Here is a 61,387-nt window from a genome sequence, read left to right as displayed (position 1 = left end):
TTCAGTATCCAAATATATAATTGTACAACACTTGAGCACCAAAATCCACAATTTCTATATTATAGATAGTTTTCAAGTCATAATAGTTCAGTGACCATTCAAAGTTATGACGACCCTGGAAAAAGTGATTTATGATGATACAACAGCCCTGAAAAAAGTGATTTATGACCGTTGCACCATCCCCAAGGTCACGTCATCAAAATTCAGACACTTGGTAAGTGACTCGTGACGGTTGCGGCATCCCCCAGGGTCACGTGATCCCCTTTTGCAACCTCCTGACAAGCAAAGTCAATGGGGAAGTCAGATTCACTTAACCACCACGTTGCTAACTTAGCAACTGCAGCGATTCTCTTAACAAGAAAGGTCGTAAAGTGGGGCAAAACTCAATAACTGTCTCGCTTAGCAACAGAAATTTTGGGGCTCAATTGTGGCCATAGGTTGAGGACTACCTGTATTAGATTTTTATCCTGCCTTTCTTACTTTGTCAGTAGCTCAAGGCTGATAAAGTTGGTAAAGTTTCTTACTGAACATCTCCCGGTTCGTGCTCAGAACTTAGCTAAGAATCTATCGGAAGCAAAAGCCATGTTCAGTTCCTCCACAGTCTGCCTTCTCCGAGGGTGGCATTTCTCCTTCGCCCCCTCCGCCCACCCCACTTCAGAGATCTGAGTGAGAAATAAGAGCCTCATAGTCTGTGTAACCATGGACACCAGTCTAGCTGGGCACAGCCGTCTCCCAACAGATTAATGGCCTCATTGTCAACCAGCATTGTTCTGCTCAGGATTTACAGAGGCCCCAGTTGACCCCATCACCCAAAATAGCCATTCTGGACTCAACGCTTCCTAACGGGGATGCACCCCATTCAAGTCTCTGCAGGGCCCAGTTGCCTCTGCCTGGAGCCTTTAGCTGAAAGGAATAAAAGGACCAGTAAGATCCTTCACGATAAAGGCTGATTATCAAGTTGTAGGTTGAAAACAAGGAGCTATCCGACAGGCATTTTGTTTCAGCGTTTCAGACCAGACAAGGAGGGAAAGGAGAATCAGGCGGCCGGTGGAAGTTCAGATGATCTGGATGGATGGAAAGGATTGTAGATGGAAAACCCAGTTGAGTTTAGAATCAGAAAGATACAGTTCTGAAGACTGGTCCTTTATTTTATGGTGGCAAGTTTTGAAAATGTAAAAGCTGGGTGCACACAAATGCACGTGATCTCCAGCTCCACTGATTTCCAGTTCTTGAGAATCCCAAATGTCCCACCCATCCTTTCCTTTATGCAGATTCTCAGGCACCCAGGTCATAGTTGTGCCTTTTTCAAAAGGCAGCTGGGTTTTGTTTTTCTTTGAAGACATTTCACTTCTTATCCTGGAAGCTTCTTCAAAACCAGAGAAGCTTCTTGGATGAGAAGCGAAACGTCTTCAAGAAAGAAAAAAAAAGAAAGTCTATTGCCTTTTGAAAAAGCACCTTTGGGACCCCCATCCTTTCTTTCAAATAAGAACATTTCCTTAAGGTGACTCTATAACCATTTGTTGCTGTAAGCTGCGAAGTCGTGTCCGACCCATCACAACCCTATGGACAACATTCCTCCTGGCCTTCCTGTCCTCTACCATCTTCTGGAGTCCATTTAAGCTCACGCCTACTGCTTCAGTAACTCCATCCAGCCACCTCATTTTCTGTCGTCCCCTTCTTCTATTGCCCTCAATCTTTCCCAGCATTAGGCTCTTCTCCAGTGAGTCCTTCCTTCTCATTAAGTGGCCAAAGTATTTGAGTTTTAGCTTCAGGATCTGGCCTTCTAAAGACCAGTCAGGGTTGATCTCCTCTAGGACTGACCGGTTTGATCGCCTTGCAGTCCAAGGAACTCGCAGGAGTCTTCTCCAGCACCATAGTTCAAAGGCCTCAATTCTTTGGCGCTCAGCCTTTCTTATGATCCAGCTTTCACTGCCATACATTGCAACTGGGAAGACCACGGCCTTGACTATACGCACTTTTGTTGGCAGGGTGATGTCTCTGCTTTTTAGTGTGCTGTCTATAACCACAGAAACTAATATAACTGATATTACCCAGGTGATGTGTTCAAGCCACTTCACGTTTTAATTCCAGCCACTGCACTCTGTCCTCCTCCTCAATTTTGAATGCTGAAGGATTGACATGGCTTGAGGGAGGATCTTGACGGTTTCCACTGAATCTATCATTTTAAGCCGATTGACAGCTTCACCGGTTGGGCCTCTTCTCATTTCCATAGCTGTTGCTTAACTGATGAAAACGGAACCTAACATTCTCTTCCCTCCACCTAACATCCTCCAGAGGCTTCAAGGGACCGCACCGCCCTAAGACTGAGAGCTCCTAACTCAAGACTGCCATGTTGGGGACGGCAGAAGGAGAACATCAGTACATCAGCTGGCAAACTTAAAAAAAAAACTGGATGCATTTGAGAGCCAAAGGTTTTTTTCCTGTGGCAACAGCTAAATCATAAAGCACTTTGCAGGGGGAAGTTAAAAACCGACCCTTTTTTTCTTAGGGAGGATGGTCTCCTCTCTCTCTCTCCCGGTTTTGGTTTTTTGTTTTAATCTGGCAGAAAAGGTCAGCACGCTGCATTAGTCTCCCCATCAGGCGCTGCTTCCTAATTCCGTCACGTTTTTTTGTTTCTTCCAGTGTCCAGGAAGACAGGACAGGTACCTATGAGAATGCACAAAGAGCCACAAGCGAAGGGAAAAAACCCTGCCCTCCCTCCCTATGGCCAACTGCATGAGATGCAACGGTGTTGGGAGGGGGTCTTGGGGACCCAACCCTCAGCCCCTCACTGCTGCAGGCAACTCCACCCTCCCGCTCCCCGCTGTGCTGCCCCTCCCTGACGGGCGGGAGAGACAAAGTCCTCAGTCCGATGGAGGCCTTTGGGAAGCCGAGTCTTCTGTCAGGTAGGTGGGAAGCAGCAGGGTCTAGCTAGCTAGCAGGTTGCCAGATGAGGTAGGGAGGGGTGTCTGTGGCTGGGGATGCCATCTGTCTTGTCATCCCAAAAAAGGGCTCTTGAGTGAGTTTCCAAATTCGCTGTCGGGAGAGAGAGAAGCCTTGTGGGTTTGGAAAGAGGAAGAAGGAGTGCTGCTTCTCTGAAGAGATGCAAGAGGTGAGAGGGGATGTGGACGTGAGTGTCTCGTGCGTAATCACAGGTCCTGAAGTGCACTGTGAGAAAGAAAAGAAAGAAGAAGAAAAGAAGGGAAGGGAAGAAGGGAAGGTTTAGGGAAGGAAGGAAGGAAGGAAGGAAGGAAGGAAGGAAGGAAGGAAGGAAGGAAGGAAGGAAGGAAGGAAGGAAGGAAGGAAGGAAGGAAGGGCGGCTGTGAATTGAGGGAGGGGGAAATTAGATGGTCAGCAGCCAGAGGAAAGTGGAGAGTAAAGCAAAAATCTTTTCAAGTTGCTTGTTAAATCGGACAAAGCAGATTAGAGGAGTTGCACCTCCACCAGCCCTGGCAGAGCAGGGTGGGACGTGGCTCCTCTGGGAAGGATAAGTTCTTCAAAGGCCGCCTCCCTGCCCTAAAGAGAATTGCCGCTGGTCTCAGCTCCTCTCCCTTCCCCTCCCGCCCCAGCCCAGTCTGCTTCCAAGGAAAAGTAGAACTGGAGCAAGGCTGCTCTCCGGGAATCCTTCAGGACTTGCTCTTTGGGGGACATTCGGACAGGTAAGTAGGAGCCCCCACCCCCTTCTTCAAAGATGGGAGAACATCCCCTTCCCACTTCATTGCCAGCCTTCCTAAAAAAACAGGAGAGGCACTTCGGAAACCAGAGAGAAGGGAACAAGGGGAAAGGGAATCTTGTTGAAATGTAACCAGAGAAGAGAAGAGCAACAAAGATGATTGGGGGACTGGAGGCTAAAACATATAGGGAACGGTTGCTGGAATTGGGTATGTGTAGTTTAACGAAGAGAAGGGTGAGGGTTGACATGATAGCAGTGTTCCAATATCTCAGGGGCTGCCACAAAGAAGAGGGAGTCAAGCTATTCCCCAAAGCGCCTGAAGGCAGGACAAGAAGCAACGGATGGAAACTAGTCAAGGAGAGAAGCAACCTAGAACTAAGGAGAAACTTCCTGACAGTCAGAACAATTAACCAGTGGAACAACCTGCCTCCAGAAGCTGTGAATGCTCCAACACTGGAAGTTTTTAAGAAGAGACTGGACAGCCATTTGTCTAAAATGGTATAGGGTTTCCTGCCTGAGCAGGGGTTGGACTAGATGACCTCCAAGGTCCCTTCCAACAACTTCTTCTTCTTCTTCTTCTTCTTCTTCTTCTTCTTCTTCTTCTTCTTCTTCTTCTTCTTCTTATTCTTATTATTATTATTATTATTATTATTATTATTATTATTATTATTATTATTATTATTATTATTATTAAATGTAAACAGAACAATCATTATTTTTTATATAAAAAAAGCTATTTTCTACATTTTAAAAAAAATCAAAATAGATCATTTCTGCCTGCTTAGTGGGTTAAATCAAAAAGAGGCATGCTGTATCTCTCTCTCTCTCTCTCTCTCTCTCTCTCTCTCTTGGTAGTTTTAAGCCTTAAAGTGACTGCAAAATTTATGAACTCGGGAAAAATCAGAATGATGGTGACAGGGTTTAAAGACTGATATCGGCTTGAGAGATGCGGACGGGTTCCGTGTTCCGAAAGGGATCCGGACCGACATCCCCAAGCATCTTTAAGACAGCAGCCTCTCTAGCAAACAGTAAGACAAGAGCACAGACGGGCTGTTTGGGCACAGCTGATGAATGAGGTATTCCATTACTGAAGTGACAGTTTTGATGCAAGTCTCCTTCTTGTCCTTGCAGAAAATTTAGGAGGTGGACCCTGCATATTTTACAAAGAATTGGCTCTCAGAGAGGGAAGGAATGGCACTGAATTTAAATCTGTGCTGACTCTGATGCCTACAACAGAATTATAGAATTCCTGTCTTCGTAAACTTCGTTCTGGGTTCCTCTCCTCTCCCCTTTCCCCTTTCCTTTCCTTCTTTTCTTTTCATTTCTTTTTTTCCTTTTCCCTTTTTTCTTTCCTTTTCCCTTCCCTTCCCTTCCCTCCTGCCCTTCCCCTTCCCTCCACAGAGACAGGGTACATAGCCCTTCCTCTTCCCCCACTTCCCCTCCACAACAAAATCCCTACAAAACAGAGATATCCAGGGTGGGGAGGGACAGATCACAAAATAATCAGGATGCCACCTGCAGGATTCAACCCCACCTTTTTCTACAAGCCCCTGAAAGGGATGGGCTTCTAATGCACCACCCCCACCCTCCATAGACATTCTTGTTGTAAGTTAGCCATCTACCGAAAGTCAGACAAAAGAGATGGCTCTCTATGTCTCACCCCACAGAATTCTCTCAGCTATTGTGACTTCACTTTCTGGGTTGATTTTCCTTCCGGGTGACTGAGCCAAGCCAAGCCCTGGGCTGTAAACACTCTTTTCAGGTTTGTTTTTGTTTTTTTCTTCTTCCATATTTTGCTTATGGAGTAGCACATATACTCATTTTCAAGCTAAAAGAATCTATAAAAGAAATACAAGCGCAGTTGAACTCAAGAGAAGCATCCATAGCACATCGGTGCCCACGGCTTCACTTTGCCTGCTTCTGCGTAGGAGAATAACTCCGAGTGGGACATACAAGGGTGTGCTAGTCACAGAGAAGGCACAAGCTGAGTGCCGTCGTCTTGAAATCATGTGGCGCTCAAGCTCCATCGTACGTGCTAAAAGCAATGGGTTCACTAGAGCAAGGCTCTCCAAACCTGGCAACTTTAAGCCTTCTGGACTGGCTGAGGAATTCTGGGAGTTGAAGTGCGCAAGTCTTAAAGTTGCCAAGCTTGGGGGCCTCTGCACTAGAGCACTCTTCCTTAGGTGCATCTGTGTTTTCCCTTGTAAAACAGCAGTTACATTTATTTATTTATTTATTTATTTATTTATTTAGTTAGTTAGTTAGTTAGTTAGTTAGTTAGTTAGTTAGTTAGTTAGTTAGTTTTATATGATTGCTCAACTCACTTGGTGACTGCAGGCAGCTTACAGAAGTGAAACCTCAAAGACAAAACCTCCATCTCCCTGGTGACAACTATCAAACCAACCACTTGACGAGCTCCATATCACCTTGGGGCCCCCAAGGCCCTTTAGCAAAACCATGTCTTTGTGGCCTTTCAAAAGATTATCAAGGTGGACTCCATCTTTTCTCTGTGGGGTCTGCAGAATGGAGTCAACAAAGTCAAAATGGTGGAGAGTGACTGGCCCAATGTCACCCAGCCAGTTTTCATGCCTAAAATGGGACTAGACTAGAACTCACAGTCTTTTGAGGATTGGCCCAAAGTCACCCAGCCAGCTTTCATGCCTAAGATGGGACTAGAACTCACAGTCTCCTGGTTTCTAGGCCAGCACCTTAACCGCTAAACCACTGGCCTGCTATCTCCACTGCAATGAATTCCTTAGATAAAGTAGAATAAGTAAAAGTTAGTAGGGGTGAGTTTCAAAACATCTTGCTAGGAAGAAGATTTACTCAAACCTCATATACTTGTCAAATAATTCGTTAGGAAGGTTGTCGCTTATTTTTGCCATTTTCTCAGTGGCTAGTGATAAGATAGACGTTTTGGGTCAAATACAAAAAAAACCCAAAAGCCAGTTCATGGAACAAAAGAGCAACCTTCCTTGATTTCCTTCTGGAACTGTAGTTGATATACATTTGGTTTTTTCCCCCAGATAAAATAAACCAGCTTAGCTGGGTTGCAGAACAAAAAGGAATCCTTTTTTCCCCCTCCAGAATTGGAAGAGGTGGTGAACTCACCAAAACAGTGAGCAGCACCTGGATGGAGGCTGGAAAAGTGTGTTTTCCTAAGAAAGATCACAGACCGCCTCAGCAACAGCTCCTGGAGGAAAAGCAAAGGACGAAGCCACCCACCATCTCTCTACACTGCCTTCTCTTCTGTCTGCTTCTTCCATCTTTGTCATCCTGCCTCAGCCCTGTCCCCAGGCCCACTGAAGCGAGTGGAGAAGTCATTGTAAGTCAAACCTGAAGGTGGTAAAACTCGGGGACTGAAAACTGGGGAGTAGTAACATCTAAGACAGGGTTCCCCAACCTTCACAACTTTAAGACATGTGAGCTTCAAGTCCCGGTATTCCCCAGACAGCTATGGGAGTTGAAGCCCACACCTCTTAAAGTTGCCAAGGTTGAGAAAACCTAAGGCCATGGGAATCCCAAAGGTGCTTTTTCACGAGGCAACTGGACTCGCTTGTTTTTCTTTTGAAGATGTTTCGCTTCCCTTCCAAGCTTCTTCAGCTCTGAAGAAGCTGAAGAAGCTTCTTGGATGAGAAGCGAAACGTCTTCAAAGAAAAACAAACAAGTCCAGTTGCCTCATGAAAAAACACCTTTGGCACAACCATGACCTGGATGACTGGGAATCTCCATAGGCACTAAGAAGATGGGTGCGTCTACAAAATGGCGAAAGCCAAGCCACTTCTGTTCTGCATATCTTCTCTGGGTGATTGAGGACATTGATTCGACTAGTGCAGGGGTGTCAAACTCAATTTCATTGACGGCTGCATCAGCATTGCGGTTGCCCTCGGGGCCGGGTGGGTGTGGCCTGAGTGGGCGTGCCCTACTGGGTGGGCATGGCTAAAGTGCGTATGGCCTACTGGGTGGGCGTGGCCAGCTCTACATCGTTGGCATCAAGGGTGCCTATGGGGGCCTGGGCAGGAGTGGGACAGATCTGAGGGTCTCTGGCAGAAGGAGGGTCTCTGGGCCAGGGCCAAGGCAGTGGGAACCGTTCCCTCACTGTTTTCAGGATGGCTTCACGGGCAACATGAAACCATTTCGCAGGCCGGATCTGGCCCCCGGGCCTTGTGTTTGACATGTCTGGACTAGTGTTTCTCAACTTCAGCAACTTTAAATGTGGACTTCAACTCCCCAAAACTCCCTAACCGACAGTCTGTCTGGGGAACTCTGGAAGTTGAAGTCCACCTCTCTTAAAGTTGCTGAGATTGAACACCCTTGAGTTGGAGAAGTGGGCTTTCGTGAAAGGTAGTGCGATTTTTTTCTTCCCTGAGAGCACCTTAAAAACAAATTAAAAGCCCAATTGTTGGATGAATTAAAAGCCCACCATTTCATAAATTAAATCTAAACTCTTTAAGAAATGAAAAACCAGCAATTTGGTAGAGAAAAGCATTCCAAAAACCTGGCTGCATCTTTCAGGGCTTGGGTAAAATGCAGAATCCACTATTTTGTTCATTTTAAATCGTCTTTTATTCTAATTCCATTTTAAATTGTATTTTATCAAATTCCATTTTAAATTGCTTTTATCAAATTTTAGTAACAATTTGTGCTGGATATAGCCCAAGGGCTAATCAATAAAGCTGTTGTTCACAATTTTGTAGCTAGGTATTTGAGAATTGGCCCTGTGGTTTTTCTTCTGCATAGCCAAAGAAGCAGTGTGAGCAAATTAGACAGGCCTGGTTTAAGAAATTTAGAATTCCCAGGAGGAAAGCTATGATTGCAGTATCTCATGTTATCTGCTGATCATCTTTGTTTAGGAGTGGTTAATACATTATGGATACCTTCCACCTGCTGATCCTGCTACAGGCCAACGACAGACGTGGGAAGATATGACAACAGCCCTTCGTACGATGCAGCGTTTTGCTGGCATTGCAGAAACTGGGATTCTAGGTATAACAAAACTGAGAGATATTAGTATCTTGCTTGTTCTCCTTGGGGACCCATGGTTTTGCAGTGGATATCTCTCTCAACCCAAAAATGTCCAATTTCCAAGAAATTGAGGCAAGGCAAGTTGAAACACAAAGGGCAAGGACCGAAAGTTTAAATTTGGCCGTGCATAGAAATGTTCTTTGAACACCATAGAAAAGCAAAATGAACTCTGCAAAATAAAGAGGTGGGAAATTGATATGTCCTAGGAAAATGCTCCACTTCCTTGCAGAATTGAAGTCGAACTAGTTGAGTTTTTCACTGTGAAACATTTCTGGGTGTTTTCTTTCCCTCCCCTTGAATTCTGGCAGATGATGCCACACTGAGTCTGATCCGGATGCCTCGCTGTGCCTTGCCTGATATTATCTCCCACATCCCCCCAAAGTTTTCTTTGAAGGCAAGTGCAAGGAAGAAGAGATGGCAGAGGAGAAAAAGTCAGAAGAGACGCAGCGTTGATTCAGTTTGGACTAAAAGAAACATCTCCTGGAAGTAGGTATCCACATGTAGGCTTAATGCAATGTTTCTCAACCGTGGCAACTTTAAGAGGGGTAGACTTCCAACCCCCAGCCTTCCCCAGCCACGCATCTTAAAATTGCTCAGGCTGAGAAACACTAGTTGGGTGGGAAAATAGACTGAGAAAAGAATTGTGCCCTGTACAAAGATTCAGTGGCAGGGTTCAGACAATTAGGCTAACATGGAAATGGGTAGCTGGTGGTTTATTATGGTTAGATGAATCCAGCAATGGAGTCTGCCTGCTAAGGGAACCTGGGCATCGCGTTAAGCCATTATAAAGTCTATTTGTTTTGGGTATGGTGTGTTATGTGAAGCCAGGAATTGTGTTTCATTAAACCTAGTTTAGGATTAGTGTAAATCCATCTTATTTTTCCCGTAGGGTGAAGAGCTATCCCCAAAGAGCCCGTCTCAGCCGAGAGATGATGCGAGTATTGATCTATTATGCCCTAAAGGTTTGGAGTGAAGCTATCCCATTAACTTTCCATGAGGTTGGGGGCCACACTGCTGACATCTCTGTGGAGTTCCTCCATTTGGATCACCATGACAACTATCCGTTTGATGGACCTGGTGGGATGGTGGCCCATGCTTTCTTTCCCGGAGACCCCCAGAGGGCTGGCACTGTCCATTTTGATGGGGACGAAGAATGGACTTTCCGCTCACCAGGTAATTTGACTTTCTCGCATAGTGGAAGAGTTAAGAACTGTAAACCTGTTCAGGTGTTTGCCTGACTGCATGGAAGGCTCACCTTGGATAGAGAATGGGTCCATGCATAGTGTTATGTATTGGGTTTGTGGTATTACACCACGTGCATTGCTGGAGGAGCTAACGGCTCTCCAGCAACCCAGACAGGCCGTCTTCAGTCTTGCAATTGGTCAGCCCCGGGCGGCAAGCGTGGGTTCAAACCTATTGGCTGCCACCTAGGGGCTAGGCTATATATTGTGGCTGGGTGCGGCCCAAGCTTCAGTACAGTTCCAGCAAGAATAAAAGAATGAGTTTCCCTGTACTCAGTCTTGTGTCATCATTCCTGCTCACCAGAGCCCACAACTTAACACATAGAATCCTGCCCTTGTCTTCTCCTGTCACCCCACTTTTATCTAAAAGTCTGAAGGTCAACTGTACTTGCCTTGCCTTGAATGTGAGTAGACCCTCTGAGTGACTTTAAGGCTGCATGTACTTTTCTCACCCCATGCTGACCTCCCTATGGGTTCAGGTGAGTGTCCAAAAGGAGCAACAATGAATCTGAGGAGGTGGTTGAACTTGTGACATGGAGGTAGGGTAACCATCAAACAAAAAAAGCACAGTAAAGTCAACATATACATTCCCTAATGCATTTTCTGATGTAGTTCTTTTATCACAGGGATTTTTCATTGTTTTCTCGAAACTTCCAAAGTAGGGCCCCTAATTTCTACCTCAACCAAAAAAAGATTACTTTCTTTGACCATCATCATGTCTTTATTGCCACCATTTCATCTTTTTTTTTTTGATGTTGCTCTCAGACTTCCACCATAACCCAAGAAAGAATTTGTCTTTCTAATTTCGTGTGGGGAAGGTTTGGTGGAAACCAGTGTTGAAAAACAAAAAGTGAAAATACGGGTTTTACATTTCCGTATATAAATACAACTGTTTTAGTAGTCTGGCCAATCTGACTTTTCCTCTATCCACTAAGCAGGCTGAGATGTTGCCCTGTATCCAAAGATTCACCCTCTGATGCAACCCAGTCCCATCATCTAGGATGGAGACCTAGGTTCAACTTTGAGGGCAAATCTAGTTCTCTGCTCTGGAGTATCTGATGGCTGAAGTTTGAGAACTGTTGGGGAGGAGCGTCTATGGAGATTCTCAGTCATCCAGGTCAAAGGTGCTTTTTCAAAGGGCAACTGGATTTTTTTTGTTTTTTCTTGAAGAGGTTTCACCACTCTTGAACAAAGAAACAAAGAAAGTCTAGTTCAGGGTTAGGCAACTTTGGCTCTTTTATGACTCGTGGACTTCAACTCCCAGAATTCCTGAGCCAGCATGTCTGGCTCAGGAATTCTGGGGGTTGAAGTCCACGAGTCATAAAAGAGCCAAGTTGCCTACCCCTGGTCTAGTTGTAGGAGAGGAGCCATTTTAAGAGGAGGCAGCCATTATCCATAGGTACTTTTCATACCTAATCTGGACTCAGCATTGTTCACAGTTCTCAAGATGCCATAAAAGATTCAACAAAGAGTGGATCCATTACTTTATAGGAAATTATTGGACAGGATGATATTTTTGCTGTCCTTTTGATCCTGTGTTGTGTTATTTGTGATGCCTTCTCTCATTTTGTAGACTCAGTCTGGACCACTCAATCAGTGATTTTCATTGTTTGACAGATGACTTTGGCACCGACCTTTTTGCTGTGGCCATTCATGAATTTGGCCACAGCCTTGGCTTAGCACATTCATCTTCCAAGCACTCTATCATGCGCCCATATTACCGGGGACCTGTAGGAGACCCATTGCAATACCAGTTGCACATGGAGGATCATGCTGAAATCCAGAAGCTTTACGGTAAGTGCAACAATATGGGATCTTAATTAAACGTTGCTGGGAGGCGGTCAACCTATTCTCCAAAGCCCTTGAAGGCAGAAGAAGAAGCAATGGATGGAAACTGATCAAAGGGAGAATTAGTTTAGAAGTAAGGAGAAATTTCCTAACAGTTAGAACAATTAATCAGTGGAATGACTTGCCTCCAGAAGTTGTGGGTACTCCAACACTAGAAGTTTTTAAGAAGAGATTGGGCAACCATTTGTCTGAAATGGTGGATGGTTTCCTGCCTGAGCAGGGGGTTGGACTAGAAGACCTCTGAGGTCCCTTCCAACTCTTATTATTCTGTCTTCTGAGTTAACACCTTGCCTGAGTCCTGTGGATAGCCCAACTTTCTCAACTTTGTCCAGTAGATCCAGTGGACTTCAACTCCTATTAATACCCACCACCAACAGGCTTGACATCTAAGGGGTCTGTTAATGACCAGGTTGGGGAAAGCAGATCTACTGCAATTTTTTTTAAAAAAAACTTTTTTAAAAATCTTGGTACAATAGCTAACTCTGAAGGTATTGGTTTTGCATGTCCAACCCATTCTTTAATCTGTAGGTCTGAAATAGTGAACAAGAACTGTGTGATTCCGCCCCCCCCCCTACTTTTCATTTAAATTCATTGTTTTAATATCCTTGATCCACATAATAATTATGTAGTAATACGATAAATATCCATACTCATTATGAGGATTGTTTGTAAAGTCAGTCAACCAAGCCTCCCATATTTTCTGCCGAATCGCCTTCAGACAGTGGCTCATCACTATAAGTAAATGTGCCACTATCAGTTCTGAAATAGTTCCAGCCCAACTTTTAGTGATGGACTGTGTGTTTGTGTGTGTATGTGTGAGTGTATGTCTGTATTTGACCAAGCAGGTTGACGCAGTTCAATAGCTTTCAGTCTAATTTGTATTGGCTTTCTTTTCAACATTTGTCTGGACTGTCTATTCCCATTTTCAAGGTCTTGGTTATGATCTTTAAGTCCTTACATGGCATGGGTCCGGGATACCTCGAGGACCACCTGCTGCCGGCGTCAACTCCCCTCTGCCCTGTGCGTGCCCACAGAGAGGGCCTCCTCAGGGTGCCTCCAGTCAGGGAATGTCGACTGGTGGCCCCCAGGGGGAGGGCCTTCTCTGTGGGTGCCCCGGCACTATGAAACCAACTGCCGGTTGAGCTCCGGATGGCATCGGACCTCCGATCCTTCCGTCGCGGGTTGAAAACCCACTTGTTTGAGTTAGCTGGTCTGGCCTGAAGGGGAATATGGGTTTTTTAATTGGTTTTATTATTTTACTATTGCTGTATTTTAATTGGGCATGGTTTAATTTTCTTTTAATTTTTGTATACCTATTTATATATGCCCTGTGAACCGCCCTGAGTCCCTAGGGAGAAGGGCGATATAGAAATCCAATAAATGAAATGAAATGAAATTTTCTGAAATGTATGCCACCAAAATTCTTCTTTTCCCTTAACACATTTCCTTTTTCCCCCTCTCCTTTTCAAACCAGGGATGAAAGTTTTTCAGTCCACAGAGAAGCATGATGTAACCACCCCATTGCCAGGCCTTCTCTCCTTATCACAGGATTTCCCTGCAGTCAGGTTAGATGTTACTCTTTATACTTTATTTGCAAAGGGTAAATCAAGGTCTATTTCTGATAGCCTCTGAGGGGATCTGTTGGATGATCCCAGCTTTGGCACCACTGCAGCATTAAATATAAGATTCTGTAGAAAGATGTAGATTAGACTCATGCATTAGATTGTCTGACTATGATCGATTGAACAAGCAACAATGATCTGGTTTTAGACAGCGTGCTAAGCCCTAAACCAGCCATACTTTAGAAACCACAGTGGTCTTCACATGTACAGTATGCGCCACTTCACTGTGTCTCCAATATTGTATCTCCAATCAAGATCACGTGAAGTGTTAATACCACTTTGCAATGCCTTGGTAAGGCCACACTTGGAATACTGCATACAATTTTGGTCACCACAATATAAAAAAGATGATGAGACTCTAGAAAGAGTACAGAGAAGAGCAACAAAGATGATTAGGGGACTGGAGGCTGAAACATATACGGAACGGTTGCTGGAATTGGGTCTGTCTAGTCTAATGAACAGAAGGACGAGGGGGCACATGATAGCAGTCTTCCAATATCTCAGGGGCTGCCCCAAAGAAGACGGAATCAAGCTATTCTCCAAAGCACCTGAAGGCAGGACAAGAAGCAACAGATGAAAAATAAACAAGGAGAGAAGCAACCTAGAACTAAGGAGAAACTTCCTGACAGTTAGAACAATTAACCAGTGGAACAATCTGCCTCCAGAAGCTGTGAATGCTCCAACACTGGAAGTTTGTAAGAAGAAATTGGACAACCATTTATCTGAAATAGTATAGGGCAGTGGTGGCGAACCTTTTAGAGACTGAGTGTCCAAACTGCAACCCAAAACCCACTTATGTATTGTTGGGTGCTGGGTGGGCATGGCCCATTGGGTGGGCATGGCTGTGGTGGTAACGGCAGACTGGATGGGGCTAAAAAGTTCAATCAATCAATTTTAACTTTGCGAGATCTTTTTTTTTCCCCGTGAGAAGTTGAAATTGATTGATTGAACCTTTTTTTTTTGCACACGGTGTCGAAGGCCTAAAGCAAATAAAACCCAGTTGAAGGCCTAGGAGTGGGGCAGTGGCATGTGTGCCCACAGAGAGGGCTCTGCGTGCCACCTGTAGCACGCATGCCATAGGTTTGCCAACACGGGTATAGGGTTTCCTGCCTGAACAGGGGGTTGGACTAGATGATCTCCAAGGTACCTTCCAACTTAATTATCATTATCATTATTATTATTATTTCACAGTTCTGTGACTGTATGCACTAACATTACAATAGTTTGCCTCAAATTTGTTTTACTACTACCAATTTGCAGAGACTAAGAGGTAACAGTAAAGTTCTTATATAGAGATAAAACTTGCTGTTATTGTTAATATGGTGAATAATTTTAGTCTTTGTCTAATAATGAAGTTTATATTTAAGCAAATGCCACTTCTCAAAGTCAGGGTAGCATAATATGTTAAACTATAACTGAAGAAAACAGGCTATAATCCCAATTTAGCCATGAAGCTCACAAAGGCACTTATAAAAGCTGGACATATGACCATGTTTTAATCTTGATATTTCAGCTTAAGATATAAGTAAGGTATTCTGGCCACTGAAGGAGAACTTTGTTTTTCCATCTGTGATGGCAAACAGACAAACCAGGAAATCCAGCACTAAACATATTTTCCCACGTTGTTCAAAAATGGGGTGAAAACCCGGCCAATAGTTGCAGAACAAGCTTGGCTATTAAATCATGGTCTGATGCTGGTTGAACCTGAAGCATTTCCACTTTGAACAAAAAAAGGGAAATAATCAAATTCAGGTGAGATGACTTCTGCCCCTCAGATTGATTTAGTGTTCCATTTATCTCGCCTTGACTTTCTTAGAGGGAAATTCAACGGATATATACTCAAAATCTACTTCATAATAGAACAATACACATTGCTGCCTGGGGGTAAAATGTACTTTTCACGCTGCTGGCAGATCTTTTTCTATCTCTAATGAAACCAGTACTGTGTTTAGGGATTCCACTGGCTGAGTTGTTTTCCCGCCCCCCACCCCACCCCCCAATTTCCTTGTTCCAGACCAGGAAACGGATTACCTGACCGATGTACCTCCAACATCGATGCTGTTGCTCAGATCCGTGGAGAAACGTTCTTTTTCAAAGGTTAGTTACCTTACAGACCAAGCAGCTTCTTCCTCTCAGGGTGCACAAAAGAGGCTGGAGTGTTATTATTGGATGGGGTATTGGGCAGATGGTCAAGAGATCCAGATTTAGGGTCAGCCCCTTCTTTTTTAATCGAGTAGAAATTCCAGTACTAACAGGCAGGGCAAAGCCCCTCTGTCCATACCATACATATTTTTTTTATAAACTTCAATCTTGTCTTTCCTTACTTGCCTTTTTTTAAAAGAAGCCCCGTTTTCTAATTCTCTTCATTGTCTTCTTTCAATTCTTCATTACCTTTTTGGAATGCTCATATTGATAGGCTAGGGACGCGGTGGCTCAGTGGGTTAGGACGTTGAGCTTGTTGATCAGAAGGTCGGCAGTTTGGCGGGTCGAATCCCTAGTGCCGCGTAGCAGAGTGAGCGCCTGTTACTCGTCCCAGCTTCTGCCAACCTAGCAGTTCAAAAGCATGTAAAAATGCAAGTAGAAAAATAGGGACCACTCCGGTGGGAAGGTAACAGCGTTCCGTGCGCCTCTGGCGTCTAGTCATGCCGGCCACATGACCACGGAGACGTCCTCGGACAAGCGCTGGCTCTTTAGCTTTGAAACGGAGATGAGCACCGGCCCCTAGAGTTGGAAACAACTAGCATGCATGTGTGGGGGAACCTTTACCTTTACCTTATTGATAGCCTCATATTCATCCATGTCTACACACACACACACACACACACACACACACACACACACCAAAATACCTGCCAAAAAAGAGGATCACCTTTTAGATGGAAATTAATCTCTCTTTCTTTTTTTCTATTCCTGCTCTTGTGGCAGATCAGTACTTCTGGCGCCTGTCCCAAAGCCGGCATCTCTCTTCTCCCCAACCAGCTCTGATCACTCATTTCTGGCGAGGACTTCCTTCTACTCTCCACAAAGTAGACGCTGTTTATGAGAGACCAGCAGATCATCGCATCCTCTTCTTCAGTGGTGAGAAGATCAGAAGGGCAAAGTGAGCTGGGCAAAGGCAGAAGGATATTCTGTTCCAATAAAACGTGATGTGTTTTTAAGCCAATGGCCATGGCAGATATACAGAATGCAGGACCAAGTAAAGAAGAAGCATAATTATTTAATTACTTTAAAGCAACTGGTGTGATTTCAAAGCGCAAAATATACACTCATCCTCTATATAACCAACTGCAGGCCCAGACAGAAACCTGCAGAATAAGAAGTGTGTTAGAAATTTTGTTTATACATAGCGCCATAGATCAAAAAAGTGTACAGTCACCATGTACTTTACTACTTAACTATTTTTAACAGGAAACAGGAAACTCTACTTATGACAAAAAAACATAAAGTATATACTATAGATCCAAACTTGTAAACACTGACTTCTACTGCCTGAATGCTACTGTAGTTGTTACACAAAATTACATTCCAACAATAAATTCCAACAAAGTGATTTGCTGTTTCATCTCATATACAGGTAGTCCTTGACTTAGCATTGGTGTGTTAGTGTCCTTTTGAAATTAGGACAAGCCCCACCCAAAAGGTAGTTATAATCAAGCTATTTGCAGTGTCCTGTAATCATGTGTCCATGATTTACAATATTTTTCCCCCAGAAACTGGCATTTTCTTTTGATTTCAGGCAAAAAATACTCTATTGCAAACAATGGACTTGCTTTATGACTGCTGCATTTTCTTAACAACTGCCATGGAAAAAGTCATAAAATTGGGCACAATCACCCGCTTAAGGACTATCATGGCTTACAACTGTAATTATGGTTGTAAGTCGAGGACAACCTGTACTCTGTCCAGCATGCTTTTTCTAAAGCCTGGTCAATCGGTATCACTGAAAAGCCCACCAACAAGGGGCTCCAATGCTGCCTCCCCTTTCAAATCCTTCTAAAAATGAAAATCTTTATGTCAGTGAGAGGTGACACCATCAGTCAATGTGGAGCAGGGGTAGGCAACCTTGGCTCTTTTATGACTCGTGGACTTCAACTCCCAGAATTCCTGAGCTGGCATGGCTCAGCTTGGAAATCTCTCCCTTTTCCCTCAGCATGGCTGGCTCAGGAATTCTGGGAGTTGAAGTCCACGAGTCATAAAAGAGCCAAGGTTGCCTACCCCTGGACTGGGGGCACCAAATACCTTTGAACTGGCACTGCCCATTAGCAAATTTCCAGGACCATATTCCAATTCATCATCTGTTTCAACTATATGCTGCTCGAAGCCAAAAGATTTAACCGCTCCCTCAACCCCTCCAGATGCTGCCTATCTGTCCCATCTCTTTTGAAACAAATGAGCATATTTTCCTACTTCAATCGTCCTCAAATTGTCTGTTCTCCCAAAATAGGACTTCAGCCCACAGGGTAAGGCAGAGTCTTCTGTGAAGTGAAGGCCGTACTACCAGAAAGCCTCTAGCTTGGGAAAAATTCTAGAGGTGAAGATGCTAGGCTGATGATTTGCTTTGTAACCTGCATGTTATCTCCCTCTCATTTCTGTTAATTAAAATAAATCAGGTGAGGCCAGGAGCCTGGTAGCATTAAGGGAGATGATTTCAAGTTTCTAGTCCATGGGGCAGGTGATCCTGAATGAATGGTTTCAATAACAAGCTATTACTGTTGCTCATGCCATTCTCTTTCTCTCTCCATTCTTTACTCAAGGGCCTCTCTACTGGGTATTTAAAGACAACGGTGTGGAGGAGGGCTACCCTCGCCCAGTCACAGACTTTGGTCTGCCCCAAGGGGGCATCCGTGGTGCTTTCTCCTGGCCTTCAGACCAGAAAACCTATTTCTTCAAGGGAGACCTTTACTGGTGCTACGATGAGATGACACAGCACATAGAGGACACTTCCCCTCTCGTCCTACAATCCTGGGAGCAGTTCTCCTCCTCTGTTGACTCTATCTTGAGTGAAAGTGATGGTGAGTTGGCTGTTGTCCATAGGTTGACTCAGATGATTCCCTGCATTCCTGTTGATCTGGGTGCTTGGGAATCGTGAGATGCCATGGGGTCTCCAGTCTATCCTACCCTTTCAAGGTGCAGAACAATCAGGTCCTTTCAGCTTTCAAATGTCTATGTCCATGGTGGCGAACCTATGGCACGTGTGCCACAGGTGGCATGCAGAGCCCTCTCTGTGGGCACGTGCGCCGTCACCCCAGTCCTAGGCCTTCAGCTACGTTTCATAAAACCTTTTTGCTTTAGGCTTCTGCCGCCGTGTGCAAAAAAAAAAAGTTCAATGAATAAATCAATTTCAACTTCTCGTGGGAAAAAAAAGATCTCGCAAAGTTGGAATTGATTGATTGAACTTTTTAGTCCCACCCAGTCTGCCGTTACCACCACAGCCACGCCCACTCAATGGGCCACACCCACCCAATTGATCACACCCACCCAACAGGCCACGCCCACCCAGCACCCGACGATACATAAGTGGGTTTTGGGTTGCAGTTTGGGCACTCGGTCTCTAAAAGGTTCACCATCACTGATCTATGTAGATTCTCAATCATCCAGGTCATGATTGTCCCAAAGGTGCTTTTTCCAAAAGGCAGATGGACTTTCTTGGGGTTTTTTTCCCTTTGAAAATGTTTCGCTTCTCATCCAAGAAGCCTCTTGGATGAGAAGCAAAATGTTTTCAAAGTGGGGGGGGACAAGAAAATCCAGTTGGCTTTTGGAAAAAGCACCTCTGGGACAAGCAGATCCTTTGCACAAAGGGTGCTGTGAGAAAGGAAGAATTCACACCGTGTGAAATAAAAGGGTCTGATGTGCATGTATGGGTCACCTGATCAAAATTCAGACACTAGGCAACTGACTCACATTTATGACAGTTGCAGTGTCCCGGGGTCATGTGATCTTTTGCGACAAGCAAAGTCAATGAGGAAGCCAGATTCACTTAAGAACTGTGCCACCAATTTAACAACTGCAGCGATTCCCCTAACGACTGTAGCAAGAAAGGTTGTAAAATGGGACGGGATTTACTTAACAGCTGTCTCACCTAGCAGCAAATGTTAGGCTCAATTGTGGCTGTAGGTTGAGCATTATCTGTGTTGCTTCTGCTTCCTCTTCCAAACCATTCTGTACTGTATATTATTCCAGGGACTTTTCTCAGTCTTCTGCAACTCTGCGTCAATCTATTGCTGCTCTCACTTCTCTGTCCTGCTGCAGGAACACTGTATGTTTTTAAGGGCCGACAGTACTGGAAGTTTGACCGGGACACCCTTCAACTCCAAGCTGGATACCCTCGTTCCGTTGCCACCGATTGGTTGGATTGCACCGCTGAACCTCAAAGGGTAACGCCTACTAGCCCTTCATTGGGAGTTAGACTTCCACCCAACTTCCGAGGACCTCAACTGGAAGTTGAGGGACGTGTGTGTTTTTGTGCTGCTTTTCCTGCCATTTCTTCCCCCTTGCTCAATATTTTGCCCTTGGCTGTCTTGATCCTGCAAGGACCTGCCTAGGGTGGATGAGGAATATTGACCTTGGGTTGCCCTGTGTATTTCTCCATGACCTTGATTTGAGGCAGTATCTCGGAGGATCACATTGCACATCTGTGGCTGGACAAAAAGAGCCCTCCTGATGAAGCTGGAAGTGACAAGCCCTTGAGATGCAGGCTGAGGTTGCCCATCCTTCAAGGTGTGGCGGCCTCACTTTGCTAGAACGGAAGAGCAGCAAAAAGGCCCAGAGATGGCACCGTCGGAACTTGTGCTTCAGATAGCAACCTTTCTGTAAAATAACAAAGGAGCTGGAAGATGGACACTAAGGGAATCAGAACGTCCAATCACAAGACAAAAAAAAAAAGCTTTGATAGACTCTAGGAAGTGGAAAATAAGGAGCTCTTTTGTTAAAGAAGGAACCAAAGATAACTCCTCCCAACCTGGTCAATTCTTTTTATGTTGTAAAAGTTCTCCCTAGGCCTAGGCCAGGGGTAGGCAACCTTGGCTCTTTTATGACTCGTGGACTTCAACTCCCAGAACTCCTGAGCCAGCTGACTCAGGAATTCTGGGAGTTGAAGTCCACGAGTCATAAAAGAGCCAAGGTTGCCTACCCCCTAGCCTAGGCCAAAGATGGTCTGGTGAAACTTGTTTATTACAGATCTGATTTGCTCCTCTGGGGAGGAAGCAGTGAGTCTTTCCCCTCCCCCCCCCATTTTTTTTTTCTAAAGCAGGAAAGAGTTGCTGCTTTTGATAATGACTCCTTTAGGATGCAATCTTTCTTGTCAGGGCCTGTCAGCTAATCAAGACGGCTTCACTGTAGCCTATGATGACTGAAAGATGATGAATGCCTGCAAGGTGGATAAGAGCAGGGATTTTGTTGTTTAAAGCAGGCATGACAGATGGAGCCAGATCCAACTTACCAGGCAACCTTTGACAGATCATAGACTTGAATGGCAACTTAACATATCTGAGACTAGACAAGTTTCGGTCTTTGCTTCCGGCAAAAAAGATATGCGTAGACTCCCTGTGGGACATCTGCTTCCCTTGCTACTCATCTTTCTTGTCCCACCCAGGGTGATGGTGGGGGGGTATTCCCTGGGTTCCAGGTGGGGAGAAAGACACAAAATCAGAGGTCATGGGGAAAAAAGAGGAAAGTTATTAAAGCCAGCATGAAATTATATAACTTAAGGTGTTCTTTGATCGATTGCATGCTGTTACTGCAGATGAAAAAAAAAACATTGTTATGTTTACACAACACATCTAACCTGACAGGTGTGTTCAAACAAAACCTGGTTTGGATTAAGGCAGCGGGTGGGTCAAACACAGCCTCTTTAGTTAGTTTGTGATTCAATATATTATGTGAAAACAGTAAAGCTATAATTCCGCAAAAGGTATGGCTCAAGGCCCTGAATACAGCTAGTGAGGCAAGCAAGGAAGTAAAGCTATCATTAGATGGTAATAATCAGCACATTTTGTGTAAGGTTGGGTTTGCACCCTATAAATGCGACTGGTTTGGTTTTGGTTCAGGGCAATGTGTGAACCCAGCCACAGACTTTTCTTAACTCGCATCAAAATGTTCTGTTTCCAGTAGAGACGAGAATGTTGCATTACCGATCTTATTCTAGACGTAAAGAGAAAGAGGCTTACAATTGGGAGGAACTGGGTCGAAAAATTAAGAGAAATTAAGGTTGCCCTACTGCCGGGGTCTTCATACTTGGCCCTTTTATGACTTATGGGCTTCAATTCCCAGAATTCCTCAGCCAGCATGGAAGGTTTCATCCGTGGTTCAGAGCTGCTAATTAAAGGGGGTTGGTCAAAAGCAGAAGGCAAGATGGACACAGTGGCTCCAGTTTAATAAGGCTTGAATGGTTGATGGGGCAGAAAGGCACAGTCACAGAGTATTGTCAGCACAAGGTGGAGACTCCAGTTTTCACTTCCAGTTTGTAAAGAATTGTTTGAAGAGCAGACTTTCACGTCCTTGGGGCAGGATCTGTACCTGGAACCAGATTAAAAGCAGGTGAGATGTGGAGAAAAATAAAAGAAGCAGAGAACAAATCCTGGCCCACTTCTCTTCAGATGTGTGAGTTACACCGCCACATTGCTGTTGTTCTCCAGACCTTTCATCCTGGACCTTCTCTGAACCAGTCAGTGGAGGTGTGTCATTCTTTTATGAAAACCTTCCCGGCACTTTGAAGATGGTTTGCCCATGCTTGAGTGATCCTTACCTGAGTGTTCTGAGGATATTTCATTTGTGAGATGAAATTCTCTGCTACTCTCAGAGCAGCTTGTTGTTCTTGTTCATTTGCTTTGAGGCCTGCAGACAGACAGGAAGAGGGATGATAATTGACAAGAGCTGGAAGAGGGACCTTGGCCAGCGCTGGATTACGAGAGCCAAGGTAGTCCTTTCAATAAAAGAGAAACGTCTATTAATGCCCATCATCTAAGTATAAGTGTATCTGCTTATATGCAGATGAAAAAGCAAAGCAATCCCTTCCTTCCTTCCTTCCTTCCTTCCTTCCTTCCTTCCTTCCTTCCTTCCTTCCTTCCTTCCTTCCTTCCTCCCGCCCTTCCTCCCTGTCCCATCTTTCATTCAACAGCTCAAGGTGGTGGCACCCATAGTGTTGTGTATGGGTTTGGGGGACAACATAGCAACAGCGCTACTTATACCACCAGGTGGCGCTGTACCGGGACTGATGCGGATTGGGCTATGTCTCGGCGGGAATACCAGGTTCAAATGGATTGGCCAGATGGATATGTATAAGGTATATATAAGGACTCAGGTAACCCCAAATCTCTAGTACAGTTCTACCATCAATAAAGAGCTGCTATGCTGTACTCATCGGTCTGGCATCATTCCATGCGGTCCAGAACCCACTACATAATACATAGCGTCCTCTCCCTTTATTTTCTTCCCTTCCCTACAAAAGAAACTCACCGAAATTCATCCAGAGATCTTCTATAACTGAGGATGGATTGGAATCTGGGTGTCCCTATTACTAGTCCAATACCTGAACCACTACAGAAATCATTGCAAAGAAAAAAAGAAAGATGTGGTGGTGATGGCAGGAAAAATAAATAAATAGAAGCTGAGGGACATTGATCAGCATGTCTTCCAGTGTAGACGTTTTTCAACTGATGCAACTCTTTGCTCTGTGTGTGTGTGTGTGTGTGTGTGTGTGTGTGTGTGTGTGTGTGTGTGTTTATGGTCCCAGAGAAGGCCCCAAGGCAACCTATGATGGGCATTACCTTTCCAAACAAAGATCTTTCCATACCGCCCGTTGTCCAGGATGAAACAGTCATCTGTGATGAGCTGGTCCTGGTGGAATGGACTGGCTTCGGAGACTTTAGTCAGACTCATTTTTCCCGTCATGTCAGAGACCTCAGAATTCAGAAGATAGAATTTACTACACTTAATGGAATCCAATAATCACAGGGTAGATGTCAGGCTTTTGAGGTTTGTGGTGCACTTTTAAAAGCAGAATTTTCTCATCCACCAAACCTGGAGAAAATGTAGAATGCCAGAGCATGGAGCCCATTCCTTCCTGTACTCTGTATTTCCTACATGTTGGACACCATTTTAAAACTGAATTAATGCATCCAGAACCTCTGACAGCTTAATATAATGGGGAAAAGACCTCAATGGAACTTTTGATCCAGTTGTTGGCAGCTAAAAATCGTGGACAGAAAGGACTTAGAAGCAAGACTGTTCTCTAACATAGCATTCCCTAATTTCCTATTCTTCGAATCAGTGTGGTAAACAGCTGAGAATTCTGAGAGCTATAGTAGAATTTGGGGGGAGGTTTGGTTGGACAAATTTATATCAAAAGAATCTTTGAACTGAGCAGTCATGATTGGACTGCTGCCAGGATCTCAGATCTCAGTGCACTGTGGTATACCTAGATTGGTTATAGTCTCGGGGCTTAACGGTTTTAAAGGACATAGTCTTATAAATAGTCACGTGCAGGGCTTTTTTTGTCATAGAACACTCAGAATGGAGTTCCGGCACCTTTTTTGGATGGAACCTTGTAGGGTAGGCAAGGTGGGTTACGGCACCTTTTTCTTTTACAGAAAAACCACTGGGTACGTGTGTGAGTACATTTGCTTGAAACTGAGTCCTAGCACACATGGAATACCCATATCTGCCTCTTGAGATAACTTGGGGGGGGGTTTCCTCATAATGCCCCCCTGAATTCATAAAGATGCAACAAAAGGGAGCAAAAAAACAAAGGTGGCTCAGCTAATCTTAGAAAACAGCTCTCTTTTTTTTCCCCATTGCCACATTTTCAAGATGAATGTGCGTTTACACACATCCAACCCACAGTCAAAAAATTGCAGCAAGTAAATGACACAGACAAAGTCATTTGGGTTTATTTTCTGTTGGGGTTGGCTTGTGACCTTAATGCTTTGTGGTAGGGCAGGGCTGGCTGGAAGACATCAGCAAGCCTTCTCATTCCAGTGGCATCATGGACTTTGTGGCTACCCATTCTTTTAAAGGCACACAATGTCCAGCGTAGGATCATACTGGGGCATTTTGGTTGATTAAGCAGATAGCTAGATTCAAATGTTCAACCACCAGCTAATAGGCTTCCCTGTCAAAGAGGGAGAAGGCGATCTCAGAAGGTGCCTACAAGAGAACAATTTCCTGGAGACCCCACCCAGCCTAAAGCAAGCTTCTTTTTGGTTGTTACCTTATACAGTACTGCTGCAATAGCATTCTTCTGATCAGCCACAATATCTTCCTCAGCAGTGCCTTCTTTCAGAACCGGCTTAGGACCCAGTACCTAGAAAAATGGATCGTGCCAATATTTGTTTGCAGCCAAGTTCTTCCTGAATCGGAACCTCAATGCTACACCTTAACGTGATCCGGTTCAGATTCAATGTTTGCCATGCAGCTGCTGCCAGAAAAATATTCCCGTCTAGAAAGTATTTCTTCATCTATGTGCCACAGAAGTGCACCAGAGATGCATTGATGTGTCTTTTAGTTTTGGGTCTATAATTCCCAGATTGCCAGCCAGGAAGTTGGTTCTGGCCCTGTCAACCACTAAAATGTAATTCTTGGTGTGAAAAACTCAACCATTCCTGATATAGCTAGTCCTGTTCTGGATGGATCAGGAGTGTGAATTACTCTAAAACAGCAACATTTGTTCCCATGACCCATCTCTGTATAAAAGTCCTTGCCAGATGTTTCAGTGATCCAGGGATAAAGAATATTTCATAAGTTTTTAGAGAATTTTTGTACGCCTTTCTTTGGAATCTTCGAATCCAGCCTTCTGATCCTAAATAGTTTTTCAACTCCCCTAATCCCAGGAAAGCTGTGGGCCAATACCTATGGAATGGAGCTGGTAGGAAATCAGCTAACCTACATACTAATTTGCATCTACCCTTTATGTTCTTTGTTCTCCACAAAGCTCTTACCGCTGTCATCTCAGATGGTTCTTCCCCGTCCACAACTATCTCCACTCTGGCTTTGCCCTTTCTCTCAGCGTCTCGGATGGCTGTTGCAAAATCTCGAGCTTTGTTGCGCTCCAGAATGTTTGACTTTTCTCCATACCAGGTAAAGATTTTCTAAAAGGAAAAGTAGAAACCTGTTGTCCAATTTATAGTAGGCCACCGGCTGACTAGCCTCCAGCCGCCACCACCTTTTAATCTTCCCACCGTACATTCAACAGGAGTGTTCTGACTACAACGTCCACAATCTCCAGCCGTTAACTAAGCTGGCTGGACATTCTTGGAATTTCGAAGCCAGATTGGGAGATCTACAATTACTGGAGTCCCACAGCAATCCTTCTTGGAAAATAGATCCCATAATTTCCCTATATTAGCTTAGCTATGCATTGGTTTTGGAGGGTGCATTGAAGCTAACCACATGGGCAATATGGCTGGGTAACATCAGAGTCACAATGTCACATGGACATTACCATATGCTCTTGTGACATATATTCTTTTTCTAGCAAATATCTGTCTCCTTTCTCTTCCCCGCCCCCTTCCAGGCTCACCTCTCCCAGGTCCAGGATGAAGCAATCACCCGTATTAAAACTGGTCCAACTCAGCTCCTTTTCCACAGCCCGGATATTCTTTTTTCCTTTCACTTGATAGAGTTGATGCCTGGGGCTTTGCTCATGGTTGGCCTGGGTTCTAGTAAAGGCTGACTCCACACCACCTTCCTGTGGACCATAAACTGGGGTTGAAATGGGGATACAGAGGATAGAATTTGAGGAAGATGGGGACAGGAAAGACTCTTTGAGACTATAGGAGACCCAGCGGCACACTGGCTACATACAGCATTGCAAGCAAATTCTGCTCACAGTCTGGAGTTTTATCCCGAAAAGAACGCAAGATTGATTCGGCCTTCCATCCTTCCGAGATCAGTTAAATGAGGAGCCGGATTGTTGAGGGCAATATGCTGACATTGGAAACTGCTCAGAGAATGATGTTAAGCACTGTGGGACGGCATATAAGTGCTAAGTGCTATGGCTATTATAAAGGACACCAAGAGGAATCCTAGTGCTAGAGAAGGAGCAAAGTGTTAAAGAGAAGCGAAGATGATGGTTAGCTCTAGCGTACACTTTGTGTGCCTTACCTGCCTCGAAACAAACAAAAAGATAAATCAAATGTAAGCTGGCTGTGAGCTGTAACCTTTTAGGAATTTAGAGGATTCTGTCAGGCACAAGGAACCAGAACATCTTCGTGAGCAGATGAAAGGAGCTTCTTTACTGCTGTTCTCCAATTTACAAGAGAAAAAAAAAACTAAGCTAAATTTGGAGGAAATAATGAGATGGAAATTGAGCAAAAAAGAGAAAATAGGGAACAGATTCCCAAGAAAGAAAAAAGGGAAGATGTCAGCCAACTGGATTCACCTGGGCTGACATGAGCCTGATGGGGATTAAAGGAAATGTTGGTCTCCTACTATCTCCACAGCAGAGCTTTGTATGAGTGTACCTAGATTTAACTAAGCAAAAGTTCTTAAAAGCCTCTAATGTTTAGCAATAGTGCTCTAGAAAGAGCATATAACTGGAAAAACGAGTCTCCTTTCACCTGGTATTTGATGCCATGGGGAAAGTACTCCATGAAGACATCTGATTCATTGCCTTGAACTTCCCGATACTGAATTGGTTTCTCTTTTGGGATGGAGTTGAGGTGGGTGGAGAGCAAAGCACAGGCTCCCTGCTCATCTCTGGAGGAGTTTTGACCTAAGACAAAGAGACAGCATTAATTTGCAAGGAAGTACCCCAACTCTACCCAGTTAAGTGGTAACCCCTAGCCAGCTTCAGCTATCTCAAAAAGGGTTTTCTGTGTTAGGTTCTTGGTGAAAATCCTACATTAAAGCACATTTTGGTGGTAATAAGCCGCTGGTGAAAAGTTTTCATTCTTGCCAGGATGTAATGTTACGTTGTATTGGCAGTTGCACGATCACACCACTCAAGTGCACAAATTGGCCTTGGAGCAGACACCAATGGCTTACAAAACATACTAAGCCTTGTGATGACTTCTTTAATATCGGTTGAGTAGGTTGTGTGAGCTCAGCCCTTCAGATCTGCGAAGAATGTATTGTATGAATCCAGACGAATAAAGGTTTATTCAGTAATAAGCTACAGAAATACATCATCCCCCAGACAGATTTTTTTTTTGACCTAAGGTGTATCTTGACCCTGTACTTACCAATCCAAATATGCAGATTGGAATGCCCATCCGGTCCATTGTAAAGGACAAGGTACGAATCACCAGAATAGAATATGCCTTTCATCTCATCTGGAACAGCAACTGGCTTCATTTTCTCCACACGCCAGATGTGCAGTCCTGGTTCTTTCGCCGAAGTGTCAAAGGCAGAGCCGCTACCAAAGAGAAGGTTGGAATTTATTGAATTGGAAGAAAGAAAACAGGACAAGTTAGATGTCTAGAAAAGGAAGTATCAAGAAGGTGGGATGAGGAAGAATAGATCCTGTGGCCCTTGCAGTGGGCTTGACTTCAGCGTAAGAATAACAGAGTTGAAAGGGACCTTGGAGATCTTCTAGTCCGGGGTCCCTAACCTATGGTCCATGGCTCAGTACCGGGCTGTGGCCTGTTGGTCACCAGGCCACATGAAGAGCTGGCGACCGCCCCCCACTTGCGGTAGTGCCACCACATGGGTGCTAGTAGCCCCGTTTGTGCATGCACAGGTGCGCTAGCACTGCCACCAACATCACGCAGGCGCTAGTGGCCCATTTGTGCGGGCGCCAGTGGCCCATTTGTGCATGCATGCATGTGCTAGTGCTGGTGCCTTGCGCACACAGGCCTCGCGCATGCATATTTCTCTGCTCCTCCCTTTCCTTCTGGCTGCCAAGCTGGAAAGGTTGGGGAGTTCTGTTCTAGTCCAACCCCCTTCTCAAGCATTCTGGAATGTCCTTCCATAAATCCCCAGCAAGCATAGGCAAGGTTGAAGAATGATGGGACTGAAGTCCAATAAATCTGGGAAGCTTCACCTTGGAGACATCATAGGAGGGAAATCCAGGAAAAGCAACTTGGAACTAAGGAGAAATTTCCTAACATTGAGAACAATTAATCAGTGGAACATTTGTGGATGCCTCATCACTGGGGGCTTTTAAGAAGAGACTGGACAGAATAGTATAGGGTCTCCTGCTTAAGCAGGGGGTTGGACTAGAAGACCTCCAAGGTCCCTTCCAACCCTATTGTTCTGTAATTCTGTTATTCAGATGAAAGCAAAGTATCAAGAGAGCAGGAACTACGTGTTCATTTTTATCTGATTGCTTGCCTGCCTGCTTCCTTTAATAGAAGTTCAAGATTGAACAGTTACAGTACATGGAAATGTTGCTTGGTGCAATCAAACCTACTTCTTTAAGAACAAACAATATTATTCAAACTTTCTTTCGCCATGCTTTAACATGCTTTCATTGTTAATTTTTCCTTTCAAGAAATCCCAGTCACTGGGAATCTGTATGGCATATATCCTGATTATTACCCTTATTGGTTTCCTGCCCCTGTTCCACCCTCAGCTCTCCAAGATTATTCATTAGAGAGGACAACTTTAAGAAAGAAATTGCAAGCAAGTTGGGGATAATTTGTATGTGGCCTCTGTCCAGACTAAGACTCTGTTTCAGACAAGAGATGGGAACGTTTTCTCGTAGGGCAAGAGAACTGATGCAGCATTGTATCCTTAACTGATGATTAACACTAATTCAATTTACACCCCACTTTTGAAACCAGAGCAAGGATTTTCAAAGTAGCAGATGGTTATGAAAATAAAACATAAATCTAAACCCAGTTGAAAGACTCGACAGTCTCATACAGACCACTGATAGTATAATTACTGTGATGTTCAGTTCTATTTATGAAATGGTTACTGGATTTTGATTGGATGAGAATAAAGGTTATTCCGTACCTTTTGGGGATTGCTGTATACATGGCTCCAAGATCTGGTGAGAAACAACAAAGAGGCCTGGTTAGGACTTTCATTAAATGGCAAATACAGTTCATTGAATTTATGAGTCTTAGTTTCCCAAAAAAGAAGCTGTCGAACACAATGACAAGGAGCTGTGATCTTCCCAGAGATATGAAAAGTTGTGGCATCAAACTGATGCCATTATCAATACGGGAAACAGCAGGAAAACAAATCACACAAATAAACAATAGTTTTAACTTTTGTAAAGCCAGCTTATGGAGAGGAAGAAAAGCAAGAATTTGCCCATTCTAAAAAGCTGGATGCTTCCCAGGACACGGAGAAAGTGACACCTCCCACGTGAGCATTTTGCTGGAATAGGATGGATGAACGGATGGATAGACAAGCAAATCATTTCCCTCTTCCCTCTTTTCCAATTTTTGGTCTACAGTCAAAAGCTACCCAGTGCAATGCTGCTGTCCTACGATCCAGCTCAAGTCATTTATTCACTTAACTCACTCTTCTCTTCCTGTTTAGTAATTATAGAATTTAATGAGTGCTATTTGATCTATCGTGTAATAAAACAAGAGAAGATATCAAGATACGGGAACCCTTCTTTCTTCCTTGCTCAGGTAACCCTGGAGATCATGGCTGAAGGTTTGTACAAGGATGGTGGTATTAAGAGCTGGGAGGTATTCCATGCCACAGTTTGTGAAAGTCTGCGAACTTTAACAATTAATAGTGGAAACATACAGGAAATAAAATGCTCATATTAGAAGCAGAGGGAACTATCTTTTGCAATGCTGGTTAAGTTACTGTTTTTAGAAGACCAGGCTAATTCTAGAAAGAACCAAAGCTTAAGGAATAATTCCCACCTTCTTCCCTGCACTAATGAATTCATTCCATAATAAATGCCATATTTTCAAATGTTTCCAGTGTTTAGTTGAAGAGACCGAGATGTAACAGAAAAGCCAATCGGAAGTGCTGAATCCCATCCAGCTTAGCTGTTTGCAAAAAAATAAAAAATAAAATCCTTGCTTGGACAATCTGAGGTTTAGGGTTTGTTTTTTATTTTATTTCTGCAATTACAGGCTGAGCCAAGTATTCCAGCTTCACTTTTGTCACCCTTTTTAACATCAGCACCACACTCCGAGAGAGTGAGAGAGAGAGAGAGAGAGAGAGAGAGAGAGAGAGAGAGAGAGAGAGAGAGAGAGAGAGAGAGAGAGAGAGAGAGAGAGAGAGAGAGAGAGAGAGAGAGAGAGAGAGAGAGAGAGAGAGAGAGAGAGAGAGAGAGAGAGAGAGAGAGAGAGAGAGAGAGAGAGAGAGAGAGAGAAGATTGTGTGCACTCACCAAGGCTGTCGCTCACCAGCTCCCTGTATAAACAAGGCTTCCCACCACTGAAATGTGAAATTAGATTAGATTTTCTGGGTGGGGACTTTTCTTGACTCTCTCTAGTCAAGCTGTTGGAGAACCTAACTTCTTTGTGGCTGCAGGCAAAGGGGAGGGGAGAGGGAAATGGCAAGCAGAGAATGCCAATGTGGTTAAAAGGAGGGTGAGTCACTCTGGTTACGATTAGGAACTCACAACCGCTTTCCTGTCAGGCGCTCTCTGCCTCATCTGTTGTGTTGTCTCTCGTGGCCTATCAGCCTTGGTTATCTGCACAATCTCGGGGGAAGGGACTGTAAGGACTCCCTGAAGTTTGTCAAAGATACATGAAAAGGCTTACTGAAGGAGGCAAGCTATATAAACCCACTGCAATTTTTATGAAGGTAAAGCAAAGGCACAAGCAGCTCGGCTTTCAATTCTTCCCGTTGGATGCTGACATATTTTGGCACATTCTGCAAACCTGAGTTAGCAAGGAATCGCAGTGACATGAAAATCTTTACAGGTATTTAGGCCAAGTATACTACAAAGCCTCCATGTTCTAGAAATTCAGCTGGTTCTGCTTCCAGATGGACCAGCCATTGTCCGCAATAACATTTTTGTTCTGTTTTATTCTACTTCCAGTATAAATCTTTAAAGTATTGTAACAAAAGCTGATCCCACAGACAGATATCAGCTTAACTCCTTAGCATATTTTGTTTCCTGGGATGTCCCCTTTGTATTGGGCTTATGATTCTCCTTCACTGCATAAGAGCACCCAACGAGAGTGAACACATGCAAAAATCACACAATTTGGTGGTCTCCGCAGCTGATCTGGAAAGGTTAAAAGTTAATGCATGATGTTGTGTTTTTCCTCAACCACAAGATGTCATCCTCTTCCCAAGTAGAGTATTCAAGTGGAGTAAACAATGTGGAACTTTATGGTGGATGTAAGAGCAAGCTTCAGTACCTTTAGTAAGTAGTAAAGATTTTGTTTTCCTGGCCTCCAAGATCACTGCATATGGGGACTGCAGCCAAGAAATTAAAAGACGCTTGCTCCTTGGGAGGAAAGCCATGGCAAATCTAGACATCACACTAAAAAGCAGAGACATCACCCTGTCAACAAAAGCGCGTATAGTCAAGGCTATGGTCTTCCCAGTTGCAATGTATGGCAGTGAAATTTGGACCTTAAAAAAGGCTGAGCGCCAAAGAATTGAGGCCTTTGAACTATGGTGCTGGAGAAGACTCCTGTAAGTCCCTTGGACTGCCAGGCGATCAAACCGGTCAGTCCTAGAGGAGATCAACCCTGACTGCTCTTTAGAAGGCCAGATCCTGAAGCTAAAACTCAAATACTTTGGCCACCTAATGAGAAGAAAGGACTCACTGGAGAAGAGCCTCATGCTGGGATAGATTGAGGGCAATAGAAGAAGGGGACGACAGAGAATGAGGTGGCTGGATGGAGTCACTGAAGCAGGAGGCGTGAGCGTAAATGGACTCCAGAAGATGGTAGAGGACAGGAAAGCCTGGAGGAATGTTGTCCATGAGGTCATGAGGGGGTCGGACACAACTTCGCAACTAACAACAACAACAACAACAACAACAAAGAAGACCAGGCAGAGCTGAGGAAGAGGGGGGAGGAGTTAAGCACGTCATCAATTTAGAATTGTTGTAGTGCTCCAAATCCAACTCCTCTTGAATTCCGTTGACCCTCCTCTGGCACCAATTCAATGTTGAAGTTTAGTTACCAGATTCTTGTGTATAGGCTTGAATAAATCTTCTGTGGTGCAACCTTACAAATGGTCCTAATCTTTTGCACCTGAAGGGATGCTCTTCTTCATCCTTCTTTAATATCATGTTCTGCAGCATAACACCATCTCCCCTGTAAGATATTGCGGTGGAGAAAGCTCGCTTATTATGTCTTAGCAAGATTAATGATGATGTTTGCTCAACAGATTTAATCTAGTTACTGAGCTCATCACTTTTCTGGGTTTGTTCCAAACACTGAACTATACATTTCAGGGAGTCTGATTCCAAAGGTTTAATAAAAGGGAAGGTGGATCCTCAAGTAGCCAAAACAGCAGCAACACCCAGTAGGAAGATATCAGAAAACTTGGAGAACTTCAAGGTTTGTAGACTGGGTTCAAGCAATTGCTTGAACTAAAATGCAGTAAAATGAGGGTGATAATTTTGTGGTTCACAGATACATTTTGGATCCTGCCTTTCTGTTCCTTAAGCTTACCCTTTATCCTTCTTCCACTAAATAAATAAAAATCAAGCCAGATGTTAATTGAAGCAAGCCCTCCACACACAATTTGTATACAGACAATTGTGTGTTTGTTTTATATTTTGTAATCAATGGAGTTTCCGGTGACGCTGCAATCTTTTCAAAAAAAAATAAGAAATATTACTGCCAAACATGCAATTTCCTGCAGTAAGCAAAGCTAGCTCTTTTTTTTTGAGATGCTGCAAAACAGCCATGAAAACAACAGGGTACTTTTTTTCAAAAATCCCTAGAGCATAAGCTGGGCTAGGAATGATGAAAATTGTAGTCCAAGGGCATCAAGTGGGCATCATATTGTAAAAATCCATTTAGATTTTAATATTGGATTCCTGTAAACTTTGCAACAAAGCCATAAGCCAGGTGAAGCGAAGGAACAGTAGCTGGACTATGGATACACAACTGAGTATCATGAGTTAATAAGGATTTGGACACACAAGTCTCCCCTGGCCTGTATTCCATTAGGACCTCTGTCTCTTCTTTATTCCCACTGGCAGGGTTCACACATTGTTCACTTTGCCTTTGAGTGTTGCGTGAATCCAACTGGTCTATTTATAGAATACACCAGTGGAGTTTACACAACCTTCAGTGGCAAAGTGAACAATGGCTCACAGCATCAAATATAGGGGAAGGCCATTCAACTATCGGCTATTCAGAGAAAAACATGGTTAAGTAAATCAGGCTTAGGCAGTTGCATGTCTGAATGCAGCTAAAGGTCCCTGGAGAATCTAATAGCTTGCTTAATCACTCAGTGCAATTCAGAGAGACCTAATTAAACTCCATGACTTCTGTGCAGTTTGGAGATTCTTCCTGACAGTGAGGACAATCAACCAGTGGAACAGCTTACTCCCAAAAATCATGGGTGCTCCATCACTGGAAATTTTTAAGAAGAGACTAGACAATCACCTATCTGAGATGGTATAGGTTCTCCTGCTTGAGCAGGGGGCTGGACTAGAAGACCTCCAAGGTCCCTTCCAGATTCTATTCTATTCTATTCTATTCTATTCTATTCTATTCTATTCTATTCTATTCTATTCTATTCTATTCTATTCTATTCTATTCTATTCCCCATTCCATATTCTATTCTATTCTATTCCCCATTCCATATTCTATTCTATTCCCCATTCCATATTCTATTCTATTCTATTCTATTCTGTTCTGTTCTATTCTATTCTATTCTATTCTATTCTATTCTATTCTATTCTATTCTATTCTATTCTATTCTATTCTATTCTATTCTATTCTATTCCATTCCATTCCATTCCATTCCATTCCATTCCATTCTATTCTATTCTATTCTATTCCCCATTCCATATTCTATTCTATTCTATTCTATTCTATTCTATTCTATTCTATTCTATTCTATTCTATTCTATTCTATTCTATTCTATTCTATTCTATTCTATTCTATTCTATTCTATTCCATATTCCATTCTTCTAATTCTATTCTATTCTATTCTATTCTATTCTATTCTATTCTATTCTATTCTATTCTATTCTATTCTATTCTATTCTATTCTATTCTATTCTATTCTATTCTATTCTATTCTATTCTATTCCATTCCATTCCATTCCATTCCATTCCATTCCATTCTATTCCTGGATCCCTTACAGCTCCCTTTTGCTTGTTCCCTGATTTCCCAACAGTGAATCTGTTCCTTATCTTGTTCTTTCTGAAAGGCTGCCAAATTGGATTTGCAAGAAAACCGAAGATTAAAAACAAGCTGGAGCCTCATTTTAAACACACACACACACACACACACACACACACACACACACACACACACAGAGAGAGAGAGAGAGAGAGAGAGAGAGAGAGAGAGAGAGAGAGAGAGAGAGAGAGAGAGAGGCACACAGCCTAAGGCCAGAGGGAGGGAAGGAAGCAAGTGGTCTTTTGTGCAACCCATTGCTGCCATTCACACCCAGAGAGCCTTCGGCGCTGTTGCTCCTACTTTGTGCGAACTGCTCCTGTCTTCTACAGCAAAGGAGACCTGGATCGGGGTGGGCGGCCCCTCTGATCACTTTAGCTGATGTGCTCCTTTAGCACAGAACTCCTCCCACGTCTGGAAGGGACTAAGATCAGTGGCTCTTGCCTTGATAACTTTTTATTGACATTCCAGCAGCTTGGCTGGGGAATCAGGAAGGATTTCCCCCCCCCCCCTTTGCCTGCCAATGTAAAAGCCAAACGTCTCCAGTCTTGGAAGGCATTCAGGAAAAGCAGCATTTGTCTCCCACCATCCCATTTTCTATGTGTGTTTTTTTCCTGAACTGTAGGACTGGGGCTCCAAACCTGGTTGAAACCTGCTTTGGGACCGCTTAAAGGATGATTCAGAAACCCTGGTTTACTAAACAGGATGGTATTTAGTACACAACTTGCTAAATCAAAGTGAACCAACCGTGGAATGGCTCTACAGAATGACTATGGGCAGACAACACACTCAGATAGAATATGGTTGGGGCTGCTACCGTAGCCATTTGGGATGGCTAAACATGGTTTAGAGCAGGGGTGGGGAACCTTGGCTCTTTTATGACTTATGGACTTCAACTCCCAGAATTCCTGAACCAGCCAGGCTGAGGGGAAAGGGAGAGCCAAGCTGAGCCATGCTGGCTCAAGAATTCTGGGAGTTAAAGTCCACAAGCCATAAAAGTGCCAAGGTTCCCTACCCCTGGCTTAGAGTCATTTTGTTGTAGCGGTTAAGGCATCCACTACCGTTCTAGTTCCCGCTTAGGCATGAAGCCAGCTGGGCAACTTTGAGTCAATCATTTTTTTCTGAGTTCTAAAGTGACAAGGGCAAACCAGGGGTGGGGGGAGGGGGAGGAGGAGATCACTTAACTAAGTATAGTGATTTCCTTAACAACCATCTCTCTTAGAAGTGGAAATTCTAGTCTCAATTGTGGTCATAAATCAAGGACTACCTCTATGTGGAAACCAATCCCACCTGTCTTGGGACAATGGCAAAGCAAGCTGTTGTTTCAATAGCCAGCAATACAGGCCTTATTAGATAAGGACAGATAAGGGGATCTATCCTTAGAGCAGCTTTCTTTAACCATGCACCCTCCAAACATTTGAATTTCACCCTCTATTGCCCACGGATGTCCTCTGGTCTGGAGGGAGCTTTTTTGGTCCCGCCTGTATGGAAGGTTCCCCATTGAATCAGTTGCTGTACAAGATACTCTCCCATAATCTAGCCACCTGTTTTTAAAAACAGGGTGACTGGCCAGCAAATCTAACAATGTGTTCGTTATTAAAAAATAATAATAATCATCAGCCTGATTGAATCAGATGAACAAAATGTTCCATCATGCTGGAGGCTAGGAGAAGCAGTATGGGGTTTTGGAAATTAACTGAAAGCACTTCTCCCAAAGAATGGCCTGTTATTTATTTATTTATTTTTCTTGTGGTTATTTTGATTCTTGAGACCGAAATTGCCTTTGATCTTGCTGGTTAGATTAACCCTCCCTCTAAGCTGGATGAAGAAATTTCCACATCCGGGAGCAAAGAAAGCAGTTGCTTCCCGCCAACCAATTACACATCATACAACTGACTGAGCATAAGCTAGTGGCTTTCCAGGATCTTATGAACCACACAGAGAGCAGAAGACAGGTAGATCTGTTTCCAAGAGCAAAACATGAGCTTTGAATGAGTTGCAGTATCAGTCAAGCATTAAACAAGAACACGACTCCTGTCTAGTTTTTTTTGTGGAGTAAAAACAGCTTTAGGAAGTAGTAATTTAAGGAGCTGTTTTTTGGAGTGGAACTCCCAAAGTTAAATTTTCTTCCAGATAAAAGTGTAAACCCATCTTTTAAAATATGCAGCAAAAATAATAAACACAGTATTTTCTCCTTGACTTCCCAAATGCTGTACATATTTCTTAAGAATTTTGCAGTAAATCTATTGATCCAAGAATCATTTGCAATGCAAGTGTACTGATCACAATATGGAAATATTCCCAGATGTTGTGCCTTCCAGATGTGGCACCTGGAGAACATGAATTAGGGAAGGCTACCATGTGTGTGGTTGTGGGTTGGTAATTAAGATGTATTAAAACCCCAACCCTAACCCATCAGACCAGGTCAGACTGCTCAAATAGATACGTTTTTAGATCGCGCCGGAAGGAACGAAGGTCGGGGGCCGTCCGGAGCTCAACCGGCAAGCGGTTCCATAGGTCTGGCACGCCCACAGAGAACGCTCTCCCCTGGGGGCCTCCAAGGTCCCTTCCAACTTTATTATTATTATTATTATTATTATTATTATTATTATTATTATTATTATTATTATTATTATTATTATTATTACTGTTGCTGAGAAAACTAAAAGGGCACGTCTCTACAGTCACTAGGAGAGTGTTTCTCAACCTTGGCAACTTTAAGATGTGTGGGCTTCAATTCCCAGAATTACCCAGCCACCACATTGGCTGGGGAATTCTGGGAATTGAAGTACACACCTCTTAAAGTGGTCAAAGTTGAGAAGCACTGCACTAGGAGCTGAACTCAATTCAGTTTTATAAGACCGTTCTGCAACAGTTCCTGGCTGCACTTTAGCATGCTTCTTCACCATCCATCCACAAATCTAGAGATGTTAGCTCTTGGAAATGCCACAGGGTTCATTTGGTTTCTTTGTGGTTTGTTAGCTGAGCTCATAAAGCATGGCTTACAAACCACAGTAGCTGGATTTGTACAGCACATTAAACCACCAACAGACTACATTTTGATTTAGTGCAATGTGTGTGTCCAGAGTGTCAACTACTGCTGTCTATACGTAATGTCTAGGTCAACTTATTTTCCTCCTCAATTAGTTCAACAATCTGATACTTGTGCAACAGACAGTATAAAACCTGATCCAATGCTATCAATTCTCATCAGAGTGAAAGAGAGTTTAACCATCTCAGGATAGAAGATCAGTTGGTGCCCAGAAGTTGATGAATGCAGATTCCAGGATTCCTCATCATGGACCATCTTGACTGGGCTCTTGGGAGTTGGTTTCTGAAGAGGCCAACCTTCACACTATATATTCTACTCATAGGCATGTAACACAGAAGGATGGACAATACATTTTTGTGGTTGCAAATCAAGGAAGGGGACAAGTTGGTGCAGATATATTGAGTCAGATGGAATGTTTTCCTGTTCTTCCACCCATCATTTGTCCTCTGTAAGTACCAGATGGGGATGCAGTCAGTGAAGATCACCTGAAAATCAAGGAAGGACACGTGGGAGCAGAAGAAAGAGCAGGGTGGAAAGCTGTGACCCCCACCCCCCCCCCCACACACATCTTCTAATACTTTGCAAAATGCTTCAGAAACCCAGCTCATCTCATTTGTGGTCTGGGATGTTGGATTCAATGCCCTTTAATCCAGCGGGCCCCAACCTTTTGGACACCAGGGACCAAAAGAGAGAGGTTTTTCCGTAGACCAGAGGGGGCCTAGTTTCACGTGCTACCTGCATCCCTCAGATGGGGTTTCACTTCTTTGTGCGGCGCAGTTCCTGGGATGCCGTGGCCCGGTGCCGGTCTATGGATTGGGGTTGGGGACCCCTGCTCTAATCCATGCATTATTTCTGTATCTGCATGGCTTCTTTTCTCCCAGTTCTTTATTCCTGTATGGTTTTTTTTAAGTTTTTTGAACTAAGAATAATAATCTATTCAGAGAATTGGAGAGAAGGAAGGAAGGAAGGAAGGAAGGAAGGAAGGAAGGAAGGAAGGAAGGAAGGAAGGAAGGAAGGAAGTTAGTTTTGAATTCTAGGAACCCTACCTAGAACAAAAGGCTTTGTTTTTATTCCTTTTTATGCTTCCCAATCCAGAGGAATGTTGGAAAGAAATTTCCTAAAGCGACTTGAAACTCAGTCTGATCCCCCTTGGAAAAGAGAACAGATTTGCTACGCAGAGAAGTGATGGCAAAGATAAGACCAAGTTTGAAAATAGGCTGGATTTGGCTGAGGGCTGTGGAATAACACACACACACACACACACATCCATTTCCTCAATGCGTCCAATGGGAGACACAACTGGAAAGGTCGCTGCCTCCTCCTTCCTAAGCACATGACTCAGAGTGGAGCATGTGCAGCCCACTTAATACTTCCCAGTGTGCGCTTGTGTACATAAACACAAAGAGACACATCAGAGGGAGAATAAACAGGCCACTTTCTCTGGTAGCTCTGATAAAGGGATTGAATAGAATTCCAGAATTCTCGGCACGCCCTCTCTCTCTCCTGACTTGCATAAAAGTTCTCTTAGGATTTGTTTTTCTCCTCCAAAGGGTAGAAAAATGTTGATCCCTGCAGCGAGCAGCACCTTAACGAAAGGCATGCACAGACCTCCCAGGGTTGACTACTCAGGACTCCATGCAGGGAGGCTTCTCCTGGGAGAACTATGTGGAAGCAAATCCTTGTTTCTCAGCAGCTTCCTTGGCCCACTGTCCTCTGATGAGCAGCAGCTGGTGCCAACTTGGACCTGAAACAGAACCGTTAGCAGGCCCAGAGGAAGGGAGAAAGGCTTTCAGAGGAGTTGGTGGCGGCAGCAGCAGCAGCGTGCTCCAGGGGCCAAAAGGAGCGAGGCCCCTTTAAGGAAAAGGTGGAAGAGACAGGATCAGAAAAAGGAAAGGAGGCCAGGTTGCCCTGCAGGAATACAAGTTAATTTGAGGGCTAATCCACACAGAGCTCCGTTTCCAGCTCTGTTTGCCATAATTCACTCCCTAGAGCAGGGGTAGGCAACCTTGGCTCTTATAGGACTCGTGGACTTCAACTTCCAGAATTCCTGAGGCAGCCATGCTGAGGGAAAAGGGAGAGGTTTCCATACCATTTCAGACCAAAGAACCATTCTGGCTGAGGAATTCTGGGAGTTGAAGTCCACAAGTCATGAAGGGGCCATAGTTCCCCCATGCTGGCTCAGGAATTCTGGGAGTTGAAGTCCACGAGTCATAAAAGAGCCAAGGTTGCCTACCCCTGCCCTAGAGACTAAAATGGATGATCTGAAACTTGACCTGGCCATGAACATGCAACGAAATTTCATTTTGAAGTATGCTGATTGGTGCATTCAAAGTGCAAATAAAGTTGTTGTTGTTATTGTTATTGTTGATTATCGCACAGTCAGCCAGATGTTCAGACTGGATTTGGCATTTTTGTCTTCCTATTGAGTCCTTACCAAGGATGATGATGATGATGATTGTTATTGTTTATTATTATTATTATTATTATTATTATTATTATTATTATTATTATTATTATTATTATTATTATTATTATTATTATTATTATTATTATATGTTGTCCCTGGAGAATGAGCGAGTTGCATGGACAGTTATGGTATCACTTCTGGAAGATATGAATGTTCATCTCTCTTTGTGACTGTCTGGATAGAAACCTAGAATAAGATTGCTTTGTGTGTCTGGGTGTTCTGGGAGAGTCCTAGTTTAACTCCTAAAGAGATCTGGATGGCTCCCAGTCTGATGACGTTCAGGAAGCTATGAAAGATTTTATTTTCCCAGGCGCCAGAGCAGGACAAAGGTTGAGTTCCAGTTGGATTGGACTTTCTTTGGCTTTATGTTGCTTCTAGGGCTGTTCAGGATTCTTCTTTGAGTTTTGTACTTTTTTTTTACTTTCAATGTAAGCCGTCCAGAGTTATTGGGAGTTGTGTGGCCTATAAAGGGCTGAAAATGTAGTTGGATTTGGCCATTATGACAAAACAGAAGACAAATTAAAGAAGCTGAAGAAGCTTCTTGGATGAGAAGTGAAATGTTTTCAAGGAAAAAAAAAACCAAGGTCCAGTTGCCTTTGGGAAAAGCCCTTTTGGGAGAAGACAAGTTACTTTTTATAAGAGGCAAATTAAATGATTCTCCAAAGGGAAAATCTATTAATCTTTCAAAATCAACTCTTGCACTTCAAACTTTACAACTCAGCGGAATGATCTGTTGTCCAGTTTGCCATGGAATGAATGAATGAACTGATGAAGCCAGCGGTTTCGGGGCCATGTGATTCCATTCAGGCTTAGTAACATTCTAGAATAGAGCTGAGGGAGAAATTTGTTTATTTCCCTCAGGGGTAGGCAACCTCGGCTCTTTTATGACTCATGGACTTCAACTCCCAGAATTCCTGAGTCAGCATAGCTCAGCATAGCTGACTCAGGAATTCTGGGAGTTGAAGTCCATGAGTCATAAAAGAGCCGAGGTTGCCTACCCCTGATTTCCCTGGCTGTGTCAAAACAACCTTCCCTGACCTGCTGCCTTCCAGATGGGTATGATTACAGCTCTCATTTTTCTCCAGTCTTCAGCATCACTAATTAGATGTGATAGATGTTGCATCCAACACATCTGGAAGGCTGGTTAAGGCAAAACTTCCAAACTGGATAAAATCAAAAAGGAAAAGTTACTTTTCAGTCCAAGAAGGCACCTTTATGGTGCTGGAGGATTGCAATGGAAGGAGCAGTAATTCAAAGCAGGGGTGGGTGGGATTGTCTTACACATGAGTGATGCTAAGATTTGAGGGAGGGTGTTAAAAACAGCAACATTGTCTGTTTTATGACTCATGCTAAATTGTTTATGCTTCCTCTCATAAGATGGCAGCAAAAATACTCTGATTATGAACAGAGAGACTGGGGAATCAAAAAAGTGACTTGAGGTTGCCCACTCCAGATGTACAAATTGACAAAAAAACCAGCTTCTTCTGGAAAGATCTGAAGGCCCAGCACTGAGCAGAAAATTGAGGGTCATCTAATCCAAATATGAATGCTGTATGACTCTTAAGGGAAAATGATTCTTAAAACTTTAGAGAAGATTGGGATTGCTCCAGAACCCTCTTTATATTTGGACCTCAGTTCCCTGAGTAAATCATTTGCTTCATCTTTCTTTGATTTTCACCTCTGGATTCTTCCTGTTTCACAATCTGTTTACATAATGTGTTGACTAAAGAGTTATGTTGCTCTTGGAAGCTTTGCTTGGACTCCTTCATGAAAAACACAATAATCCCCATTTGATCCTTTATTAGGCCTCCTTATGCAGACCAGAAGTTCTGGATGGCCTCTGCACTCCTGATGACAAACTGAGCTTTGCAAACGAAAGGGGGCACACCAGCATGATATGAGAGAGACCTGCTGTCAACTCCTGGGAAATCTGGGTAGCTCCAAAGACCCGTTGCCAATGATGGATCTGGTCCCCCTAGGAACTGCTGCTTATTGCTCCCTTTTGTGCCAGAAAGGGGAATTTAGATCTAAGTGCCCACATTGTCCCTGTCTATTGTTCTACAGCACAGTAGGAAATTAAATGAGTGGACAGATTTAGCCTGCCAAATGAGCCCACAGACACAAGAGTTACTCCCATCTCCACCCATAGAATAACTGTCCTGGAGTCCCTTAGGGCAGGCTCACACCAACTTTAGTTCTATAATATCATGTGTGAATGATGTTCTTCATTCAGGGCAAGTCATGTTGTAATTATGAATGAGAAAGGAGATCTATCCTTTTTTATTTATTGATAAGAGATAAGCTTCACCAGCTGAATACACTTGGGATAAGTAGAGTACAGTCAACCTATTTTCCAACTATCATGGTTTACCCACCTCAGTTAAGGCAAGGCAAGTATAGCAGATGAGACTTCTCTTTCTACCACAGATGGGAAACTGCTTTGGAAGTGCCATCTTCTAGCTGTATCTTGGTTTTTGTCATCCCACTACATCTCTTCCATCTGAAGATTTGTCAGAGTTCATCAGTAGAATCAGAGTGCCTGTTTAGTTGATAGGAGGAGGTTTTGGATCCACTGCTTGGATTCCCATATTGTGCTAAACCATGGTTTATCCCACCATGCTTTACTAAATAAAAGCCAGCTGACAGAGCTTTCATATAATGGCAAGCCATCATGGTTGAGTTCATATGACATTCTAAGCCAAACCCAAACCACATTATGTCTGCATGAATGCGGACATGGAGCCAAACCAGCTATTCCATCCAGTCAATATTGAGTTTGTAAACAGAAGCTCTTCAGTTCCATGTAGACATGACAGTTATTGCCCAGACAAATCCCACTGATAGTTCAAATTCATAACATATATGATGCCATTTCTAAATCCAGATTCTGTGAGACATGACAGAAATATATCAAGGGGACCCCGGAACCTCTCACTGCTTTTTACGCTTTAAGCTATCCACTTAATCTATCTTAGACCATTCATATCCTAAGGTAGGCTTCCATTCAGCAGATGAATCTATAAAGACTAGATCCTACCAAATGGCACAGGATCATGGCAATATTTCCACAGCCGCTTTGAACAACTGGAATAATATAATAAAAACCTCATGTTGTTTTGTAATTTCCAAGTAAATTAATTGGCAAGTAACTCTGGCTCCAGCATACCCCAGGTGCTGAGTCTTAACATTCCCATCAATGCCTCTTATCAAACCAAATCAGTTATTTTCCAAAGCTTACACAATACTGAAGCACATAATGCTCCTAAAATCTCTTTGGTTAAGTTCCAATATTCCAACTCCTGGCTTATGGCTCTTCTATACTTTACAACTAATATTTATCTCTCATAAGGGGTTTTGTGTGCATTATTCTCCCAAAATCTCAGAGTTTCTAGTGTTGTACCAAAAGATGACATCCTGATGAAGATAAGCTCTCTCTCTCTCTCTCTCTCTCTCTCTCTCTCTCTCTCTCTCTCTCTCTCTCTCTCTCTCTCTCTCTCTCTCTCTCTCTCTCTCTCTCTCTCTGTGTGTGTGTGTGTGTGTGTGTGTGTGTGTTTTCCTTTGCTGTATGCGCTGGATAAAATGGGAAGTTGTACCAACCAGCCACCACAAGGTGATGCTATTTCCTTCTAAAGCCCACAAAAAGGACTCTAGAAGCACTACCTGTTGAACTACAATACCTAGGACTTAGGTTTTCCAGCCACCTCAAGAACATTCAGGTGAGGAAGATTGGAACAAAACATTTATAAAGCTCAATGTGTGAATGCCACTGGTGGAAATTTAAAACGATGGCTTGTTGGTCTCTCCTTCATATATTAAGAATACAACGGAATGAAAGAGCAGAACAGAACAGAACAGTTAGAAAGGGACCTTGTAAGTTATCTAGTCCAGGAGACCCTGCCTTTCTGACAGAGGGCAGTCCAGTCTCTTGAAAGCTTCCAGGGATGAAGCTCCCACAACTTCTGAAGGCAATCTGCTCCATTGGTTGATTGTTCTCACTGTCAGAAAATTTCTCCTCATTTCTAGGTTGACTCTCTCCTTGATCAGTTTTCATCCATTATTCCTTCTCTGGCCTTCAGGTGCTTTGGAAAAGAGGTTGAGCCCCTCCTCTCTGTCACAGCCCCTCAACTATTGGAACCCTGCTATGATGTCTCCCCTGGTCCTTCCCTTCACTAGACTAGCCATGCCCAGTACCAGTAACCGTTCTTCATGTGTTTTAGCCTCCAGTACCCTAATCATCTTTGTTGCTCTCCTCTGCGCTTTTTTTTAAGAGTCTCAACATCTTTTTTATAGTGTGGTGACCAAAACTGGTTGAAGTATTCTAGGTGTGGTCTTATTAAGGCTTTATATTTTGAGAACCACTTGATACAAGGAATCTGCTTTGCGGGGTAGGGATGGGGGTGTCAATCCTGAAGTGATGGAAGAAATGAAAAATTTTGCACAAGAAACCTGACTGCTTGATCCTCTTTGAATTGTCTGTAGGCAAGCAAGGCTAATACCTACAGTCTGCTTTTAATTACTGAAAATTAAAATACAGATGTTCCTGTAGTTCGTATTTTGCTTCAGGGTCTTCTAAGGAAAAGAAGCCTTGGGGTCCCCAATCTGATTAGAGCAAGATTTCCCACTTGCATAATTCCTCTTGGGCTCTTGATGTGCATGTTCAAGCAACACATTTTTGCACAGCTTGGTAGATTAAATTATGTGCATTGCAGGAACCCAGATGTTTAGATTAATTCAGTAAACATGTGTGGGTTGTACTTTCATAGGCACAGGTTAGAATTATACAACACATTCAGCTCTATTCCTTTTAACTGGAGACGTCAGAAAGTAGACTGAGATCTTCAGCCTCTCTTGCACAGCTAAGCCATGATCAGCTGAGTCCTGCAGACCCTCCCAAACCTAACATAAATACCAAATAAAATAGCAAGACCCCATAAGTAAAACTAACTATGTGGGCTGCCTTCGCCTCCCCACTTGAATTCAATTCCTTATAGCAAAAAGTGACTTTGGAATCACCAACATTTTGATGATGTCTTTTGAAACTCTTCTGCATGCAAGGAAAGTTTAATGCATCCATGTGTTGCCTTGTTTGTCCTTGACAAAAGTATTTTTTTTTTTATCCATGAGATCATCAAACAAAGCTCAAAATTATTTAGGTTCATTTCCTTGGGAGTTTGGAGGATATGCTTGGACTGAAATGTCCTCTCTGCTTCTAATTAAAGCCAGAGCTATTCCCCATTAGCCCAGCTAATATTAATAATAAACTCACCCCCAGCCTCAGAGAAGTCTTCCTGTTAACTCCTTGCTAGCTGATAGTTTTGAATGTGAAACATTTACGATAACTGATGCTTTCCCCAAAGGTGCATTTTCCAAAAGGCAACTGGACTTTCTTGGGTGGTTTTTTTTTCTTGCTTTGAAAGCATTTCACTTCTCATCCAAGATGCTTCTTAACTTTTAAAGCTGCTTTCTCCATCCAGGAGACCTCCAGATATTTTAGAAACACAGATCCCAGAACACTGTGCTGTCTGAGAGGTCTCCAGCTTGGGAAACACCATCCTGGGAAATAATGTGGCTACATGTCAATATATCTCTTTTAACTATATTTGACTTACTGAACTAAATAAACAAATGCAGAGGAGAGAATAGTAGCCTATCATAGCATATCCCATTTCCGGCACTCTTCCAGTTCAAACCTTCTGCAGAATGACATCTGAAAGATTTAGTGCTACATCTATATGGGAGTCAAGCTAAGGAGGGGGCCTCTGTGGAAAGTAGAGTCCCATTTCATGAGCCCCGAGTGCACATCGTTCGGTTGGGATGTTGCACTGGAATTCAGTGAGCAGGTTGAATGAGTTCTTTCATTCAGGGAGGGAACCAAGACTATTTGTTGTGTGGGACAGCTTCATTTAGTCATTTTTTAAATAGAAATCAGAACGCTGAGGGACAATTTTTCAGCCAGAAATGCTGCTGTTTTGGACCTGTGTGGTGAAAAGATTAATGGACCACCTCTTTGGCTTGGTTGAGGGAAATCAGAGATGGGGAAGACAAGGGATGAAATAGATGGATGGGATCAAAGAGATTATGAAATGTCCTTGGAAGAACCACAGGTTATTACTGAGGTAAAATTTTTGACATTTTCCATGCAACCCCCATGACCTGAACCTTACTCAATGGCAGCTAATCTTTAGCTAGAGACAAAGGATTTAGAGAATCAATCTGTTGATCTGTCGATCTATCAAATCTCCACACTTTCTGATTTGCAGTTTAAAAGGAAATGTCCCAATAGAAGAAGGAAGTGAAGGGAACAAAACCCAGGTCTGAGTTTTAATATTTTGGGGCTTTTAAGCAGCCAAGTGGAATGGAGATGGTGCTGAAGGAAATCCAGAGTAGCTGTTTCTTCTGCTCTTGATTATAAGGACATTTTTTTCAAAGACTTCTCTGAGGAAAGTTCCCCCCCTTCAATTAATACCAATTGCTTGCTTCTTCTCTTCACCACCTAATTGTGCATTTCAAAAAAGGAGGCTCATTTGATGGTGTGACTTCATGGATATGTCAGTTTTGACCTATTAAAAACATACTTCAGCCAGAGTATAATTCTAAGAAGAAAGTGGTCCATTCATGGGTGTTCACAGAACTGGCTATATCTTGGCAATCCCACCAGAAGACAATGTATGTTGACTATCTGAGAAGATTATCGTGAAAAGAAATTGAATTGTTGCTATTTAGTTTACGATGGTTGGTTTTACTGCCAGAGAATGAGAAAGTGAGAGAATTAAGAGAGTTTCTGCCTAGGGTGATAAAATATTTTATTTATTTTAGAGCCGTGGTGGCACAGTGGTTAGAATGCAGTATTGCAGGCTAATTCTGCTGACTGCCAGCAGTTCAATCCAGACAAGCTCAAGGTTGACTCCACCTTCCATCCTTCCAAGGTCTGTAAACCACTTAAAGAGGGCTGTAAAGCACAGCAAAGTGATATATAAGTCTAACTGCTATTGCTATTATATGGTGGTTCCAGTGTGAGAGAAAGCCATTGCTGTTATCTTCAGATTCATGCAACAGGCCTGTGCATGAAGTCTAATGCTAGATGCACTGGATCTTAAGCCTAATCTAGCAGTGGTTTCTTCTCATTACTATGGAACTAAAGTTTTGTACATAAACAAAACCATGTCCAGAATCACTTGCGAAGGACTAGTCCAAGTCACAAGAAAGTATGTCAGTGATCCAAGGAGATTACCACTGCATAAAAAAATGTCTGATGGACTTAGATAAAAGGCATCGCATCCCATGATTATTGTTGTTATGCCATCGTATTTCCTTCCAATTTATAACTGCGGCTGGATCCATTTAATGACAGTCATGATGCCATTATAAATGGATCCAAATGTCACTGGTAACTGCCAAACACTGGACAGTATTCATATTCTTCTTTGTTTGTATTCAAGTTAACTTGTGTCATTTGTGTGGTTTTTAAAAAGCAATAATAAAAGATCATCGCTTCCTGTATGATGAAAGAGGTTCTAAACAGTTCAGAGTTCAAAAAGTCATCTCATATACTCTTAATATCCAATAGCCTTATCTTCTTCTCATAGTATTTTCTGACTTTTGTTTCTACATTTCATAGCCTTCAATTCCCTATCTTGTTTTTTTTTGTTTCATTCTGAAGTCCCAAAGGTGCTTTCTTCTTCTTCTTCTTCTTCTTCTTCTTCTTCTTCTTCTTCTTCTTCTTCTTCTTCTTCTTCTTCTTCTTCTTCTTCTTCTTCTTCTTCTTCTTCTTCTTCTTCTTCTTCTTCTTCTTCTTCTTCTTCCCAAAATCAACTGGACTTTATTTTTCTTGAAGACATTTTGCTGCTCATCCAAGCTTCTTCAGTTCAGAACTGAAGAGGCTTCTTGAATGAGAAGGGAAATGTCTTCAATGAAAAACAAAGAAAGGCCAGTTGCCTTTTAGACAAAAAAGCACCTTTGGGACAACCTGGATGACTGAGAATCTCCATAGACTTTCATTCTGAAGCCTTTCCTTGAATCTGCCAACAGGGACAAGTAGTTCTTTATTTCACGCAACCTATTAATCTCCATGTGAGTTGTTTTGGCTTAGCATGCAGTATGAAGCTGTGATGAATGTAAATAATAATTAATGGCACAGCGCACTACGTGTAAGGGACCACTATGGCTTGTTCAAGAAGTGGAGTTAAAGGAAACTATCATTCAATCTGAGATGTAAGCCTAAATCGGTCTCTCTCTAGCCCCCTACTCTTTACTCTGCTTTTTGCTCTTCAGAGGAATAACAGAACAGAATGGCAGAGTTGGAAGGGAGCTTGGAGGTCTTCTAGTCCAGGGGTCCCCAACCTCCGGTCCGTGGACTGGTACTGGACCGCAGCATGCCAGCAACCGGTCTGCACAAACAAGCAAAGCCCCATCCATGGGGTGCAGGCAGCACAGAATCTTTCTCCATGGAACTAATCCCTGATGCCCAAAAGGCTGGGGACCTCTGTTCTAGTCCAACCCCCTATTTCAGACAAATAGGCTGAGCCATCCCCTGCTTAGTTCAGATCCTCTTGAGCAACTTCCTTCTCTTTGCTGCAACATGGCAGAGTCTAGAATGGGTGCACAGTATAGGCAGAGAAGAATGTTTGTCTCATTAATTGCCCATTGCATTTCTGCTTCAGGTTTCCTTCTCGCTGTCTCAGAGTCGCTTTCTCTTCCAAAGATGAAAGCCCAACAAGAAAAAAATGGTTGAAGGCGACTTGATGGAGAGAAATCACAGGCAAATAATTGCAGTGATTTTGCCTTTCTGCTACAACATGGGATGTAGTTTTAGGGTCAGGCAGAGATCATTGCTGAACATGATCTGCTACCCATGTTGGAACCTTTTCTTTTCATGATCTAGAATCCATTTAGGGATGTTCCCCAGGCAGGGGCTACAGCCTTGCAATGGCGACTCATGGAACCTTAAGCGTGAGTCCCCCACTCTTTTGAGGCTGAGCTCAGCCTGGCATTAGAGAGGCTGTGCGTAATGAAAATGGCAGCCTGTGGTCTCCATGGGGCAAAAATGCAGAGCAAAGCAAAGTCTTTGCAAATGTGGGATGGAAAAGTATAGCACCGAGGACGCCACAATTATAGCTTGGTGGCCAGTTTCTTCTTGGAAGAACACAGCCCCTGTTGCACAATACTTCAGTGTGAGGGATCTGAAGCCCATCAATAGGACTCTGGGGAAGCACAAAAGAATGTCCAGAGGTCCACATGTTCAGTTGAAAGACATATGCTATTCTGGTCCTCAGAAGTTGCAGCAATATCTGAATCTCAAAGTAGAATAGGATAGGATAGGATAGGATAGGATAGGATAGGATAGGATAGGATAGGATAGGATAGGATAGGATAGGATATGGAATGGGAAATAGAATAGAATAGAATAGAATAGAATAGAATAGAATAGAATAGAATAGAATAGAATAGAATAGAATATGGAATGGGGAATAGAATAGAATAGAATAGAATAGAATAGAATAGAATAGAATAGAATAGAATAGAATAGAATAGAATAGAATAGAATAGAATAGAATATAGAATGGGGAATAGAATAGAATAGAATAGAATAGAATAGAATAGAATATGGAATGGGGAATAGAATAGAATAGAATAGAATAGAATAGAATAGAATAGAATAGAATAGAATAGAATAGAATAGAATATAGAATGGGGAATAGAATAGAATGGAATAGAATAGAATAGAAATAGAGCTGGAAGGGACCTTGGAGGTCTTCTAGTCCAGCCCCCTGCTCAAGCAGGAGGGCTTATACCATCTCAGACAAGTGACTGTCTAGCCTCTTCTTAAAAGTCTCCAGCGATGGAGCGCCCACAATTTCCGGAGGCAAGCTGTTCCACTAGTAAATTGTCCTCATTGTTAGGAAGCTTCTCCTTAATTCCAGGTTGCTTCTCTCTTTGGTCAATTTCCAACCATTGTTTCTTGTCTTGGCCTCTGGTGCTTTGGAGAGTCACGTGACGCCTTCTTCTTGGCAGCCCCTCAAATACTGGAACACTGCTATCACGTCAGCCCTATTTCTTCTTTTCTCTTGACTAGCTCAGTGGCAAAGCTCATCTTTGACCCAGAGAGATTCATGGATTCAATAACCCGTGCAGGTCGCCCTTGACTTACAACCATTCATTTAATGACTGTTCAAAGTTACAAAAATCCTGAAAAAGTGACTTACAATGGCTCCTCACACTTACAATCCTTACAATCTTTGCAGCATCCCCACAGTCACGTGATCAGAATTTGGGCACTTGGCAACCGGCATCCGACATCCCAGGCTTATTTGATCACCATTTGTGACTGGATTCCAACCAGTAAGCTGAATGGGGAAGCCGGATCCACCTAATTGCTTGATTCACTTAACAACTACAATGATTCTTTTAGCAACCAGGGCAAAAAGGTTGTAAAATCAGACAACCTTGCTTAGCACAGAAATTCTGTTCCCAATGGTGGGTCGTAGGTTCGAGGGCTACCCATATCCAGTGAAAGGAGGTGGAGAAGGGAGGAGATTGAGGTAAATAATAATAATAATAATAATAATAATAATAATAATAATAATAATAATAATAATAATAATAATAATAATGTTGGAAGGGACCTTGGAGGTCATCTAGTCCAACCCCTGCTCAGGCAGGAAACCCTGTACCATTTCAGACAAATGGCTGGCCAACCTCGGTAGGGAGCAGGATTTGTTGCCAATTTGAGCAAACAGTATTGGCTAAAAACTAAGCAGAACAGAATAGAATAGAACAGAAAAACAGAGTTGGAAGGGACCTCGTAGGTCATCTAGTCCAACCCCCTGCTCAAGCGGGAGACTCTATTCCATTCCAGACAAGTGGCTGTCCAATCTCTTCTGGAAAGCTTCCAGGGATGAAGCTCCCACAACTTCTGAAGGCAAGCCCTTACACTGGTTAATTGTCCTCACTGTCAGAAATTTTCTCCTTATTTCTAGGCTGAATCTCTCTTTTTGTCAGTTTCCCTCCATTGTCCCTTGTCTTGGCCTTGGGGGGCTTTGGAAAATCGGTTGAGCCCCTCCTCGCTTGTGACAGCCCCTGAAATATTGGAAGACTGCTATCATGTCACTAAACAGTTCACAGGCATGGGAAATTGCGGGTCAGTCTCCTTGTGAGCCAGACATGACCTAGTTGTCTGGTAAGCTGAATTGATATATGGCAGTTTCTTAATGCTTTCCCCCCCCCTTACAGCTGACTATCACCACTGCTCCCTAGAAGGCCCAGAAATGGTTCCATGGGGGCTAAAAGCAAGGCTGGGTGGGCAGATTCTTGCTTGCCTCTGCCTTCCTCCGTCCTTCCTTTATGTCGCACTCCCCATCACATAATGTTCTCCCCCCCGCCCCCCCCAAGAAAGAAAACACCGCTCCCCCAAGAAATGCCAGGCATCGGGCGCGCACCCCCTCCTCTCCACCCGCGAATTAAGCGACCCCCCCTCTCTCTCTCCCGAGGGAGGGCGTCTGGGGGGGGGGGTCAGAGGAGGAAACCCACTCAGGCAGCCCCAGCCCAGCAACGGAGGAGTGGAGTTGAACTGCGCTGGCTACACGTGGCGAAGCCGACCAAGACCCACCCTTCGCTGGGATCGCCTCGGGGAGGGGGGGGGACCGACCGCAGCTGGGGGAGGAGACCAGCTTCGTTCGCTCGACCTGGATCTGGAGGCTCCCCGCGGCCGCCAGCAACTGCCTGCCTGCCTGCCTTACCCCGGTCCCTTGAGCCCCGCATCTGGTGGCCAAGAAGAGACGGAGCAAGCTGGAGCCAAGAGCATCTGCGCGGACGGGGTGAAAGGACCGGCCGGAGGCTGCGAGGAAGCGAGAGAGCTCGAAGGGGCGGACGAGCCAGCGGCACCGTCTCGTCGAGGCGCTCCGGCTCGCCCTGGCCACTTCGGACGCCCTCGAGGCATCCTAATCCCGAAGCTGCTGGGTTGGAGCTCAAGGACGAGCTGGGAGAAGAACCCGACACACGCGCGCACACACACACACACACACACACGCACACACACGGACACGCGTGCGTCTCTTTGACCAAAACCGACTGCGCTCCTTCTTCCGACGGGCCTCTCCTTCCCTTTCCTCCTTGTTCCCTTCTGCAAGTCAGCTCCTGGACTGTTGTTTCGGGTTGTTGTTTTTTTGCTTTTTTAAGCGAGTTTGGGCTGCTGCTTCTCTCCTTCCCTCTGGCCTAGGCTGCCTCTAGCCTCTTCCCCACTCAGCTGTGGCTTCCAGGAGAAGGCAGCTTCCTACACCAGCCAAAGAGGGAGAAGGTCACCTGGGAATATCCACCTTCCCTTCTCCCAGGGCCCTCGACTGCTACCGTCCGTCTGCATGATGAAAGGGGGTGGTCCCCCGTTGCTTCTTCCCCTGCTGGTGGGAATCTTGTGTCTCTGGAAGCCGAGTCTGGTGGAACCCCAGTCCGTGTTGACCGACCATGAAATTGAGGAATTCTTGAAAGGCTTCTTGGGAGAGGTGGAGGAGGACTTAGAAGGGCCAGAGGCAGAAAAAGCGGAACTTCCTGAGAATCAAGGAAACCTGAATCCTGAAGAAAAAGAGAAAGCCCCAACAGAGGTGGAAGAAGGTGAGGCCTGATATGTCAGCCTGTCTCTACAATCTCCTCTACCATCGGTGATTCTCAACCTTGGCAACTTTAAGGCGGGCAGACGTCTACTCTGAAACTTGCCAAGGCTGAGAAAAGTTGCTTGCTCTATGCCCAGGAGATCCTATGTTTTCATTTGGACCCAGAGCTGCTAGGAAAGATTTGCCCTGGGGAGAGACTGCTACTCGGAACACTGTAGATTAAATCAGATTTCCCATCTGTGGTCTGCAAAAATCTTTAGTGGCAACAGAGAGTTATTTTGCTTCTATCTAATTTTTGCCTGGACATGGTAGCCTTTGATTAGATCCGGTTGATCAGTGGCTTGACTTAAGCTAAGTCAGAATCTATTTTGATTGGCTTAATCTTGGCATCTTGTGGGAATCCAGCCACTGCAGCTTCTAAGCTCAATGTTGTCATTTTAGGGCAGGCATGGCAAACTTGTGGTCTTCTTGAGGCTGTGAAATGCAACACACAGCATCTCTTTTTTTGCTGGCTGGGATACTTGGAGTTGTAATCCAATGGCATCCGAAGAGTCAAACTTTCCCCATTTGCTGTGTTTTGCATGATATGTGAGCCCGGCCAATTCTCTCATAGTCAGCAAACCGCATTTAAATGTTGTAGCATGATGCATGCAGAATTTTAAACTTTCCACAACAGTATCAATTGCTGAAAGTAAAGAAAGTTTTGTTTCACAGCCTTCTCTTGCCCTAAATACAGTGACAGTAAATTTAGATAATCAAAGTTCATTTACGAAGCCTGGAAGTTGGATGTGCTAATATTTTATTAGGAAAGTTTTGTGTTTCATTTCCTGTTCATTCTAGTCTAGGAGTGCTATGTTGCTGTTATCTAGGAACTCAGGGCTTCCGGAAGCTCATATGGCTAATGTTGAAGATGATGGATTACAACTGGATTATATTGAACTGGATACCATCTCCCAATCTAACCTATTTCCTAAAATGAGGCAGACCCCCATAGGTGTCATACTGAGCTCCCCAAATGAAGACAGGATAGAAGACCTGAAATGAACACAATGCAAATCAATCAGTCAATCAATCTGCGTTGCCCTTTGTGGTTTCTAGAGAAGTTTTAGGCTCAGGATCTTTTGACCCAACATCTTGTTGGAGAAGTTGGTCCCTCAAGGAACACCAGCCTTTCTAATATCTGTGGATACAGCAGAAAAATCTTCCCTGCATCCTAAAAACTTACTGTGGTAGAAGTTCTCATGAACAAGTGTTCATTGTCCTCCAATGGTTGATCTACCTATGGAGAGAAAATGGAGTTATTGGGGAGGGGGGAAGGGTGCTTCTAATTTTAGGAGTGAAACCATTGCCCGTTCTTCCTTTGCGGTTCACTTGCTGTCCCTTAGTTGCCAATTTGAGCCAGCAGCTCATCTGAGGAAGTCCATGACAACTGAGGCTGTTATAAAAATTGTTACTGTTTATTGTTAGGAAATAGGCAGGAATGATTGAATCAGCAAACTATGCAGCTGACTGTCCTATCATGTCTCCTCAAGATTGCTCCTCCAATTTCTTTTTCAACCTTCCCTTAAAAGCCCAGAAACCAGCAAAAAAGCGTCCCGGGAGAGAGTTGGTTCATGCCAATATGTGATCTTTCCGTTGTTTTTAAAGCATATATTTATGGAACAGCTGATGCTCCTTTTATAGTTGTTGCCTATTACTCATATAATGTCTTCTGACTAGTGGTATATCGGCATTTATTAATTCTTCACCACATGGCATGTCCTTCACAAATGAGGACAAGAAACTCTTGACTTGTGCAGAGAGCTCCGTTGTTTGTCCTTCAAGAAAATGTGTTGAATTGTTGATGCATTGCAAGATGCAGATGGATGCATTTGCGACCTGAATCCATATTTTAATATGCATATTTTTAAAAAACCTCTTTCCTTCTGGAGCCTAAGGCAGCAAATATTAGCTGAGTGCAATGTAAGAATTCATCAGATTTGTCCTTATCTAGCTTTGGATTCCCATGGATTAGGAACCTAGCTAATCTCCTTTGTAAGCAGTGTTTTATAGCACAAGAGTTGTGTGTGTCCTGTTCCAGCTTGGTAAAACCATGATTTAGTGAGATTTGTTAGGTCTTCAGGCAGCTTCCATGCAGACATTGATTGAACTTATCTCAGCTTTGTTCCAACAAGGTTACTATCTTGGGCACCTGCAACTTTGTCGGGGGTGGGGGGGAAATGTTTAGCTAGACACATACCCCCAAGGGTAGTCTCTCCCCCAAGGCAGTTCTGCATACATGTAGTTGTGAGGTACAGATTTAATTCTTGCATCCGTAGCTGCAAGAAACCACTGCACTATTTATCTGATCCTCATTAAACTGGCTGATTGTGCCTTTTGATGCAAGTTGTTGCAAGTTGTTGCCTGCAATTAGAACAGGAGCAGAACCTCTTGACAAGGAAAGTTGATGAATGGATTTCGGTTAAAGGTAGTTAAATTTCATTTGTGGTATCTGGCTCACAGTTCCATTTCTTCTCCAATGGAAGCTATCCCAGGAGTCAGATAAAAGCTTATGTCATTATGCATTCCCAAATAATTGCGTTATTATAAAATGTAAGTAGTGCATTACATTGATTTATTATCCATTTCACCTTCCATTCTTCCCAGAGGCACAGGACACCGTATACAATTTTCTCCCCTGCTTTTAAAAAAAATTCTTCTTATATGATTTCTATCCTGTTTTTCTGGCCGGAGAACACACGTTATCTGCACAACAACCCTATGAGGTAGGGTGTTGGATAATATTGATGAATCCAAGATCATAAAGTAAGACTGAGTCGATACTGAAATTTGGGTCCTCATCATTCTAACCATGATACCCAATCAAGCAGCTTCTTAATAGGAGACCTTTGGTTTCATTTTAGATAAAGAGTGAACAAGATCAGACATAATGAGCTGAGAGGAACCGGAAACCTCGACTTACAGCCATTTGCTAAGTGACCGTTCAATTACAATGTCACTGAAAAAAGTGATGACCAGTTTTCACAATTATGACCATAGTAGCAGCCCCGTGGTCACATGATCAAAATTCGGACGCTTAGCAACTGGTTCATATTTATGACGGTTGCGGTGTCCTGGGGTCACGTGATCCCCTTTTTATGACCTTCTTCCAAGCAAAGTCAACAGGGAATCCAGATTCACTTAACAACCGTGTTAGTAACTCAACAACTGCACGAGTCAACTAACAACTGTGGCAAGGAAGATCGCAAAATGAGGCAAAACTCACTTAACAGCTGTCTTGCTTAGTAACCAAAATTTTGAGCTCAGTCGTGGTCATAAGTCAAGGACTACCTGTACCTAAGTATGGACAACATATTTTTCCCGTTTTCCATGTTTAAAGGCCTTCTTCCTTTAAAAAAAATATATTTCATTTATTTTAAGGCTTAAACTGTTTTTTGTGTTCTTCCTTCAAGCGTCAGGAAAGGACTCTGCTGTTTTTCAAGGGGGTGTCAGAGTTTGCCTGCCAAACCAGGGGGCAGGGGTCTTTAGTAAGAGCACCGACAGGCCATGATGCTTTCTGTTAATGGAGATAATTTTGTGGGAGACATGTGCTTTGGCTGCTGAGTATGTGCTGGCAACAGAACAGGAGCTTGTACTATGTCACTGATATGACAGGCGACACATTTTTCCTCATTACCCAGAAATTATCTTAGTTGGGAATGTGTGTGGAGCTTTCAAGTGAGGCCTCTCAAACAGCCCTAATCAGCTGGAGAAAAGCCCAATTGGTTCTTGGAAACATCCTTCTGATGATGCATTCAAGTGATTTTACTGCATTCCTAATTTTTCCCGCCCATCTGCTCTTAGCTGATAGTTTTGCTCGCCTTTCTTAACATGTGCCTTCAAGTGCTGCCTTCTGCCCTGCAGGAGCCGTGAACTAGCTAGACAGTTACATGTGGATTATCGCTGAGGAATCTCAACTGCAGTCGCATAGCTTGGCACGTAGGACTTGCCCATGAAGTCTGGAGCAGGGTGGAGGGAATATCACAGCTTGGACATGACTCAGTTGGAACTGGAAGCAGAGCTTTTCTTATGCACAATTGTCGCAAAGAATTCTTTGCTGTTCTTTTCCATTCTCCATCCTGGTTTGGTTCCGAATACAGTAGAGTAGGGGTCTTCAAGCTTGGCCCTCTTATGACTTGTGGACTTCAACTCCCAGAATTCCTCAGCCAGGCATGCTGGCTGAGGAATTCTGGGATTTGAAGTCCACAAGTCATAACAGGGTCAAGTTTGAAGACCCCTGTAGTAGAGTGTCCAACCTTGATTTCCTTTGTGGCTTGGATACAGCAGGAAGAGTTTAGACAGCTAGTTCTTGTTCTGCACATTCCTGACCTTGCTTTAGTCATGGACATGGTACCTCTGTGCAAAAGGAGAGAGAGAGAGATGTCAGGAGATATGAAAATTCTGGTTTCTGAGACAGCCTGCCAGCAGGGCAAGGCTTCTGCCCTTGATATAACTGTAAATGCCAGGCTGTTTTATAGCTAGTTGCCCAAACTGACCTGGGCTGTTCTTCCCACAGGCTGTAGAAATGCTGCAGTTCAGAACTTAGGAATGAGCCTGTTGCTCTGTTGCGATTATGAGTTGACATTAATCACCAGCAGTCTATCCACTCCAGGGAGGCCCTCTGATTCATAGACCCAGACCCTTCGCCCAGATCTAGTTCAGGCATTCATGTTCAGGATTTCTCAGAAAGAAAAGTTTTGGAAAAATTCCATAAGGAATCCCAAATGAAATCTAGTTTTGTTTCAAGAGTCATCCATTGGTTTGAATCAGAGGGAAAGGAGAAATGATGGCAATAATATCTGCAGTGCGGTCTTGATGGTGATTCTATTTTTGTTGCGTCTGGGGGATGTTCGGGTAACATTTTTGGGTGGCTCACAAGTAAGTCCATTGCCTGCAACCAAGAATTTCACTGAATAAGGGTTAGGAGGGTTTCCAGTGCAATAGATTCTCCAACTCCTGGGTTTTATTTAGAAATGTAGAGAACTAACTATCTTCTCTCTCCCAAAGTTGCACAGGAAAGAGTGACAGAGAAGCCCAAGAAAGGGAAGAAGGAGAAGCCACCCAAACCTACAAAAAAGCCAAAGGAGAAACCACCCAGGAGCTCCCCAAAGCCAAAGCCTCCCAAAAAGGAGAAGCCCCCCAAACCCACCAAAAAGCCAAAGGAGAAGCGTCCCAAGGCCACCAAGAAACCTAAGGAGAAGCGTCCCAAAGCCACCAAGAAACCAGCAGCTGGAAAGAAGGCAGAAAGGCCTTCTCCTCCAGTTCCACCAGAAGAAGAGAGGTACCACTTTCCAGAAACACCACTGATCCCGCCTCCAACTGGAGAGGAAGATGGCTATGGGTTGCCTGATTCATCCCATTATCTCTTTCCCTACGGACGAGAAGATGACCTTTCCCGAGTCAATGAAGAAGGGGGTGAATGTAAGTTCCAGGGCATTTCACATCCATCCTACAACCTCATGTCTTCACCACACAGTGACTTAGCCTGCACATAATGTCAAGACTTAATATGTGAACCCAGACTTACCCTGTTTCCTGGTTTTTTTTAAGCTACTTTCTCATCCCTCTCTTACTTCTTAAGAGGAAGCACCCTGGGGCAAAGATGCGCATTGGGAATCCCTAGAGAAAGGCATTAGTTGAAAGTAGGGATTAGACATTGGTGAAGCAAAGGCCCAGGAAGAAACTCGATAAACAACCCATCATTATTTTGTTAATCTGCAAGATTGACCCTGAATGGTTCCTAGCTTGTTCAGGAATCCCTATTTTTTAAAAAACTGGGTTTAGTGTTTTGTGCAAACTTACCCATTGCCTTGTATCACATATCACACTAAACCTTAAAGCAATATGTTTGTTTCTGGGTTAGTTGGTCACATTTAAAAAAAAACAAAACACCAATCAAAGTTCAGTGTGATGTGAAAAAAAGAGTGCTCATCTTTGACAATATCTGTTTTATCCTGCAGCTCTTTATCCTGAGAAGATAATTGAAAAACAAGATCCGTCCAGGTTTCACAGTAGGTATAATCAGATTATGGGGTATATACCAGCATCAAGTGTAATCAGATTATGGGGTATAATAATAACATCTCAAGAGGTATTTATGGGCTACTTCTAAGGCTATTTGAGAAAGGAGTTTAAAATTTGGAAAAAGGGAAAAGGCACGAATGCACTTGATAAGGATAGAATATTATATTCATCAGGAAGTTGGATAATGTAGAATCATCCCAGTAGGGAGGAGCCAAAGAGATTTCAAATGAAGAGGGCAAGGATGATTAACCTCAAGGTAACAACAATACTGTGGACCTACAGATGTGCTGAAGGAGTTATAGTAGATAAGACCATGCTAGAAAAGGGTGAAATTTAATCCAGAAGGCGAGTTTCCCATTTTAATGGATTTTCAATTTTAAAATACATTAAAATTGAAGCACTGGATTTAACAACAAATTGCCCTGAGTGAATCCAGTGGCAGGTAAGAAGCTTTGGATGGATCTATAGCATGCAGATTGTGAGTTACCCATAAAAGAACAAAATAAGAATAGATCAGAGGGTTGTCTATACAGAGCAAGAACCGGATGGATCTTTTACAGAGGTATGTGTTTACATCCCTGATGATTTGATTGTGCTTTTTTTCAGCTGATGTCTATGAATCTCCAACGGGGCCACAGGAGACCCCCACGGATGACAAAGATCAGGAAGGTCAGCCAGGTAAACAGACATTAATTTCCAAGGTTGGCTGTTTCTCAGACCTCTTGCTATCTTTAAATCATGTTGCCAAGACCCCAAAGTGGATTAAGGAAGATATTGCTTCATTCCTCTTGCAAACAAACCTCTTAACCTGTCCTCTAAGCTACCCGGAGACTGGTTTATGCCTAAGGGAATTCCTGAATCCCACCATCAGATGAGATCCATTTTTCTTAGCTATCCTAGAAAATTCTGCATAGAATTCTGCATTCCTGGTTCTACATCTGGCCAAATCTTCATTATAAATTTCCTTACAGAGTGGAATGTAACTGCTGTCATCTGTGCAAAAAGCCAGCAGGCTGGAAACAGAATTTCAAAAGAATTTGAGGGCCAACCAGAACTATCCGTTATAGTCAATGTGATGCAGAGAATAAAAGCGGCTGTTGCTTAACAACTTTACTGAAGCAGGGCTGGTGTGAGAGACAAATTGTGATTCATGTTTTCCTTTCCTGCACTTTTGTGCTCTATCACTTTGGAGAGAAGTTAAGCCTTCTTTATTCAACTTGCTGTTGAAGTGTCTTGGCAAGTTGCAGTCAAAACATTAGCAGAGTTTTTGAAAGAGCAAAAAATATAAGACCTCCATTGTCTTACTGCATGGAAGACCGCTGTCAAGAGTGAAAATTTGGCAGCTACGTCCCTCTCTGTTTTCATCTTGCTATTAGAATAATGGGGGGAGGTGTTTTCAAATGGGTTAGTTAGAAAAAACGAAACCTTTACAGTTCTGTGGAAGCTGGCTGAAAGTTGGCAGGATGGAAACTTTTCAAGGACATTCTAGCAGGTGTGAAGAAGATAGCTGATGGGTCTCATAACAAAGAGAACATGTTTACATGAGCTACATGGGCATCTGGGAGGGGGTTGTTGGCTGGGAAAGTCATTGTTATATGCTATGGTCTGATGCCTTGGGATTTTAGAGTTAGTTTTACCTCGCCTTTACCAGGCCATGTATTCAATAAACAGTAAGCTTCTCAGAAATGAAAATAATTCTGGACTTTTATTTGGATACTTGAGCTGGAAGTCAACAACCACTTAATACACCTATGTCTTACATCTTTTGTCCTTCTTGGCAGAAAAAGGAGGGAATTGAGATCCATCTGGGGAGGAGAACACCTGCTTGGGAAAGGATGGTTGAACTGAATCAAACCTATTCTTTTTTTAACTATCTCTTGCCTTCAAAAGGCTTTGTGTCACGGACCCAACCCCCAGACTCAGGAAATGTCTGTGCTTCTTGTTTGTTCTCTAGAATTTCCTGTAGAGCAAGAGCCGCCAACACTGGACTTCAATGAACAGATTGAGCGCGAGGACTACGAGGATTGTACGGTGCCACTCTTGTTTACTTGCCTCCCCAAGGGTCATACTGTTTCTGGGGAAGTAGCCATCTCCTGTTGTGGGTGGAGGAGTAGCAAGGGTCCATGGCTTCAGGATAGCAGATTTTTTCTGATTCTTTGATTCAGGCATGACCTGATGCAGTTATATGCAATTCAGGATCTCTGAACATAGGAACGCATACTCTTAATTATTTCCTGTAGCAAAAGATTTCCTAGTCTTCCTAGCCATTTGGCTTCTTGGGTTGTGTAGAAACATCTGGTGATCTTTCTGGTGCCATAAAAGGTAATGTAAAAGAGTCGTGACATTTCCACGATCAGAGTATCCTTGAAACCTTTTTTTGGTGTTCTGTGACCAGAAACATTAATTCTAGTTTGCAGAATCCGTGACCCTAAAGTTCAACAGTCTTTTGCCTGGCTTTGATATGGAGACCTCTTGGCTGACAGGTGGAACAAATATGTTTATGCAACTGACTTTGGGTTTAATTTTCAGCATCTCCACAAGTGGAAAAGATTCATCATATCCTGGAGAGGCCCAGCTGATCAGTCATGTCAGCCTTCCCCCATGTAGTGCTTTC

At 43.5% G+C, this 61,387-nt stretch overlaps 3 protein-coding genes across 7 annotated transcripts in view; 2 read left to right on the top strand and 1 right to left on the bottom strand.

Moving 5' to 3' along the window:
- Positions 1-2,569: 2,569 nt before the first annotated feature.
- On the top strand, positions 2,570-20,396 carry LOC310643801 (matrix metalloproteinase-17-like). The gene is made up of 11 exons (XM_083368380.1): positions 2,570-2,906; positions 6,761-6,998; positions 8,527-8,659; positions 9,007-9,184; positions 9,588-9,871; positions 11,557-11,733; positions 13,262-13,352; positions 15,424-15,506; positions 16,335-16,487; positions 18,164-18,421; positions 19,659-20,396. Exons 1-11 carry the CDS (start codon positions 2,725-2,727, stop codon positions 19,949-19,951), a joined length of 2,070 nt encoding a protein of 689 aa, XP_083224506.1. The 5' UTR covers positions 2,570-2,724; the 3' UTR covers positions 19,952-20,396.
- Positions 20,397-20,492: 96 nt separating this feature from the next.
- Positions 20,493-34,911, bottom strand: CAPG (capping actin protein, gelsolin like). 4 transcript variants are annotated; one of them, XM_083368377.1, is made up of 10 exons: positions 34,893-34,911; positions 29,304-29,337; positions 27,587-27,759; positions 26,963-27,117; positions 25,924-26,091; positions 25,343-25,492; positions 24,616-24,708; positions 23,174-23,306; positions 22,153-22,241; positions 20,501-21,923 (listed from the first exon to the last, which is right to left on the bottom strand). In XM_083368377.1, the coding sequence occupies exons 2-10, from the start codon at positions 29,324-29,326 to the stop codon at positions 21,858-21,860; spliced, it is 1,050 nt and encodes a 349-aa protein (XP_083224503.1). In that variant the 5' UTR covers positions 29,327-29,337; positions 34,893-34,911; the 3' UTR covers positions 20,501-21,857. The 4 variants fall into 4 exon arrangements, with proteins under 4 accessions (XP_083224505.1, XP_083224503.1, XP_083224502.1 ...); XM_083368376.1 differs by lacking the exon at positions 34,893-34,911 and adding an exon at positions 30,651-30,822 and having other exon boundaries at positions 20,502-21,923; XM_083368379.1 differs by lacking the exons at positions 25,343-25,492; positions 34,893-34,911 and adding an exon at positions 30,651-30,822 and having other exon boundaries at positions 20,493-21,923.
- Positions 34,912-51,844: 16,933 nt separating this feature from the next.
- The window catches only part of AEBP1 (AE binding protein 1), a 30,081-nt gene continuing 20,538 nt past the window's right edge, over positions 51,845-61,387 (top strand). Inside the window, exons 1-5 of one of the 2 annotated variants that reach the window (XM_083368567.1) lie at positions 51,845-52,711; positions 57,757-58,170; positions 58,710-58,760; positions 59,380-59,451; positions 60,728-60,799. In XM_083368567.1, the coding sequence (XP_083224693.1) occupies positions 52,462-52,711; positions 57,757-58,170; positions 58,710-58,760; positions 59,380-59,451; positions 60,728-60,799 (859 nt within the window). In that variant the 5' untranslated portion in view covers positions 51,845-52,461. The remainder of the gene's footprint in view (positions 52,712-57,756; positions 58,171-58,709; positions 58,761-59,379; positions 59,452-60,727; positions 60,800-61,387) is intronic. The other variant, XM_083368568.1, reaches the window with a different exon arrangement.

Source organism: Vipera ursinii (genome assembly GCF_947247035.1).
Source record: "Vipera ursinii genome assembly, chromosome: 8".
Taxonomy (NCBI): Eukaryota; Metazoa; Chordata; class Lepidosauria; order Squamata; family Viperidae; genus Vipera; species Vipera ursinii.
Note: the sequence above shows the minus strand (reverse complement) of the source record. Positions and strands in the feature narration are given on the sequence as shown.

What these genes read in the sequence shown, in the direction of transcription:
- LOC310643801 (XM_083368380.1), top strand. Translation starts at nt 2,725, where the DNA reads ATGGCCAACTGCATGAGATGCAACGGTGTTGGGAGGGGGTCTTGGGGA. An exon ending in AAGCGAGTGGAGAAGTCATT is followed by an intron (nt 6,999 to 8,526) that starts GTAAGTCAAACC and finishes ATCTTTGTTTAG; the next exon opens with GAGTGGTTAATACATTATGG. An exon ending in AAAAGAAACATCTCCTGGAA is followed by an intron (nt 9,185 to 9,587) that starts GTAGGTATCCAC and finishes TTTTTCCCGTAG; the next exon opens with GGTGAAGAGCTATCCCCAAA.
- CAPG (XM_083368377.1), bottom strand. Translation starts at nt 29,326, where the DNA reads ATGTATACAGCAATCCCCAAAAG. An exon ending in TATACAGCAATCCCCAAAAG is followed by an intron (nt 27,760 to 29,303) that starts GTACGGAATAAC and finishes TCTCTTTGGTAG; the next exon opens with CGGCTCTGCCTTTGACACTT. An exon ending in TTGCAGCAGTACTGTATAAG is followed by an intron (nt 23,307 to 24,615) that starts GTAACAACCAAA and finishes CTGAATTCTGAG; the next exon opens with GTCTCTGACATGACGGGAAA.